Below are 72,089 nucleotides of genomic sequence, written 5' to 3' on the forward strand. Positions count from 1 at the left end.
AATGATTTTAGCGATGATCAGTTTTTTTTTATTTCAACTCGTGATAAGGGAGATAACTCGTACTGGCATACACCAGACAGATTCTCAATTACGGAAATTACCGAAGGTTTCCGATGTTATGAATAGCAGCAGATTTTAATTGACGCGCATGCGTGGTCAGTTGTTTACAATCAAAATCTGCGGTAAAGCGTGTACAATTTGTAGCTGCTTTTTCAATCAATTTCATCAAAAACCACCACCCACCCCTTCCTCCTTGATCACGAAGTTGTTAAATATCGAGATATATATATTAAATGGTGTATGATTTTATACAGAAAGTCAGTAGGTCTGATTTTCGGCTTCATGATGTTTTTGTGACATTGTATGAGTATTAATGTTGTATGAATTTTTTACATGAAATCAGATATGTCTGACTTGTGACTTCATGATGTATGATGTTTTATGACATTGTATGAGTATTATTGTTGTATGAGTTTTATACATAAAGTCAGGTATGTCTGACTTAAGACTTTATGTTTTATCACATTGTATGAGTTGCATTGTATGAGTTGGCGTAATTGGTTCCCCATCTTTGTATAAAGGGGTTCTAAATATTAGTCCCATTTTATGTAACAGATCACTTTGTACAAGTTTGTACAAAAAAGTAAAGATGAAATTTATTCGTCATTTAAAAGATTTAATAAATGACATTTTTCACTTTCAATCTTGATTCTGTTATGTTTTTAATCTTTATACAAACAGAGCACATCCACACCTATCTTGATGCATAGCTAAAAATATATTTCGTTAGTATTTCAAAACAGAATGTTCCCACTGTTTTTAAGAAAAGTTGATTAAAGGACTCATGCAACTAAATAATTTGCAATGTGTTATTATTAGTGATACTATCCCTTCATTCGCACATTTGAAGTTCAAATGATGTAAAATTTATATCAAATTCAAGTTTGAAGTTTTTTTCTATCGGATAAATGTTGTTATTGCGTAGGTTTAATGGCATATAAGAGCACATGGGTACTTGAAAGACAGTAACCCTGACATTTACAGTGCACTGGGGAACCACCACCTGAGGAATTCCGGCCTTTTTACATCTGGAATCCTACGTCATTCTATTTTCAGCAGGAATGTATATTCCTGATTTTCAAAATCTCAAGCACCTACTCTTTATTCTCATATATAGTCAGTAATCATTCCATATGTTATTTACTCAGGAAAACAGCTACAAACCTCAGGGACTTGGTTCGAGTGAAACACCAGCTGATTGACTGATTTAGTTGTGTAAGTCATAAAGGGAAAAGGTAGTCTAAATATGCATCTAGAAATATGACCAATACAGATAATGTATCATTTCAGACAATTTGTCATAATCACGAACATTGAAGCAGTAAATCAGAAGGTGTGAGAAAATGCAACTGTTTATCAAGGATGCATTCCAAGTGACGGCTTCTAAACAATTTATTTATGATCAAGACGAATCTTCAGATACTTTGACTTAGTCTGTCGATCAGTTTGCCTGTTGCTGATGATCATTTCTATTAAAGATCGCCTTACCGAGTTCCTCTGTTAACCCATCAACGTCGTGCTGTTGTCTCTCTGTGATTGATGACATCTCCTCCTTAGTCCTGGTAAGGGCGTCTTGTAACGTCTGTCTCTCTGTCTGTAGTTCGGATATATCTCTGACATATCCCTCATTTTCAGTTCGAACAATGTCGAGGTCTCCCTTCTTTTCCTCTTTTCACACAAGAAAACATGTCAAGTTTTGAAATTTGTCACAAATACACTAAGTTAATATAAATAAAAAAAGATCGTCTATAGCTTAAATTCGGAATAATATTGAATCAACAAATGAAGTAAAAGAACACAATGAAATGACCTCTTGCATTCATCCTTATTTACATTCTAATAAATGGCTATTATTTTTTTTCGATCGATCAGGTTTGATATGTGTGGGTGTGCCTGGAAACCATCACCTTATACTTTAAGTCAGATGTAATAGTATCAGGTGGTTGGAAAATATTTCTTCATCAACGATTTTGAAAGTAGTCAACTTAAATGATATGTGATGGGTATATGACGAAAACTTGCAACAGAAAATTAAATGAAAATTAAAATTAAGAAAACCCTTTAAAGTGCAACAGGTCACTCGCCAGGTACATTGATTTGAACAATACCAGTATACACTGTATGTAGAATAGCAATATCATGAACTTTTTTTTTTTTAAAGATTATTCTTAGATATGTATTTATTTAGATGTAGTCCTGTCACATATCTAAAGGTCACATAACTTCCCTAATTACCACATCACCATCTAGTTTTTATGATCATTTCTTTAATAAAGACTGTCTTCATTTGATTCCTCTAAATATTTGTCTTTTGAACCATGAAATAAGAATGACATATCTTTTTACGTTACATGTGGAATCAAAACTTTATTCTTGTCTCGGAAACAGAAAACATAATTCAAAGTTATAAAGGATAAACGTAATACTTCAAAACAAGTATAGTGACTCACCAAGGAATTTGTTTAAAGAATCATTTTCATCTTGTATGTTCTTCATTAACTTTTTAAGATCCTCAAGATCCTGTGAAAGTTCCTTGACTCTTGTCTTCATGTCTTCATTTTCTTTCTTTTCTGTCTGTAGTTCTATGTCTTTTGAACCTGAAATGACAATAAAAATAGATTTCGTTAGTATTTGAAAACAGAATGTTCGCACTGTTTCTAAGAAAAGTTGATATATCAATATGAATGTGAGATATGGTATAAATGTACATTTACATATGTGATATGACCAGCGTTTGGATACCTTATGAACGATATTAAAAAAAAAAAATCCCTCAGATAACATTCTTGTAAATGTTGGATTCGTCCATAGGGAAAAGTGCATTGTATATTTTTAAACATTGTTAAGACACATATAAAGTTCTTCTTTTAGCTGCTTAGTTTCGTCTTTTGTGGTGACAATGTAGCTACTATAATGACACTTGACTGACCTGACAGACGCCATTATCCTGTAATCTCATTAGCAGAGATAATCTACCAGATGTATATTACACTCACTGAAATAAATTCGCATTGCATTCTGAGGAAATTGGAAGAAAGTATAGTAAATTTTCTAAATCTCTAGGATTTCCAAAGGGGAATGTCCCACACTGCAATCATACAGCACTGGTCAACACAAACATGCTATCTACTAGTGTATTTGAATCTAGAATCATGTCTGAAAATTAAGGCGTTCCCACTTATTGTCATACAGCCAGAATTCCGGCCAATATGAAAATACTACGGCCAAAAGACAAACAGCAGACCATACCTACAGATGAGCTTAAACACAATATCACAAGAAATTCCAGAAAGCAACAGGGATAGGTTGTACTGATCTATACTAATATTGAGGGTCTACGAAACGGACTTATTAGAAAATATCACAAAAAAAGTCTTACTTTGACACGTTTATGTCTGTAGTGCCCTCATGTGATTCCACCCCTCTCCCCCATCCACCACTCATCCATTTCCGTGTTTCAGACAGATTTACGATTTAAATGTTATCTACTGTATCCTGTATTAAGCCCGGAAGGGTGCATTTAATCAAAATGGTTGTACAGACGGCGAAGGTCACGGTCACCTTAACACGTAGTCGTTACCATTAAAGGATTCATGCAACTAAATATCTACTTTGTTATTACTAGTGATCCCATCCCTTCATTCGCACGTTTGGAGTTCAAATGATGTGAAATTGATATCAAATTAAAGTTTGATTTTTTTCTATCAGATAAATGTTTTTATTGTATAGGTTTAATGGCATATATGCGCACACGGGTACTCGAAAGACAGTAACCCTCATATTTACAGTGCACTGGGGAACCACCACCTGGGGAATTCCCGCCTTTTTAAACCTGGAATCCTACGTCATTCTATTTTCAGCAGGAATGTATATTCCTGATTTTCAAAATCTCAAGCACCTACTCTTTATTCTCATATATAGTCAGTAATCATTCCATATGTTATTTACTCAGGAAATCAGCTACAAACCTCAGGGACTTGGTTCGAATGAAACACCAGCTGATTGACTGATTTAGTTGTGTAAGTCATAAAGGGAAAAGGTAGTCTAAATATGCATCTAGAAATATGAACGATACAGATAATGTATCATTTCAGACAATTTGTCATAATCACGAACATTGAAGCAGTAAATCAGAAGGTGTGAGAAAATGCAACTGTTTATCAAGGATGCATTCCAAGTGACGGCTTCTAAACAATTTATTTATGATCAAGACGAACCTTCAGATACTTTGACTTAGTCTGTCGATCAGTTTGCCTGTTGCTGATGATCATTTCTATTAAAGATCGCCTTACCGAGTTCCTCTGTTAACCCATCAACGTCGTGCTGTTGTCTCTCTGTGATTGATGACATCTCCTCCTTAGTCCTGGTAAGGGCGTCTTGTAACGTCTGTCTCTCTGTCTGTAGTTCGGATATATCTCTGACATATCCCTCATTTTCAGTTCGAACAATGTCGAGGTCTCCCTTCTTTTCCTCTTTTCACACAAAAAAACATGTCAAGTTTTGAAATTTGTCACAAATACACTAAGTTAATATAAATAAAAAAAGATCGTCTATAGCTTAAATTCGGAATAATATTGAATCAACAAATGAAGTAAAAGAACACAATGAAATGACCTCTTGCATTCATCCTTATTTACATTCTAATAAATGGCTATTATTTTTTTTCGATCGATCAGGTTTGATATGTGTGGGTGTGCCTGGAAACCATCACCTTATATTTTAAGTCAGATGTAATAGTATCAGGTGGTTGAAAAATATTTCTTCATCAACGATTTTGAAAGTAGTCAACTTAAATGATATGTGATGGGTATATTACGAAAACTTGCAACAGAAAATTAAATGAAAATTAAAATTAAGAAAACCCTTTAAAGTGCAACAGGTCACTCGCCAGGTACATTGATTTGAACAATACCAGTATACACTGTATGTAGAATAGCAATATCATGGAACTTTTTTTTTTTTAAAGATTATTCTTAGATATGTATTTATTTAGATGTAGTCCTGTCACATATCTAAAGGTCACATAACTTCCCTAATTACCACATCACCATCTAGTTTTTATGATTATTTCTTTAATAAAGACTGTCTTCATTTGATTCCTCTAAATATTTGTCTTTTGAACCATGAAATAAGAATGACATATCTTTTTACGTTACATGTGGAATCAAAACTTTATTCTTGTCTCGGAAACAGAAAACATAATTCAAAGTTATAAAGGATAAACGTAATACTTCAAAACAAGTATAGTGACTCACCAAGGAATTTGTTTAAAGAATCATTTTCATCTTTTATGTTCTTCATTAACTTTTTAAGATCCTCAAGCTCCTGTGAAAGTTCCGTGGCTGTTGTCTGCAGACGTTTATTTTCTTTCTGTTGTGTTTGTAATTCTGCGTCTTTTAAACCTGAAATGACAATAAAAATATATTTCGTTAGTATTTGAAAACAGAATGTTCGCACTGTTTCTAAGAAAAGTTGATATATCAATACGAAAGTGAGATATTGTATAAATGTACATTTACATATGTGATATGACCAGCGTTTGGATACCTTATGAACGATATTAAAAAAACAAAAACAAAAAAACACCAAAAAAAAACAAAAAATCCCTCAGATAACATTCTTGTAAATGTTGGATTCGTCCATAGGGAAAAGTGCATTGTATATTTTTAAACATTGTTAAGACACATATAAAGTTCTTCTTTTAGCTGCTTAGTTTTGTCTTTTGTGGTGACAATGTAGCTACTATAATGACACTTGACTGACCTGACAGACGCCATTATCCTGTAATCTCATTAGCAGAGATAATCTACCAGATGTATATTACACTCACTGAAATAAATTCGCATTGCATTCTGAGGAAATTGGAAGAAAGTATAGTAAATTTTCTAAATCACTAGGATTTCCAAAGGGGAATGTCCCACACTGCAATCATACAGCACTGGTCAACACAAACATGCTATCTACTAGTGTATTTGAATCTAGAATCATGTCTGAAAATTAAGGCGTTCCCACTTATTGTCATACAGCCAGAATCCCGGCCAATATGAAAATACTACGGCCAAAAGACAAACAGCAGACCATACCTACAGATGAGCTTAAACACAATATCACAAGAAATCCAGAAAGCAACAGTGATAGGTGGTACTGATCTATACTAATATTGAGGGACTACGAAACGGACTTATTAGAAAATATCACAAAAAAAGTCTTACTTTGACACGTTTATGTCTGTAGTGCCCTCATGTGATTCCACCCCTCTCCCCCATCCACCACTCATCCATTTCCGTGTTTCAGACAGATTTACGATTTAAATGTTATCTACTGTATCCTGTATTAAGCCCGGAAGGGTGCATTTAATCAAAATGGTTGTACAGACGGCGAAGGTCAGGGTCACCTTAACACGTAGTCGTTACCATTAAAGGACTCAAACAACTAAATAATCTACTTTGTTATTACAAGTGATCCCATCCCTTCATTCGCACGTTTGGAGTTCAAATGATGTGAAATTGATATCAAATTAAGTTTGATTTTTTTCTATCAGATAAATGTTTTTATTGTATAGGTTTAATGGCATATATGCGCACACGGGTACTCGAAAGACAGTAACCCTCATATTTACAGTGCACTGGGGAACCACCACCTGGGGAATTCCCGCCTTTTTAAACCTGGACTCCTCCGTCATTCTTTTTTCAGCAGGTGTGTATATTTTTGATTTTCACGATCTCAAGATCCCACTCTTTATTCTCGTTTATAGAAAGTACTCATTTTATATGTTATTTACTCAGGAAAACAGCTACAAACCAAAGAAACACATTTTGCCTCAGGAACTTGGTTCGAGTGAAACACCAGCTAATTGACTGATTTAGTTGTGTAAGTCATAAGGGGAAAAGGTAGTCAAAATATGCATCTAGAAATATGAACGATACAGATAATGTATCATTTCAGACAATTTGTCATCATCACGAACATTGCAGCAGGAATCCAGATGATGTGGGGAAAATGCAACTGTCCATCAAAGATGCATTCCAAGTTACGACTTCTAAACAATTAATTTATGATCAAGATGAACCTTCAGATACTTTGACTTAGTCTGTCGATCAGTTTGCCTGTTGCTGATGATCATTTCTATTAAAGATCGCCTTACCGAGTTCCTCTGTTAACCCATCAACGTCGTGCTGTTGTCTCTCTGTGATTGATGACATCTCCTCCTTAGTCCTGGTAAGGGCGTCTTGTAACGTCTGTCTCTCTGTCTGTAGTTCGGATATATCTCTGACATATCCCTCATTTTCAGTTCGAACAATGTCGAGGTCTCCCTTCTTTTCCTCTTTTCACACAAGAAAACATGTCAAGTTTTGAAATTTGTCACAAATACACTAAGTTGATATAAATGAAAAAAGATCGTCTATAGCTTAAATTCGGAATTATATCGAATCAACAAATGAAGTAAAACAACACAATGAAATGACCTCTTGTATTCATCCTTATTTACATTCTAATAAATGGCTATTATTGTTTTTCGATCGATCAGGTTTGATATGTGTGGGTGTGCCTAAGCAAAACATAACCTTATATTTTAAGTCAGATGTAATAGTATCAAGTGGTTGAAATATATTTCTTCATCAAAGATTTTTAAAGTATTCAACTTAAATGATTTGTGATTGGTATATGACGAAAAATTGCAACAGAAAATTTAATGATAATTAAAATTAAGAAAACCCTTTAAAATGCACCAGGTGTTCGCTAGGTACATTGATCTAAACAATACCAGTATACACTGTATGTAGAATATCAATATCATGGAACGATTTTTCTAATCACTATTCTTAGCTTTGTATTTATTAAGATATAGTCCCGTAGCATATTTACAGATCACATAGCTCCCCTAATTACCACATCCCCATCTAGTTTTTATGATTATTTCTTTAATAAAGACTGTCTTCTTTGGATTCCTCTAATTTTTTGTCTTTTGAACCATGAAATAAGAATGGCATATCTTTTGACGTTTTAACGTTACAGGTAGAAGCAAAACTTTATTCTTGTCTCAGAAACAGAAAACATAATTTGCAATTATAAAGGATAAACGTAATACTTCAAACCTAGAATAGTGACTCACCAAGGAATTTGTTAAAAGAATCGTTTTCATCTTTTATGGTCTTCATTATCTTTTTAGGATCCTCAAGTTCATGTGAAAGTTCCTTGACTTTTGTCTGCATGTCCTTCTTTTCTTTCTGTTGTGTATGTAATTCTGTGTCTTTTGAACCTGAAATGACAATAAAAATATCTTTCGTTAGTATTTCAAAACAAAATGCTCGCACTGTTTCTAGGAAATGTTGATATATCAATATGAAATTGAAATATTGTATAAATTAACTTTTATAGATGTGATATCGCCATCGTTAGGATACCTTATGGCATTCTGTTAATATAAATAAAAAATAGAACGATATTTAAAAAAGAAAATAAGATTCTAATCTGTTTTCCTTCGATTACACTCTGGTTAATGTTGGATTCATTAATAAAGAAAAGTGCATTGCATATCAATAAACATAGTTAAGACACATACACAGGTCTTCTTTTAGCTGTTTAGTCTCGTCATCTTTGGTATCTCGGAATGATACGTGTCCAGAATTCCTCAGACGGTTTCCCCTTCCTTCCTGTTTCCTTTCCAAGTCTTTTTTATACAGTTCATTGTTACGCTCAGCTATTGCAAGTTCCACTTCAAGACGTTTGCGTTCTTTGTTTTTCTTCCGCAATTCGCTTACTAGCTGTTTCTCCAAATCATTAATTATTTTGTCTCTTTCCTGTATCTCCTTTGTATGCTTGCTTCTTAGTTCAGTTATTTCAGTGTCCATATCCTGTAGCTCCTTTTCATATGTCTGTTCAAGTTCCAACTTTTCTTGAGCATAGTATTGTTGTGGTGTACAATACTCCTCATCGTCATTCTTTTCGTTTTGATAACGTTCGAGTTGAAATAACCTGGTTGTTAATTCGTCCACAAGCTGTTGAAATTCAGGTGACAGCGTTTTTAACTTCTTCTTTTTGTGTTGTCGTTCACGATTTGAAAACAGTTCTGTATTCTTAGATTTCACGTTATTACTACATTGTCTGCATAAAATACTTCGCAGCATTTTGGTGCCTTCGTTTATTCCAAAATAAACATTATCAAGTCGACCGACGTCTGTGTTCATACGCCTGATCTGTTTCGTTAGCTCCGATTTTAGGCTCTGAAAAAAAATGTTTTTATAATCATTCTTATCCTTAACAATTACTTCAGTGAAATGAATATATTGGCATTGTTAAGTCATTACGTAGCATATTCCTCTGTGTTGAATACATTTTATTTTGACTTAGTTTGCAACCAATCAATACTTAAATCCTAACACTGTTAAACAAATATTCCACAAATATTCACATACAAAATATGTTTTCCTTTTTTTTTTTTTAAATATATGGTAAATATCGATAAATAATGATTGGATAACATATTTTATAGCTGGTCTTACCATAACTAACGTTGGAGCATCTGTTTTCTCCTTGTACGACCATGACAAATCCATCTTTGTGCGAATTTCAGCACCTGGTAAGATAAATCAAAGGCCCTGAAAAACGTCAGGGTCTGTGGTCATGAAATAAAAGATTTAAAATTGGATTTTATAGTCAGACAGCTACATGTACATTTGTATCAGATGAAATGTCTTAATATGTGTATTCCTATTTTATATATATTCAAGAAAACATGTATCTATCTGCTGAAAACTTTCCAATACAAGTGTAGCTGAGTATAGTTCTTTCCCTGATGTAATTATTTAATGTTTGTGGAAGATTATTGAAATGAAATACTTCTGAATCAGTAAAGCTGCTTGTAAACTTTGGAAAAAAATCAACTTCAATACAAATCGGTCTATTAACAGTTACATGTACAATCAAAGATAAAATCCAAGATGTACACAGCATAAGTTTTTTATGTATATTATAAGATGTTATTTAGGCTCAGCAAAAATATATTTTATGACCCCTTGTGATATCGAAAATGCAAATAGTTTACCTCCGATTGAAAACTGCGGTCGCGTTGCCTGTCTCGCTGTCCGACGAGACAATATTAAATAGGTCTGGTTTTGACAAACAAAACGCCAGTACATCAGTCACGGATCATAACCGTTAGATTCTTTTCAAATTAACAAATAATAATCTCATTTAATAAAATCCTCATGAAAATCGGTAACTTAGTTTGTTACAACTTGCCTCCAATTCCTGTTGTTACTTTTTCTGTATTTTAGCGACATACAAATAAATATGAAACTGTGAACGATCGCTGGTTTAGTTACATTAGACATAACCGCCATTTTGGCTGATAATCACGTGATTTGTCATGTGACAGCTGAAGTTATCCTGTTCCGCTGCAAAGCTATTTATAGAATGGTAAACATTTAACTACTTAAACACGATTGGTTTTAGGCTTATATGAAATGTTCATGCATATAAACTCAGGATGAACATACGAGTCCGAGACATGTGGATAGTTTATATGGGGATGCATGTAAATTTCAACGACGATCAAACTGAATTTTTTACTTTCGTTTTCAAGGCAGGATTGAGACAGAATTACGTAATCCTACGCCAACAAAATTGCATATACTGGTGAGAAATTGTTTATGTTTACAATCTAAAATAGTCTAGAACACCAATCATTCATATTTCATTTTAAATAATTACAGTAAACACGGGAACCATCAGTTAAATCTTGTCAATAATTGCTTTCAAAATAGGAAGTATATTAGGCTGCGGATGTATATCATTTGTGTATTACAGAAAAGAGAAGTTGTTAGCCGGAAACAAATGTGTCACTAACCAAATTTACCCACCACAACTATAACGGCAGGTGCCAAAGGCATCCTGACGTTAATAATCAGTCCTGAATTAAACTGTTTACAAGTCAAAACTTTACAAAATAAACATAATAAAACTTAGTGGTGCTTAAGTTTGCTTCCGTATTGACATTTATGGTATGTACGTGACGAGCTGACTTCTCTAAGCGAATGTGTTATGTCATCTCGTCCCGAAAGTGAAGCCTTTTGCAGTTTTAACCACAGCTTCGATACGCTATGGAAAAGCTAATGTCGAAAAACTCAGTTAAAAATATTTTTGTATTATTTAACAAAAACATGGAAAACTCATCACGTTATATTTATTATTTCAAAAGATCCTTGCAAAGTAAAACTCAGCTTTTTGGGTATGAATAATGAATGATGAGCTATTTTTGTGAAAAATCTAAATAAGTAATTATATAGGTTAATTTTGGGAAAAAAGGGGAAAAAAGTTTAAATGTTTTTCGGTGCCTCGTATTAACAGAATATTTACATAACGCTTTCTATAAAATGAAATTATCATATTTAACATGCACGCCACGTAGAAAATCTGTTCTTCTGTGTTACAAAGTATGTTTCGATACTATTGAGTACGGACATAACTAAGCTGCTTTTTTTAAATAATACGAACCGACTATCTAGCTAAGGGATCTCCTTTTTTATGAAATGTAAAGTTGAATGCTCAGATATATATATATATGTGTGTGAGTTAAATTTTTCAACCTCTAGACAGGAACAATGAAAATAACAAGTTACCAAGTCATTGTTTTCATTTTTTACTAAATGTTATCATTTTCGGGGGTTATGAGTCTACACACCACATCAGTGATTACTTAATAATTATTTCCTGTTTCTTAAAAAGTTACAACGTCGTTTTTCTAATTACAAATAAATATCAATTAGAAACCAAAATCATAATGAACCGTGTATTAAGTGTCATTTAGCAGGATCCTACCCTACCCCTGTCCATCTCTCTTTTTATACTTCCATCGTATTCGTCGAGAATAAAACAAACACAAAATAACAAAACTAAAAGCAATGAATGCTGGGAAAAGGGAAATAACTCTCATGATTATACCAATGCAAAGAATACAATAGAAAATGTATATCTTAACACGTTTAGATGCCTTAGACGTTGGAATCCAATCATAGGTTAGGGAGCAGCTTGAATTCAATATCTAGAAAGTATGATAATCAAATGATTGTTTCCTTTTAAATTTTGGATTTTGCGATACATATACCACCAATAAAGAGGATGTGACGTATAAAGTCATTTCAAATTAAAGTAATAAACTATAGTCCGGCCACAATGACCAGTAGAATTCACCTATAGCAAATATATATAGCTCTATTAGGAAATATACATATATTATACGAGCGTATACGGAGAGCTAAAACTGTGTGATTATCAACAGTCGGTGTACCACAGTCATTACGTTGTGTTCTAAGTAAACACTGTATAACTGATGTTAATTTGGCATTACCTATGTGCAATCAATACTATGATGTGTATATTTTATACATCTTATATACAGATTGGTACATTTTACATAAGACCTGCACAACATTCACATTGATTTGCTATTTCTTTTTTTCTTCTTTTTTTCTATCTTATAATACATCAGCCAAATAATGAAATATTAAAGTTACCTCAATGAATGGGAGGGCAAATCTTCTTTCGCTTCAGCAATCATGCACGTGTTACTTTCGTTTCAGCACAGAAGCCAGATGTTCGTCGATTGTGATTTCCGATATGCTGATATTAGGATTGTATATGAATGTTGTTATCGGTATTTCTCATTTTATTGAAAAATACAATACCCATTCTATAATTATATTTATAGGGTTCGTACGTACATTCGTGTGGTTTAAAGGTTATCAGACATTTTAGTTATACAGTAGAACCATTAAACCAGACTGGTGATAATGATGCAACATATAGTATACTAGTAACAATGAGAGAAACAAAATAACACACATGTATTACACAAAACAATACGGTATCGTCTATTGTCATCTTTTAAAGCTACAACTACATGTACATGTACATACATGCATATTACGCAATGGGCATGTCAGAGAGCGTAGATAAATATATGTCCCTCGCGATATTAAAGACAATCAAAGCAGGATAAATCTTAGATTTAGTCGTCGAGTGTAGATTTACAGGATATTTATACGTAACTTACCGATTTGAGCATTTCGTAATAAACATATAAAACATACCTGTCTCGAAACAAAATCCTGTGTGTATACAAGTACAGAACGTCTGTGGAAAATCCTACTTTCGTTTCGAGTTCAGAGAAGCGTGTAAGTAAATTCACAAAGCATGGGTCTTACCTGGTTCTATAAATAGATACATCAGTGTCGGGAACTCCGTTGTGATGTTTACATTTACCCCACGTATAACATGCGTGTATTAAACTTACTGATATACACATACGCCTCAGTTTATCCGTAAATATATATATATGTATATATATACGTAGAGTGTTTTAGAGAGGGAGACGGTCATCATTATTTGCTTTGCATTTGTATTAATCTACTGTAACGGTTTCGTGTATCTTAATCTGATACCTTTTCTTATCTGAAGACATTTTCACGAGTCAGGACATCGCTTGAAATAGAGACTATATCAATTATACAGTCACATGTAAAATGCATATACTCACGCCATTTTCCTGAACACATGCAAAATGCATTCATCAATCGCTCGCGCTAACCCAGCATACACATATTTATTTATGAAAACATTTCCAGATGTCACATTTAAATTTCCGGTAATCGATAACTGTCATTGTTATTAATGAATGATTAAATATATTGGCTCAGCTAATTCGATATCGAAGCAGGCTCCTATTTTTCCCTGGACAAGATAGGAAAGTCCTTATGCTGGACACTTTTCGCTAGCTTGAAACAAAATACTAGTATCTCTAACTATACCTACATGCCGAGCTCGGGTCCATGTAAACAAGGACTAGTAAAAAAGGGTCTGCAATTATTCTATCAATAATTTAGACTCTTTTAATTGCAAATATTGTTAATCCTAATGTTTTTCCCTTTATGTATAACTATATAATGAATTGTAATTACTGTATAATAAGGATTACTCAAATAATCCTCTGCCCTATATTTTCTTCAAGTCCCTGTCTATGGTTCGACAGATATGTTTTTTTTAGTGAACTTATACTAGAAATGCCGTTCGTCGCCGATCTGTCCACCTTTTTAATTCCATTCTCTCGGCTCTAAATAACGAAATGGAGCCAAATAAGAAAAAAAAATATATTACATATAATCCCGAAAGGGTGTGTGAATACTATTACTCGCTAAAACTTTCAGATTTTTGCTATGAAAGTGAAAACATGTAAGAGATTGACAGTTTCGCTATTTACATTTAGTTCTGAATGGACCTATATATGTCATTAATGGCTATCTAATAGGTATAAATATGTATGTTTTTAGATTGGCAATTTCGATCAATCTTTAAAAATATTAAGTCATCAAAAACAGTTCAGCTTATGTCGATTTCTTCAATTTGATGTGTTTGCTTCCATATCTCATGCTAGATGATTTCACAAGTTACATTCTTCATTTAACAGTGGTATTGAGTTTATATATCTGCGTGCATAGAATGATATAACATGTTCTACTTTCGTTTCAGCAACAAAAGCGTAAAGTGCCACTAAACAAATACAGAACAAACTGTGTCCATGTCATTAACTAAAATATTGTTGTAAGTTTACCATCAACTAAATGGTAATTTTAAATGATATAAAGTTAATGATCGGCGTTTACTGTAAATCTACCACGCAAGCATTCGTGTATGACCATGACTTTTGTACCCCAAAACAAAAAATTAAATGACATGTCGGGTACACCAAGGACAAATACAGCAAGGAACGTCTGCGACTTTTTATCAATTTTCCAATCATAATAATTGCAAATCAATCATAAACAATATATATAACCGAAAGTACATCAGATACATTAAACAGAATAGGTTTTAATTATCATAGGGGAATAAGTGGCATTAACCGCTTTAAATTCGATAAATATTTCAGCATAAAATGTCGTTTTCAGTAACAGTGGAGAGAAAAGCTGTATAATACTTACGGAAATCCTTGTTTCGGTTTCAGTTCCGAGAATCGTATCGCTAGCCACGTATTTGTATATTCTTACATGGCTCTAAGTCAGTTAAGTGTGGCCACATATTATCACTTATTTCTATTAATAGATTATCTGGTTGATATATTTATATATGATTTGGAAGTGTTAACTTTTATCTTTTTTCTTCGTGACCGCATACAACACTAACAGTTTATTCACAGTATTATATTAAGCATGTTCGTAGACTAGTTTATAATGCCTGAATACAATAGGACTGTTTGTAAGGTCACATTACTCTTAAAGGATTATGTTAACGTATAGAAAGAAACCATCACATGATATTTTGTAGATGCAGTTAAAAGATGGTGTGGTTCGACAGATGTTTTGTTCAGTAAGCTTATACTAGAAATGCCGTTCGTCGCCGATCTGTCCACCTTTTTAATTCCACTCTCTCGGCTCTGAATAACTAAATAGAGTCAAATACGATTTTTTTTTTTAACATATAATCCCGAAAGGGTGTCTGAATATTTTCTTAGGAACAAAATGCACAAGTAGTTTAGACATTTATTAATTCGCTTACGGTTATATTGTTACTCTTGTTTAATTCAATTATATATATTCACTTGTACTTATATTTGCTACGCTTCTGATATAACCTTATGATATTGTGTTTGCTATAGTATATATAATAAAATCTTTGTGCTAGTTTCAACTCCTGTACATTTTAAAATAACATAAACATAAATTGATATAGTTCAGAAATATTCTTGTTTTCTGTTATATGATCGATGTATGTTTAAGTTGTGTCGACATATAACGTCAAATTTTGTAAAACATTTCTAATTATCCTTTTACATATTCCGTTAACGAAATGAGTCGTTATTTTCTTAAACTACGTTCTTTATTTAATAATCTTACCTTAATATTAGAATTATACAGGGAAAGGATATGGTTAACTGAGCCGTCGAATTTTACCTAAAGGGTATAAATGCCAATTTTGACATTTTCACGATTAACTGTTTTCTTACGTCTTTATGAAAAGACCACAGTGAAGACGTGGATAACTAGTAATGTGAAGAGTGTATTACATTGTAATATGAGGCGCTGGGATTGTCAGATTGTTAAAGATTATTATATTTGTCAATACCGGTTAAAACATAATCGAAACCTTCGTTTCTAGCAAATAAAGAATATTATGACACAGATTTATCAAAGGCATTATATGTTCATGATATCCTACTGATAAACCTAATTAACCTTATTAATATGTGATGTCGTCTATTAAATGACATTTTCACTCCGACCTTTTATGAATTCAGGTAAAACTCATTTTAAACCTGTAAGTATAAATGAATTACCTTTCCTTATTATCCACGAATGATCAGGTTTATAAATACAGCCTTTACAAACTTATCATACTTGGTCATAACAGGTATGTCAAATAGTTCTTGCGCTAACAACAGGGTGTGCGATATCTTACACCACTATATACAATGTACTATCTGTAAGATAATGGTACGTCCGATTTAACTGTGCTCCTCACCTTCGATAGAAAGTGGTTAAATGTCGTTCTAGAATATCATCGACCAATTCATTGTGATAGCCATACTGCAGACAACAAAGAACATGTTGATCACGCTTGATTTTTATTAAAACCAGTACAAAACAATAAGGACGGATTCGGAAGGCAATGATAAGAACAATACGAGTATTTATACGTTACAGTATACTCTTGTATCATACATGATTTACATACGAATAGAATGTAATCAATTATATATACGGGAGTCAATAATGGCATTTCAACCACAAACACACACATGTACAAATTTTACAACTCACTGATTACTGTCAATCTCTTTCAGTATGTTATCTGGTGACTTCAACCTAGATGTCATGAATTTAAATAGTCAGTATTGTAGTTTTATTATTTAGCATCATTGTTTTCTTTGTTCCAGGGTTGATATGTGACGTTATTGCATGACATCTACTAGTGATACCCAGACTTTTTGGTGTTTTTTTTTTTTTAATTATTTAAACATGATAATGAAATATGTCAAATAATTTAGAATAATAGAAATGTCCACACGAATCTTATTACAACGTTTCATTAAAATACAAGCATGATAAGAACAAAAAAATGTGTTGATTTCTAATTAACTAGAAAAAAGTGCAAAAGGAAGTACCAAATGACAGGCTATTTTAGAGTGTTAAATTTAGCGTTTGAAGGTCAAAAATGCAAGAAAAAAAATCAATGTGCAGCAGTTTAGCTATTTTCCAACCAACAATTTCGATTTTATTGAAGATTGTTAGTACTTGTTTTAATAACAAGTGTATGTATTCACAACACCTGAGGCGACCCCCAACTTAGTATATTCTAAACTATTTGAGTGGGGTAAATTTTAATGAGTTCATTTTTAGTAACGTTAATAGCAAACGTGTTGAATTTTACTGTTCTATAACTAGCTAAATTGTTAAGATTTCACCCTGTTAAAATAGTCTGCCGTGTGGATTACAAGACGAAACAATTATATTCTAATTTTCGTAGAAACCTGTACTAAGCGGGAAAATTCTTTATATTTTATTATACTACATTTGCCTCAATGTAGCACATCATGAACTTCAATCACTTATCAGAAAGAACAATTATCGAACACAAGGAATTATAGAATACACAATCAAAAAACAGCAAAAGAGTAAAGTAAACCGCAACTTTCAATAGAACTTAAAGATAAAATGTTTACGACTGATTAACATATTCCGCATCATCAATAGCACCACTCATTTCACGGCGTGTGTAGTCATTCCTCACAATTAAGGAATAGCTATGTAGCTAATAGCTTTGTATACGAACGGTTGAATATATCTGCAAGAAGAGTCCACTATTGTAAGAGATCCGTACCGAAGTCATCTACCACACTTTATTCATATCAGGTAGAAATGATTAATTTGCTTTTTCTAAAACAGTATACACTGTATCACGATTGGTACCTGATAGAGTGCTTACACTGACACACAAAAACACACTTTTACCTGTTTGAAACTTAAGTCAGATACTAATCAATATTGCTTTAGAAGAGTTACTATTTTGTCTACAGCACTATTATTGATGTCACACTCGTACAGTTCATTGTCAGTGCTGAACGCCATATCCAGAATGCCACCTAGATTCTGTAATGCGTTTCCTGTTAAATTATCCCTCGAAGGTGTCATCAGCGAAATATTCTCCTGGTCGATATGATGTAGTGCAAGGATGTATGTGCTTCTGTTTCCTGAAAAATTCGTATTAAGTTGAACGAGAATAAGCAGTATTTATTCGGAAATATTGTGTTAGATGTTCCTGTAAATATGATTTTTCTGCATAACTTTTATATATAAAATTTCTGTTCAAATCAGGATCAAGGTTCAGAAAGAAGAGTTTTAAAATATTGAGAACTTTCTTTAAAGTTGCTCTGAAAAAGAATAAGCATAAGCGACTGATAATTAGATACACGTTTTTAAACCAACCTATGCGTTGTTGGAGAAGTATATCATATTTAAATTGGTGTGATTGGTGCTACAAAATTTCTAGCGTTACAAGTGTAACTGCCATTTACATTTGATTTACAAAATTGACATGTGTATTAAAATAACAGATTCATCAAGTAGAAATATTACGGTTTTGAATAAAAACTTTACCTTTGATTCCTTGTAGGGCTGTCTGGACATAGGTATTTAGAATTAGCACGAAGGAGGGGCCATTGACTGTATTTGTTGATGTATTACTTAACACAATGGAAAAGTCAATATTTTCTGAATTAAATCGCCCTTCAAGCGTCCTCGTCAGTTCCTTGAAAACCATATCCACCATAGTTCTGTCGATTCCACTACGATTTCCGCGTCGTAATTTCATAACTGTGAGTTGATGATATAACATTAGAGAAATAATTACTACACATAAAATATCTTATCAAGTTTGTCTTATGAAATTTCATATTACATATTTATTAATCATGACCAAGTTCAATTGGTTCAACATTGCACACTTACAAAATGACCAATATTAAACATATGTAGTGTATCCTCTTAATTACAATATACAGTTAAATATTCCATATGTTTGAACAATAAAGATACAATGCTCTATTACCTAATGATCTTCTTTCTGCTTGTGGACTATCTTCGAAAGCCTTCTTCATTTCATGAGTCTCTTGTTCTTTTATACCTTTGTGAAAACACGCCTTGCTATGTTTAATGAGTGACATGACATTGTTTGTGATCGAAAAGAGAAATTGTAGTGTGAAACGTGAGTAAATTTTAAAGGGCGCAAAGTATAGGGATTATATTTCACCATTTCTGCTATATGGAATATCTCAAAAACTTATAGTCATAAAGCTTGTACAAATAGCACGCAATGCATTAAAATTATTCAATATAAATTGAGAGGTAGTTACAGTAAAGCCTAAAATGAGTTAAACTGCAGCATACAGCTGTTTCCTCCTTCTATGAATCAATATTGATATAAAGACCTTTAGAAACTATTGATGAGAAGGTGCGAATGCCCATAATTTGATCACTTTCAACCGAAGTACAGATTATATTCTTAAAAGTGTTATAGATTAAATGAATTTAAACTTTGTCTTACCAAGTTCTTCTGTCAACCCTTCATGGTCTCTCTGTAATTCCTTCAAGGTAGATGACTTGTCTTTGTGAGCCCGACGTAGGGAGTCAATCTCTCCCCGGAGTGATTGTCTCTCCCTCTTCAGACGCGCTATTTCTCTTTCGTAATTTTCATTGTGGTCTCTCTCATATCTTTCTTCTTTTCGCATTTTGGAAAAATCCGAATTATGGTCATCTTTAGAAGTAAAAAGTGTATCGATTATTATTATCATTAATATCGAAACATTAAATATCAAGCAATCCGAGTTTTCAATGTCATTCTGTTTCAAAATAAATTCGGAAAAATATTTTTTTTTTAAATATGTCAAAACATAGCATCGACACGTTGACTCGAAAAATAAAACAGTATCTGAGAAAATTAATTATCTAAATTGTCTGTAAACTATTTTGACTAGACATCCTCACATAATTTCGTACCTTGTTCTCGCATGAGTCTATCTTTGTCTCTTTGAAGGTCTCTCATCTCTGAAGCCATCTCCTCGTTTGTTTTCTGGAGATGGTCGGTCTTTTCCTGAAGTGTCTCTCTCTCCCTGTGTAATTTTTCAATATCTTTTCTGAAAGCATCGTTCTCCTGTACAATGGTAGCACCGTGTTCTACCTTTTTCAGCCTTTCGCTGTTTTCTTTTGTGGATCCTTCTTAACGGAAAGTACTATTTTAATTATCAAATAACTTGTTATGTTTTCTAACCGGTATGTTTTTTTATAATCAATTGATATAATTATATAACTTATTTTACCAGTTGTAAAACTATATATATTATACACATTATACCTTGAGTGAAATATCCCAAATGTAACATTCAGTGTTACTTACTAAGTGTGACTTTGAATGTTATCTCCTAAGAGTGACTTCAAGTAAAACCGCCAAAGCGTGACATTCAGTGATACCTACTAAGCGTGACTTTGAATGTTATCTCTTAAGTTTATTCATTGGTTAGGTAAGGCATCAGTGGTTTTTGTACGGTTTTTTCGGGTCAGTCATGAACGTCATTTCCCAACATAGTCACAATACTACGAAATATATAGTTCCACAGAAAAGGAAAAATAGTTCTTTATTCAAACGTTTGAGTGACATAAATGACTCCGATCATTCACATATTTGTCTCTCGTTTTACGTGTTCAAAATTCCTCTGTCACCTCCCAGGTTTGTGATTGTTCTGTCATCATCTAGAGTAGGATTTCCTTGTCTCCGTCCAGGGCATGATGACATTGTTAACTCTTGAGGGATGATAGATAGCACGTGTTCGCATTCTGTCTAGTGTGTTAACTGAAGATACTTTTACAGGCGTCGGCAGCTATTTGTAGACAAATTGTAAACTTTGCAAAAACGATCTTTGAGAAAAAAGATAAAATTTCTACATATTTAGCATTAAATCAAAAAGAGACGAGACACGATAACATTTTTTGTTGTTTTTTGTTTGTTTGTTTGTTTGTTGTTGTTTTTTTAAGAAATGGTAAAATGGGACTAAAATAAGGACGCCCTAACTTGACGATGTGACAGATAATTCTCAAACCCGCGGGATGGCATTCTTGAGTTTCTAGCCTCGAGCCCGAATGTTAGACAATCAAGAATATCACCCCTCAGGTTGGAAATTTCTCTGTCATACCATCAATACTTATATATCCTTATATTAAAATCATATGCAATATGGCTGCCTACAATATGAAATCTTACCTACATCAACGGCCACTCCCTCAATATCTTGACCAATGTCAGACGTTGACGATACGTTGTCACTATTTTTCTTGTTTATCAACTTTGTTTTACCATGCCCAGTATGTCGGCCTGTCGACTGTACTTGTTTCTCATCTCTCAGGTAGTTATCGTCCTCATTTTCGTATCTACCTGCCGGCGCGTTCAGTGTGTCTGTAAATGTAATTCAACCGAGAAATGATACATGATCGTCATATCTTCCAGTTTTATGTGATATCACATAGAACGTTTTTCCCAACAAAGGCAAATATTATCTATTCGATACTATAAAGTTCAGCGTGAATATCGTTGGATTTACCCTTGCCAATTTTAATTTTTAGAATTAGAATTAAGCGTTTGACACAAACATATTGCCACATAAAAAACATTTCTTTGTTTCAGGTTTGCTTCAGAATATAACATTAAACCATCTAAATATGACAAGAATATGGATATAGCGATACATTACCTAATGATCTCCTTTCCAGATGTGGAACATCTTCCAAAGCCCTTTTTAGTTCGTGTATCTCTCGTTCTTTTATACCTTTGTAAATACATAAATGACTAAAATAAATGAGTTAACCGACCTTGCGAAAGGTATTTCAGAAACATCTTAGTAAGAAACGTACAGGAAATGTCTTAAGCATTTTAAGCTGAAAGTAGATTATTATAAGTGTTGTTATCAGAAACATACCAAGTATATGTAATGGTCATTATTTCTCTTACCGAGTTCTTCTGTCAATCTGTCGTGGTCTCTCTGTAAGTCTCTCAAGGCGGATGACGTGTCATCATGAGCCCGACGTACAGATTCAATCTCTCCCCGAAGTGACTTTCTTTCCCTCTTAAGACGAGCTATTTCTCTTTCGTAGTTCTCATTGTGATTTCTCTCGTACCTCTCTCCTTTTCGCTCTTTGGAAAAATCCGAATTATGGTCGTCTTTGAAGTATAAAAGGGCAGATTATATATTATGTGTTGACAAATTGAAAACATTCAATAGCTTTCAATCGGAGTTATACATGTCCTAATATTTCAAAATAAAATGGAACAAAATCAGGATAAAAATATACGTAAGATACGTTAACTCGAAAATAAAAATATCTATAAACAAAAATAAATTAAAAAAATTATTTGACATTGCGTAAACTGGTATGATTGCAAAAACCTTAAATGATATCGTACCGACTTCCCGCATGAGTCTATCATTGTCTCTTTGGAGATCTCCCATAACTACTGTCATCTCCTCATTTGTTTTCTGGAGATTGTCGACCTTTTCCTGAAGTGTCTTTCTCTCTCTATGTAACTGTGCAATATCTTTTCGAAAATCATCGTTTTCCTTCTGTACAATTGCAGCACCGCGTTCTCTCTTCCTCAACCTTTCTATGGTTTCTTCTGGCGTGGAGCCTTTTGCAAAATAGGAATCGGAATGGAATAAAAAAAAAAGCTGTACTATTATATTCTTAAAGCCATATACTCACGAAGAAACATATATCAATGTCAACAGTTCGAGTTTTTTTTTACAGTTTTCGGACTTGATACCTACCTAACAGACTATCGTGAATCAGAAACTGAAAGAAAATGTGTATTTTTGAAAGTATACGGGGAATTCCCAAAAATAATAACTGTGGCTGCCGGACCAAGTTTCTCTGAAAATAAATCCCACAATGCAACGGCGGGTTTTTAAAGTCCATACAAAATGGCGGAACGCCGAAAGCGTGGCCCAGGGAAAACGCAGACAGATTCTGCAAATCGGCAAAACCGGAGTAATTCCTTAGGAAAGGAAATGATTCGTTGGAACTTAGCGAAAAAAGAAAAGGGTATAGACTCGAATTCTGATTTTGACGGTCGTCTATTGGATTGCTGGTTAGCTTTTGAACATTGTCAACTTCACCGATCTAAAATTTCATCGATGTTGTGTTGTATGCATATTGCTATATTTTAAAATTAAGAATTTAAATGTAAATTATGTTTGTTTATTTTGTTCAGTTATTACGCGAATATTCTGTTAATATGTTTAAAGTAAAGCATTATTAGACAAAGTTCGCGTATGCTCGATATGTAAACAACGGCAATGAGTGTAGTTTATGTGCAGTGCACGTTATTATAGCTTCGTTCTTGGTTCCGTGACAAATCTCGCGATAAATATAAATGCAGCGAGTTATTTTTATACACTGATGTCTCAAGGACTCCCTCGGTTAAGCGTCCAGACCAGTGGTCATTTTAATGTTAGGAGAGCGTGAATGAGCATCTTGGATTGCCATTAATACAGGAGTGCAACTAGAATTACAGGTTGTTCGGGAGTATGTGGCTTTACTAAAAGTGTAAATCACGTTAATATTATTAAAAATGTAATGGTATAAATGATGTACAGAGTACGACTGACTTGTGATATCTTATTAGTACGATTTCCTAATTACAGAGGTTTTCTTTTGTAATTTTGGTGAGTCCCATCGAAAAAAAAGATGACCCCATGACTAAATATCATATGAGTCCCAAACACAACATCGAAATGAAAAAAAATTAAATTACTGTTTCATCAGCTCACTGTTAATAAACATTGGTACTTCTGTTCTATTTGAAATGTAAAACTCTCACCGACATCCACAGTATCGGACCCTATATCCTGATCAATGCCAGGTGTTGACGATACGTTGTCGCTTTTGGTTTTGTTGATCAACCCTGCTCTGTCATGTCCAGTATGCCGGTCTGTCGTCGGTACTTGATTCCGATCTTTCATGTCACTCCCTTCCTCATTTGCGTATCTACCAACTTGTGCGCTCGAGGTGTCTGTTATACAATTCAATCGACTTATAATGTATTATCATCATATTTTCCATTTTTAAAACTAGAAGATTTTTCAAAAACACAACACTATTAATCTTTTAAGCAAAGGTTTAACCAATATTTGACTCTATTCCGTTTGTTAGCAAAGCATATAACTTCGTAAATATGTATATATCTTATCGGTTCATCCTTACTACGTTAATAGTGAACGTTTTTCTTTTCACCTAGAATGTATGAAATGTAACCGTAAATATTGATTTAAAGCAGTACAGACACATACACGATTCGCTGTGCATCACCCGTATGTCGGCCGCTTCTGCTGTTTCTCTTCTTGTTTTCTCCTCGTTGAGTAACTGACGTTGTTCCCTGACATCATCCTCGCTCCTCTCAATATCCTTGCGCAGTTGTTCGTTACGACGTTCGCTTGAATCAAGGTCAGATTGTAGACGTTTGTTTTCGGTTTGATATCGTCGCAATTCGCGTTCATACTTCCCAGTTGACGAAGCCTTACCAGACGTAGTTTTTACCTTTTTTATATTTTCATCTCTTTCACTCTCCAGCTTTTTCACTTGTTGCTTCAAATCAAAGAGCTGAGTCTGTTTTTCTAATAATTGATTTTTAAACGATTTTTCTAATTCCAACAGTTGTTGAGCATGGTATTCATCCTGTGTGCAAAACTCCCCTTCACCGTTATCTTCTGTTTGGGAATGTTCCAGTTGCATAAAAACTTTAGTGATCTCATTTACGATCTCCTGGCGTTCTGGTGGCAACTTTCTATAGTTTAACTTCTTTTCTGACGTATCCTCCCTAGAATGCAGTTCTTTATATTTCGAATCTACAGCACTCTTGCATGTTTCGCATAATACCTGCTGAAACGTTGTCTTACCTTCATTTAATGCAACAGATACGTTATCAAGTTTATGTATATTTGTATTCAGTTGACTGATATTCTTCTTAACCTCAAGTTGTAGGTCCTGAAAATATCAAACATTACATAGTATATATATAGATAGATAGATATCTGCTTACGATCAATATGCAAGATGTAGTTTGGTATAAACTGCTTCACAGTTTTGTCATTAACATGATCATTCATGAGACCTCAGATAAATAGATATTTTTGTATATGCAAAATATAGTTTTGTGTAAACTCCACACAGGTTATGTCATTTGAATAATCTTCTGATATCTTAAATTTTAAAAGACAATCAAAGAAAATAGATAATTTTAAGAACACTTTCAAGTGTCCTCAAATTCGTGCAACGCCAAAGTGTATACCATGTAGAGTAAGAGTAAGTTAAGTTTAGTAATTTAGTAAATCATTTCAACTTCTGACCAAATTTTCAAAAAGCTATATAAAGTTTAACTCATAAAGCAATAAAAATAACATCAAATCAATACGTCTTAAATACGCAGAAGGTGTTATATATATATATATATAGATTTGGTGACTAAAAGTCCTTGACGAGCAAATTGCAATTGCAATATGTGAATCTATAGAAGTTGTTTAAAAGTAACGCTAACACCAAATCTAAGACTTAATATTACCTTCAATATAGTCGTAGCATCGGCTTTATGCTCTGGAGACCAGGATAAGTCCATTTTCTCAATCGTAATTCAGATTTTTCAAATAGTTATTGACTGCAAACCTACAAGTGTGAATTATGAATTATTTCAGCATTAATACAAAAAAAGGTGTGGATTTTCCTAATTCCTAAGAGAAAATGCATAAAGATATACTGAGAAAAACAATGAATACAATCAACTATTTTGTGAAGTGAAGTCACTGAGAAACGATAACAAATATATATGTCTCTGTGGTGTGTCGGATGCCATATAGCTTTCCAGGTTAGATAAGTACATTGGTATGGACTCACAGACACAGTCAAAATGTCCTCATATCAATAGAGATCAATTTCAAGTCAAAATTGTCCGGTCAAATCGACCTGCAGAGAGCAAAACAGTTAATTCATGTAAAGTCAAGAATTTTTTTTTCTCTTTTTAGGTCTGAATTTGACCTAAATCGACATTTTACCTGGGTAGGTCCTTTATTGAGAGTAAAGGTGTTGTTCAATTATTTATCACTATAATACAGAACGGTTTTGTAATCATTTTTTTTATTAAACGCTGTGTTTTTTATTTCTGTGTTTATTTACTTCCTGGTTATTTTTGATGCAATCGTTAGTAGATCATAATACTGTGAACTAATATATATAATAAATTCAATGTCTGTTTATGATAGCAGAAGAGTGATCTGATTACCTTTTCCTTGTTCAATGAATGCCATGCACTAGTTACTATGCTTCTCAATACTGTTGAATAATAAAAGCAAATACCTAGCCTAGCAGTACAAAATGACGAGAACGCTTTGACCTGTCAGAGCGCAATGTTATATATAGTTGTACTAGCTATCCTTCAATCGATATACCACAAATGTGTGCATTCGAGCATGGTAATATAAAGCAGAACCAAGGCACGCAGTGTCACTGACAACAAAGACGCCGACACTGTCAGGACTTTTAAAAAACCCGTACTGAATGGGAAGTAAATGAGTGTCGCATATCCCTGACATAGCGTATCCCACAAATGTAGTCAAAATAACAGCTCTTTAGTAAAGCACTTGGTAGACACAACTACTTAGTTATACTTATTTCGTTATAAAACACTATATTCTATTACTCAGTGTCTTTATTAGAATTCTGTCTACTGGAAAAATGATAGATAAAGATATACGGGAAAGTTTCCTTGACATTGATAAATCAGCAAAATGTGTAGGTTATTATAATGTGATGTGTGTTTAAAGATGGACTTTCAATAACAAGTTATACTTTTCCTGTTTCGTTTTGTATTCGTGTCTAAAAATATAGCCAGCTAATAAATTCACTGTAAGTTGATGTCCAGGGCCCCTCGGTATTTCCGTAAATCGTCACCACTTACCTGTAACTAAAATAAGCTATTTCAGTAATTCTGTTATTTAGAGGTAACACTCGTTACCATTAAGACGTGTATGTAACAAGGGTGCAGTGTAAGTTTGTGGTGTTAGTCAAACTACACGAAATTTACTTACTTGATCTGCCTATATCGATTTAAGTAGAATTCTTGTTTCCGAAGACAAGAGGAGACCGTCGTATTAGATTCTACTCAAAGGTAACGCCATCGTGTGGACTCTCATAAGGGGAGACCATCCAGTCAAATGCACATTCGTAAAACTACAAATCATCGCGTGTGTTGAAAATGGGAAGAAAAGTTTGTGTGTAATTGATATCTTCACTTGTTAAGCCATGTAACTGTGTATTAGTCTTTGCTATATAAATCTTAATACAGTGAATATCTTCTATTGCCTATTTATATCTTTATAATGAAACATATAATGCTTTATATAACTCAACACATTTGTCAAATATCTGTGTTGGTATCAGTGTGTATACATGTGCATTCAAGGTTCGATTACCCTTATATGTCTATCTATCTGATAGTAAAATGGATAATGGAAAACGAGGGAAAAGTACCTAGAATGCATTTTCTTCAATATAATCAACGTCTGTTTGTTTGTTTATTTGTTTGTTTGTTGTTGTTGCTTTTGTATGCATGGTATGTGTATAAGTGGAGTAAAATATTAAGCGGTGATTTTATTTAAATTGGAATATCTTTCTTTCATTTTGTGATATGAAGTCTGGGTATTCCGGGTTTCGTTTTCGTTGCGTAGACATGTTTGTACTGTATCTAAAAATAATACCTGTATATACGATTGCGTATGTGGTAAGCTTAAATTACAGCTCATTTTAGACACAGACGCGTTTACACATACATAGAATACAAAACGAAACTGAATATGTTATTATTTTAAAATTTCCTAATTGTGTTTTTTGTTTTGTTTTGCTCTTTTTTTTCTTTTTCTTTTTTTTTATTTGCAGCACATATCCATTAATATCATTCTTTTCACATCATACATAATAAAATAGACAGATGAGTCATGTCTTACAATTGTTATTGTGGTGCGTACATTGTACACGGTATAAACATACAAAACAATATTTATGTTGGTGATGTACACTTAGTTTCATTATCACTTCACTGTAGCATAGTTCATAGACTGAAAGCACTAATACTACCTCATTTGTGTGCATTACTCTTCAGCCAAGAAAACTAATCAGCTCAGTACGAGATGCCAAATTTAACAGAAAAGGAACAACAAATATTTGGGAACTGATCGGTGACGGTCCGAAGTCCTTCACTAAGCTGTACAGTTCCAGGGAGGACGGAAGTGACGTCGTTGAGTTCCACTCAAGATGTGACAACAGGGGACGGACATTGACATTAGTGTACAACTCGGCGGGAGAAGTTTATGGAGGTTACACATCCGTAAGCTGGCAATCATATTCAAATAAACCCGTCTACGACAATAAAGCGTTCATCTTCGTTCTCGCCAACCAGGAGGGAACTGCTCCAATTAAGTTTAATATAAAGAAGCCTGAATCCGCATTGGTATTGGATGGAGGCTGTGGACCAATTTTTGGAACAGGTCCAGACATCAAAGTATGTATGGAGAAGGGAGATGGCCGTAACGCACGGCTAACAATTCAACAGAATCCCGCTAGCTATGACCATGAAACGGGTTCTCTGGGTTCCTATCTCAGCCGTGATGAACTTGCCAGCGAAGTTGTGGTATACCGTGTGGAGGGTAGGATTCCAATATTAATTTGAACTCAATGTTTTATATTCTTTAACAAACAATTAATTGATGAGGTATCAAAATGAGTTATCTTTGTAAAGATAGTGTTTCCTCACGAATCATTTAGTTGCATTTTAACAAATCAGTATAGGAGTAATTTTTATTTTCAGATGTCACTATGAAACTAATGGACCGCCAATGGAGAACTGAGCCGAGGTTTGACAGGGAAGTAAGCAACTTAAACGTGTCCTCGTGTAGAATTGCTAAATGTTTATATGTATGGGATTAGGATTACAACATTTGTATAACATGTAGCTTATCCGATATCTTATCGAATTGAAATGTAACCACTGCATTTATTTAATGCCCATTACGAATCTCGACGAGTTCTGGATCGGTCGTATCTACTTTGGCCTAAAAAAACTGATAGCCAACAAAGGCCCGACATCATACTAACTTATACAACTTCTTCCATGTTGATAGCACCTACAGAACTTGAAGGAGGAGGTGGAACTCTACTGGCCTCTACGAGATATGGGCGTATCTGAGGACGCATTACGAAATGTTAACATCCTATTTGTCGGACCAGTTGGAGCTGGAAAATCGAGTTTCCTCAATTCGGTAGAATCCTCCTTCCGTGGTCACGTGACATTGACTGCTGGTGCGGGAAGTAGAGACAAGAGTGTAACTTCGGCGGTAAAAATCATTTATTATCTTCTTCTTTTTTTATATATATATATATGTACTGGTTATTTTTCACTAGTAACTCTTCCATCTTCTTATATCTGGGATATCCCTTACTGTAGCTGAAATGTAACGTGTGTTTAATAGCATAATATAATCACTGTCTATACCCACAACAATTTTTATGGTAATGCGTAACAAATGACCATATTATACTGATGAAAGATTAGTTTCATACTTCAAGGGGACGTTTTTCATCTGCATTTTAAGTCTTTATTTTGTCTCGAAGTCTTTGGTTTGGATTTGAAGATTGCTTATCTTGTTTAAAGAGACGTTTTATTTCATTTTCAGTTCCGGAGGTATCCTATCACAGCCTCAGACAACAGAAGGTGCTTGAGGTTTCAACTGTGTGACTGCAGAGGACTGCAGGACGGAATCGATATCACAAAGGATATAGACTCCATTCTAGAAGGACACATGCCAAACAATTACGTGGTCAGTATTGTATTTGATAAATACTTACCAAACTCTATTGCATTTATCATTTGTACAACAACTATGCATTATTGAATAATCTATTATCGGTTTTTATGTACTCATAGATCAACACATCTTCTGCTATGAAAGCAAACATGCATGGATACAAACAACATCCAAGGTTGGAAGACAAGATCCACTGTGTTGTATATGTCATCGATGCCGATAAACACAGCAACCATGCCGACATCCATACACCCTTCATCACTGATAATGTTAAGAAGCAAATGAAGACTATTCAAGAAAATGTTGACCAAAAAGGTACCTGTAGTACATGTATTTTGATTCATTTGCATAAAATACTGTCTGTAGGCCTTTATGAGTAATTACTTAACTTTGCTTTTCAGGTGCTTTTCCTAATCCATTCGATACGAAGACTACTATCCCTGTAATTAATTAAATACAATTAAGAATGGAATACATATCTTCCTTTGGCTATATTTATATTTTCACTTCGCGCCACGTAATCTGCAGGACCTCCCGATAGCGCCGGCTCATGGCCTGCTATGCAACACAGAAGCAGTCTCGAATGCGACATTATTTGGTTGGTCACAGAAAACGAAGGCTCATTATATATGACAATGGAGGACACAAGTTTTAGGCCATTTTACCGCCAATTTTCAAGTCAATGTTTCTCTATTTACTTTTATCAGAATTCGCATCCTAAAACGCCGGTGCGATAATGGAATTATATATTTCAAGAACATCCAATAAATCCAGCACTAATCCGTGGTAAAATCCACATTGTCGCACTTTTTCTCGGGGTCTGAACATCCAGGCTATCAGACTGCATTGTGGATGCTGTCACAGGTGTTCAGTCTTTTATTTTGAGTAATATATGTCATCAGTAAATGACCGCAACACTAAATCAAGCATTCATTCACAATATAAATAGCAATTAAACGATTGAATTTATCATCAATATAAGTACAATCTGGATGACAGATAAATATAATGGCGCACGTCATTATAATCTAACAAGCGTTTCACTGTTATATCTGTGTGTATATGTACATTTACTTATGTTAAACCTCTTTTCCTTAAATAAATACGTTCTATATTTTATCCATTTTCTTGTATGTTCCTTTGAAAGAATATAATTTTTGAATCAACTTTCTTTCCTGTTGATTTAATTGCAACCAATCTGACCCATAGTACAAAGCCTTGACATGAATATGATCAACATACATTGTAGTTCCTAAATGACGTCATAGTAACGCAATTGTTCTCATAACCCTCACTTTCTTTGATTCATTCGTAGCACGTAGCCAAGCATTTCCATAATGTTGATCAAAATGACATAACGATCACTTGATGCGATCTTGACTGCGTATATATGCCCATAGATGCAGCCCAGTACAAAATGTAAATATAACCGTATAAGATCGGGATATAAACATATTTAAGAATGTATATAAATACTTGATTTTTTTAGTTTTGTTATTCACTGTTGTCCCGTCGGCCATGTGCTCAATTTTCTGAAACCGGGCCCCTGTGTCTTGAGTGACCAAATGATACACTTACTATACTATTAATACTGCGCATTAAATTAGTATTTACAGGGAAATGGTTAAAATTTGATAATGAAGTATAATTAATACTGCCTGGGCGACGAGAATAGCTGACTGACTAGTGTTCTACTACTGTGCAAACATAGATTGTGTTGATATAAATTAAAGGACTGATTATCAATTGTCTTGCTTACATGGATTGGTGAAGGAATGTGATCCTCGTGCGAATTGTACATGCACTGCTTCGCATTTCATCTGCACGAGGTTCACTTCCCTTAATCACTCCATGCAAGGAACATAATTGACAATCAATACTTAAATAATTGTCGAAATCCAGAAATTGCATTGTACATTAACATAATAACTAGACAAATTTTTAATGGAATTTCATTTATGTATTTATGTATCCCGGGTTAACATTTAGATGTGATTGGTTTCAGGAATTCCTCAACTGATCTTACTAAACAAAGTGGATACAGCATGTGATTCGACAAATAAGTCCACGTCTGAAGTCTTCCGGAGTTCCGCGATTAGACAGAGATGTATAGATGCTGCTGACTGCCTCGGTTTACCTCCGATGACAGTAATGCCAATGAAGAACTATTTCATGGAGCCTTCTACCACTGACGACATCAGTATCCTTGCGCTGTTCAACATCCGGCAGATGTTGCGAGCAGCAGATAGCTTCCTCCGCATCAACCATCTCGACGAACTTCGGGCAGATAGATATGAAAAACTTGTCCACTAGAGATGAAGTCATCAAAGACAAAACAATGGTCTGGACGTGTTAATTGGATCTTAAAAAACCCATTGTTTTAGACACCTTGGTATAGAAGTGACAATCGTTACCTGGACTGTAAGAGATATACAAAATAATACAGGTACTTTGTATATGGACCTATGCACATGTTAATCGAACTTCGAACATTACTGACCTGGAGGTGAATCTAGTTTCAATCCGTTACGTTTGAGGGCAGTATTGGTGTTTCCATCTTTATTATTTTACTGAGATTAAGTTTCGTCTAAGAAATAAAGAAATTGCCGCTGTAATGCTAAGGGATAGTTCCATTTTATGGAAATCTGCTACGGTAACTCATTGATATGTTTTGGTTTTCAAGAATATACTTTTAGGTCAGATGCATATAGTAAGACTCTAATCACAAAATGACACAATCGAAAACCGCTTCATACAGATTCGATTTAGATAGTATCCATTGTCTCCTCATTACTTGCTTATCTTGCCGTTCAGATGTACATTTTTTTCATTTATCAAAAACAACAGAATAACGTTTCGATTACATTTTGATTACATTTGCTAGGGCGACATTTCTGTTAATAGGTATTTCCTCCGACTTTTCCTACATTAATGGAGATAGGGATTGTCTTTATTCTCTTCATATGGACGATAATATATGCATGCGAAAGTAAAGTTTTTTTTTGATAATGTCAAATCATATCAAATCATAATCTGAGATAATAAAATGCACATTATATCGTGATTAATGTTTGGTTTACTTTTTTGGTGCATGCTTGCAATTATGCTTTAAGATATCACAATACCTATTCCCTGTTCCTTAAAATGTTCGAATATGCGGACAAACTGGTTCTCGTGTATTAAATATTATATTTCAGGCATATATCGTGACGGACTTGCATATATTATTATGTACTTAAACTCCAAACATAAGTGGTCAAACATATATTAAAGAAAACAGTATATTTGTCTTTTCGATATCTTTCACAGAACGGCCCAAAGAGAGTTTCAAAAATGGGGTATATTTCTGAGGTTTCGTGGAATTTCCAAAAGATCTATTTCCCCGAAGTTAATCGTCAATTCAGATACATTTTCTATTTAAAATTATTATTTGCTATATGTCTTATTTTCGACTCATTTCCAGGCATGTAACATAACACAGTCTTTACCATAGGTACACGGGAATGTTTTTTTCAAAACTAAGGACATAGATTGTGCAAGATTGATTTATACATTTGCAAATTATTTATAATCAATTATTGTAATGTTGTACAAGAAGCGAGTTTATACAAACGTGACATGTCCTATATTGAGAATGCTTTTGCATAATTATAGTTAATTTTAAAAATGTTTTTGCTTCAAAAGCCAAACCTCTATTAAAAACTTTCGTTTACGTGCACCGAAGAATACAATGTGCGAATATGTCATTATGTTGCGTTTAGTAAAATTTATATTTTGGGTAGGGAACCATTCCATGTTATTTTTTGTCAGGCTAATAAATATGTTATATGTCATGATGCATTTTATTAGGATAAATTTTTTAAAAAAAAATGTAAAATTTTACAAAATTTCTTCTCAGATTCAACCAATGATCATGATTGATAATCACAAAAACACCAAAACAGACCACTTCTATTACCATCCTATGTACAGCGGGATCATACAATCACTGACTATTTACAGTGTCTCTTGTTAGTTGAAATGTGCAATTATATGGTATATAATCATAATTGTTGTTTTAACCTTTACAAACTAAACTGGTGCATAAATACAGCACGAAACGGTTAGGGCTAGTTATCTGTATTAATTGTTACTGTATATCTATATGCAGACGGACTGAGTCAATGTACATGTCTCACAACACTACTCATGTTCTATTTGAAGTTCCTTAAAATGGAAATAAACAATTCATACATTTAAACTATACAGAAGGTACACAGAAAATACTGACTGCAGAATAGCTTTCATAATACCACACCGTACACCAGTAATCGAACATGTTTGAACCATATCCTGATTTTGGGGGCCACATGATGATTGAATGGTCCTCACGAGAATTTTCTTTTATACCAACGATGCCTTTTACATCGCAGACTTCATGATCAGCAGTAACAGGTCAATATATGATACCCTGATTTCATCAAATGGCAACGAATAACTTTAAGAATTATCTTGGCAATCTGTAACTGCTGAGGTAACAATCATGCGACAATGATTTTTAAGAGAACATGAAAATTCATACGAGTGTGCCATTATTTCCTTTGTGGCGAAAAAAACCCAACACTATGCCATTTGATGTTAAACGTGTAATGGACATTACCGACGCTATTATCGACATTCCATGCAATTTTCACTGATAATGTTTACAACCTTATGATATTAATGTATCAAATAATCATTTCATATGCCTTGCAATTTTGGATTTGTTGATTGATGACTATTTTTTGTCGATTAGTTTTTTGACGTAATTTGCTCGGAAGACATCAGTGTGTAACCGACTGGTATCTCTAAATTCGACTTCTGTGCGTATGCTGTGTAATGGTGGTGGACGTATCTAAATATACTGTATAATCTGTATTGCTAACTGTTAATTTTGTTTTCTAAGGAAACCAATTCCTTCTTGAATTACAATGTATAACAACTGAACTATCCTGACACTGTCTCGGTAATCATCAGACGTCGGCCATAGGTTTGGTAATGTTAAGATGTCATTATGTCAGATTTTGTAAAAGTTTGAAGCTTTTGTCTACTTTTAGTTTTCAGTCCTAGTCCCAGTTTCTTAAATATTAATTCTACATAATTTTGAAATTTTAATGACTGTCAATTTCACGATCTGAAGTTGATGACAAAATGATTTTGTTTTATCCGGAATTTACAAACATGTAAGGAAGGTTATGTGAACTATAAATTAGATTTTATCAGAATTGAAATTGTTAACATTTCATTTAGCCCTTGATTCATCAATGGTTTCATATACATTTATGTATGTGCCTAGACAAATTAATATTGCACAACCATATTCTAAATGTTTACCTTCAATATTTAGTAAGCTTGAAATATCTGCTGATATTCATTTGATAACAGTTTACAATCTAAAGAGATTCGTATGAATAGATTAGGAGTGGTATTATGCTGTACTTCTGAATTTTGTCTTGTAATTTTGTGCTTCGATTTATTAGTAAGATTGACATATAAACTTTTATATATTTTTGTGATTATTGATGAACGATATGGCTACGCCGAGATATTGTAAAGCATGCATTTGAAACTACTGTAGAGGTGGTAATAATATATATACATACCTAACGGATTAATGATGTAAATTGTTTAAACTGTTTACATTTTTGTTATGGTTTAATATTCTGTTACTTTTAATTACATGGTGTTATGATATAAGCAGTTAATTTGATATTACCAGAACAAACTAGTTTGGTGTCATTTAAATATGTATTATCATTTTGAATCTCGAGCTTGATAAAATGATCCTGGGCTAAACTCGATATGTCGAGCTGTATATCTTAATAATAATTATGTAAAAACGTCTTAATGATCTGTTTGATAATTCCTTGTTTCATCTTTCTATGGAAGAAGTATGTGTGGTCCACATTGACATTCAATTGCTGTTGTTTTTCTTTTACTTCATTTGATTGTAGTTTTCAAAGACTTTTGAAACACTTTAAGATGCAGTCTATTAATCTGGTCGTTACCTATTTCGTTTACATTTTCCTTTCATGGTAAGTTTGGGTAAGCCCAATTTTTGGGTGGGGATATTTTAAATGTAGATTATATGGATGTTTCAATGTTGCGTAATCGTAGGGACGAGGGGGGGGAGGTAACTTCAACTGTATAAAGCGAGATTTTGCTTTGAATTCAGATAATTGTTTTGTAGGGTTTAACGTCCTTGTAACATCCAGTATCATATGAGGACAGAAGATATAAATAAATGACCTGAAACAAATCAGACGTGGTGTGCTCTATTCTATCAGACGAACATCTCAATAACTAAAATATAGCATCTAATGTATATCGTAGCTTAAAACGAAAGTAGGAAACATAAAAATAAAGTGGGATTGTTTCAAGCTAAAACGAAAGTGTCATATACTGCGTATGATTGGGTAATCGGATATATCAACAATGCTCTGATTGATTGATAAGGACACATAATCGATATCACGTGATAACATACTGTAATTTATACCACCATCTGAAGAATTGTCAACTTTGGTTTATGCTATGGGAACGTGCTGTTCCAAATCAAAGATAAACATATTGGATAGTGAGTCTGAATCGTTACTGGAGGGAGCCAACCATGGCTCGACTCCCAGAAAACGTTCGAACGCCAACGTATGTAAGGAGAAGGAATTCAAATGTCAGCAGAATACCTACAGTTTTAACACCTGTGACGTGGAAACACATCCTAATGGGAACGGTAGGGAATCAATTTTTATTAACAATTAAGTAAGACTCATCTCGCACTTCCATACGGACTAACAAACTTGAGTATGAGTTTCTGTAACTTGTTTCGCAGTAAATCTACGATTAACACATATCGGTTCGAACGGCTACACCGTTCAACGTACATATTGTTCTGCAATTAATTAAAATTCAGTATTTAGTGATAACTCTAAAAGTAATAACAAAAGATGCAGATTGCCTCATAAATTGACTATTTTACTTATCCATACATATCGAGAAAAAAGTTCGTGTCGATACTAGAATTTGATATATAAAAAAAACTTACCGACAATCTGTCTAGCGCTTTTCCCAGAGCAGCTTAGCTCTACCAGTGCTAGACAGAGTGTCGTTAAATTTTGATTGTTTTTTATATATATCGGCGAATTGATTATCGACCGATTATTAACACATAACTATACTGTTCGTTACTTGTCTAACTGTGTAAATATTCTATATGAGATCGTTTGTAATTTGCTGTTGTCTTGATAAAGGGCCAGATCGCCTCGTCCGTATTGTGGTTATTACTACATGACCAATATACAAAATGTAGATACTAAATTTATAGTCTAAGTATAATCTAACATGAAAATATGAGAATGGTAAATGTTACCGGTTTTTTTTCATCGTCAGAACTCATACAGGAAATATCCAACCAGGAGTGGAGACTTGAGCCGAAATTTGACATAAAAGTAAGCCCTTCAATTTTTTTTGTACAAATGTTAAATGCTACCTCAAAATAGTTACCGTTGAATATGCAAGAGTGGCACCTGTCTAGGTCTAAATGTATGTTATATAGGGATATATTTATATTTAATGTCTGGGTAATTCGTATTTTACAGGAATAAGTATATATTTTATATCTTGGAAATGTTTGTTATATAGGGAAAACAATATTGGATGGTAAATATGTGATTCATATCTGGTCAGATGTACCACCTCAGCATACGTTATTAGTAAATAGGAGATGACCCATGAAATATTACATGGAAATGAAGTTTTTATACTGAATCATTAGAGATACAATTTAGTCTATGGTTAACTAAATGTAGAATATAAAAAGAAATTCCATAAAATCCCAAGCATCTTGTATGACTATTAACCATAAGTACCTTGCATAAACGGCATAAGTGCTGTCGCTGGCTGAGCAGATCTGAGAAGTCAGTCGAAATTCCGCGCCTTTATAAACTTTGGGAGTGATCACGTGATCGAATCTGACCAATCAGTGTGGAAATTTGTCGGCAAGGTTTTTCTAATAAACGAAATTTCAAATTATGAATCCAAATAATTTCGCTAAAGGACAGAAATTAATGATGTTTGCGCTAAAGTTGTAAAAAAGAAATCGACCGAATTAAAGCCCAAGCAAAGGACTTTAAAATTTACATTTGAAGAGTGTCTTTTATTTATCAACCTGACCTAGACAACTAATATCAGGTATAGGATCAAACATAGTTGTCGTCGGTTCCTCAGCGGGATTTCCCTAGGGTACGTATGACTTACATGGCTAGAGATTTCATGTTTTAATAGCAAAATGAAAAGAAATTTTCTTTGTTATCATTATATCGCTGTCGGTAGTGGAAATACAAATATATTTATGACAGAAAGTCGATATTAATATTGATCGAAAATGATCCGTATAAATGTAGGGAAAATAGTTCTATCAAAATTTTGATGGAATGGCCAATTTATCTTATCCTCGAAACACACCAGTGAGTAATATATCATTAATGTTGATAGTATTTACAGAGCTTGAAGGAAGAGGTTGAGGAGTACTACCCACTAAGAGATACGGGCGTGTCTGAGGACGCCTTACGACATGTAAACATCCTTTTTGTCGGACAAGTTGGTGCCGGGAAGTCCAGCTTCGTAAATTCGGTAGAATCTGCCTTTCGTTGCTATGTGACCATGACTGCTAGTGCTGGAAGTAGGTCAAAGAGCTTAACGTCAATGGTGAGCTTTAGCCGACAGCGTTATACATTGCGTCGCATTGCGGCGATAGAGTCTACAGTACGTGATCACGTGATATCAATTGCCAAAGCCGAAAGTAGAGACAAGAGCGTGACTTTGGCGGTAAGATATTATGTTACTGATTTGAGTATCTGAAATAGCATTTATACTACATATAAGCTCGCTAAGGTAGCAGTGTATAGTACAAATGTCCAACTCTGAAAAATAAGGCACATGTTTTAGATATGTAAACATAGCTGTCAAACCCTTCATATTACCGATAATAAAGTATACATGTATTTGTAATCCATACAACATTAACAATTTCAATACAGCTCTGAACACATAATTAATCCTGTTATAACATATCCTGTACATCAAGTTTTTCCGCAATCTTACTGTGATGCACCATTTTTAAAATAAATTTCCGGTGCAAACACACTTTCAGAAAATACGGAAATTTAAAATCCGGGACCATTTGATTTAGTTTAGTTTTAACAAATGTGAAACCTGTATGCACTACTTCATAATTCATATACCAATAATAGTGTATATTCATTTATTTTTTTATTTTTATGCATATAATGATACAGGAGTTATATGCTTAACACAGAAAAATCAACCATTACCAGACAGTCTTTCTGTGGTCTGCTACCTAATGAACAATTAATGAAACGATTTGCATACCAAACCGTGAAACAATGCAATCTATATATCATGAAGAAAAAAGATTACATTAGCTGATAGCTATTTATTCTTGAATATTTCATGCAATGTTTTTCCTATAATGTATTATTTGATTAATTTAATAAATATCATGACAGCAAAGAAAGAATAAACATAAACACTGGAGAATTCACATCAGGGAAAACAATTGGCCGCTTCTCATATGTGCGACATGATGAGGTAGTGCATCAGCCATAATCTTTCCCGCTCGTAAATGACGTAGTATCAAACCATTCGGCTGCCCTAGCTTACTAGTATAAGGGGTCGTTGTACATTGCCTTGTGCGAAACAATCAGAAAACACTCGTGGTCGACATAGAAGGACGAAACAGTTGTACTATGAAATTTGATTAATTTTGGCTCTACTGTAGGTATCTTTCAATATGGTTTTTAAGCAGCCAATATTTCGTCTTTTATTCAATCCTTTGAGATTACAGGTAGTAGACACTGCTCGTGGATGTTTTAACCCCAGAGTTTTGCGTATCCTGTATGTCCTGTCTTCATTCATTTGAATTATGTTCGTTTAATTCCAATATTGAAAATCATGGGATTTTTTTCAAAATTATGGAGGTTTTGCTTTTCCAAATCCGGATTTTGATATCTTTCTTGGTCAGTTCAATCTTTTTTATGATCCATGTAGACTCTTAGCATCAGTGACGAGTCCTTGAATGATGAAACATATATGTATATTGTATGATAGAATTTTGGCTCTAATGTTTTGGTCCTTAGCTTTACATAGCGTCCTAGATGGACGGTGTAATAAGTTATGCTCTACTGTGTCTTACACTCGATTTATTTCGAATAGTGCTAATGTCTTGTTTGTCTTTCGTATAATCCTTTATATTGCCATGTCAATTTTCATATGTATTGGTATTACCTTTGTTCGCTTTATATTCTACCTATATATGCCTATATGTGAACTTGTTGTAAACTTTTCTTTTCACAGTTCCGGAAATATACTATCATATCTTCTAAAACCAGACGACCGTTGAGGTTCCAACTATGTGACTATAGAGGGCTGCAGGACGGCATCGATATCACACAAGACATAGACCATATTCTGGAAGGACATATGCGAAACAATTACGTTGTAAGTTCCGTATGTGACACATAATTATAATGTACCTATCATGTATCTCTCTTATTGGTCTAAACCTCAGTGCATTTTATCACTTACAGCTTTGTGTTATTATATAATATATACCATTTGCCTGTATGCACTTACAGATCAACAGCACTAATGCACTGAAAGTATATACATGTATGGATGGATACAAACAACAACCAAATTTGGAGGACAAGATTCACTGTGTTGTGTACGTCTTGGATGCTGAAAAACACAGTACAAACGCTGACATACATGCATCTTTCATTACTGCTGATGTTAAGAAGCAAATTGAGACTATTCAAGAAAAGATTGAACTAAAAGGTAGTTTTGATAATTCAACTTAACGCGCGTAACAGGGCTTTATCTAGATTTTTTTGCCGATGGAGTTAACAATCTGGAGCTCTTTGTTACTAAACATTAATGGAATGCATTTTCCAAACACTTAGCGTAACTTATTTCGTAGGACGAATATTTTACAATCGATATACGTAATGTTTAATTAACGGACTACTCTGGTCTTCAATCGATGATTATTAAATCTTGTTGGATATGTAGCATATTTAACATATACGTTTTTAACTACACTTTTTCAAATTGAGTAGACATGAAATACATTATACATTTGACGGAATCCTCATTATTACTTTGGCTTTAATTTATATGTTGTTTGGTCATAGGAATTCCTCAACTGATTTTACTGACCAAGGTGGATAGCATTTGCGAATCGACAAGGCAGTCCACTTCAAATGTCTACCGGAGTTCTCTTATCAGACAGAGATGCATAGCTGCTGCTGAATGCCTCGGTTTAAACCCAATGACGGTGCTACCAATGAGAAACTACTTCTCGGAAGTGTCTACCACGGAAGACATCAGTATCCTTGCGCTGTTCAACGTCCGACAGATGCTGCGATCAGCTGATTCATTCCTCCGTGTCAACCATCTCAAAGATTTTCAAACATATAAATAGGAATCTCAATTTAACCTAAAGATGCATTTGTTAAACGTATTTTGTATGATACAAACGTTGAAAACATGGTATTAATGTATTTTGTATTTCATTATATCCTCCACACACACGCGCGCTTTAGTAAAGGGAGTGTGGTGTACCAAGTGTGAGAGTATGTCCATGATAAGTCCGTTATAAGATTTTCTTCAAAGTATCTGGTGGACCTCTGGACAGATTTAGTTCATATTCACACAAAAGTCTCACGCCGTCAAGTTCTTCACGTGATTGGATAATGTTGATCATTGGTCTTGGTCAAAGGTGTTCACAATCATGCTTTTGAAATAATAAGTTTTCGTACAAGCTTATGAATAATTGGACAGATGTATATGTAGTTCATACATTTTTACAATAAGACGTAACACCATCAAAAAATATGAAAAATTCTACTCCTGTTAGACTTTTATGGTAATCAGTCAAGGTTAAAGTTCACATACCACACTTTACGACTTTTGAAATTGTATACCTTTAAAAAGTTTAAGCATGTCTGGCATCTGAACATTAACAAAAGCAACACTTATGATTAATATGATATCAGTTTTCCGTAGCACCCCCTGCTATCAAAACAGTTGCGTGTAAATCATCTGCTCTTACAGTTTTTATTCGTAGGGCAGTAGTTGAATTATTGACATTTTAAGTTTTTAAATCTAAAAAGTTAATTTCGTCATCTCAGTTGCAATAAAACATGTGTCAGTCAAACTGTCACGACCATTGTTTTGATGCCAGGTATACTTTATGTAGGCCTACCCAGCGTGATTCGAATATAAATGGTAATATGAATCAGAAGTGTATGAGCCAATAAATATGATTAATTTAAACTGGTAATTAGCCGTTTTCCACTGCTCCCTTCCGTTGTCCTGTCAGTTGTTATTTATACTCTAGTCATTTATGAGATTAAGTGATTGTTACATGACATGACATTATATGTATTTGTTTTATTAAGATATTTTGATGATATATACATTCTAGCTTTAATGAAGTCGATGAGTTTTTCCTTAACTTTTTCATATTAACGGCATTTTACACATGTCTGTGTGAGTAGATACATATGTTTCCTGTTGAACAATATTGTAAATGAATATAATACAGTGCAATCATTACTTAGTTTGATATTGAATATACATAAACGTATTAAATTTTGTACTTAAATGGTTTACACAACAGCGAAAGTAAGGTAGTCTGGGGTAGGTATATCTCATCCTACACTTTTGTAATTCATTAGCATAGTTAATTTATGATATAGTTTGTATTCATTTTATGCTGCATTTATCACTCAAGTTATATTCAATGTTGCCAATCACTTTTATATCTTTTGTACAACTAAAGTATGCAATATACAAGATTTATATATATTTTTTACTCTTAAATCTACAGCATTACTTACTAGTATTCAGTATTGCTTTTCAATTGAAATAGTGTCATGTGAGTTAAGAAAATTAATTTGAATCTGCTACAGGATATTTGTTTATACGTTATTTTTATATTGTCTGTTAAAGAGATTCTCCTTATTCTTAACATTTACTTGCTTTCCCCATGCAAACTTATACTTATTTCCTTCTCAATACTATTGTAATAGCTATACCAAACTGTTTTCCCCATTGATGTTGTCGGGATATATTTTTGATATGATACAAAGACAATGTTTGTGTGTCGCACATATCAATAGTAAAACCCAAGCTTCAATCCAGATAGAAATGAATCTCTTAGTAAGGAAATAAGATAGGATACAAAAGGACTGTATCTACTGTATGCTGAATAAATTATAACGAATGATAGACGATTTAAAAGAATAACATACTGGTTCAGATTCAGATTGATCAATCTCCAAACGCATTACCTACTACAAGTATATTTCAAAAGAATAACAAATTTGGAAATATTAATAAAAAGTCAAAACTATTAAGCGATAGGAGAATGGTGTTTATATTGTTTTATAGTTTGTAGAATGTATTCAGATAGTTAGATTATACTGCACTTCCAGCTACTTGCGAGATGTTATTTTACCTTCTAGTCAATAAAGAGTCATGATATTGTCAATAAAGAGTCATGATAGTACACGGAAGTTATTTCAGTTTTTTTATGTTATTGTTTATTGTCTCAAAAAACACAATTATAACAGTTTTATTATTTTCAATTTGCTGGATGACTTTCTAACCACGAACAAAACCAATGAGTGGTGAACGGACGATGGCGTTATTGTGTACTGTCCGGCTCAATATACCCTTAGCACCACACAGAAGGGCCTTCAATACAACCAACAGTGTGTTTCTTGGTATACAATTTACACGGAAATTGCCACAGGAGAAAGTAGAGTGTAGTGTCATTTCAGCGAGCCCTTCTGGAGAAAAACAGTTGTACAAAAAAAAAACTGTTACAACGCTTGAGACACTCGAGAGAGTTGCAATTAATGAGGAAGTTGGCATGGTGCGTTGCACAATTCATTTTTGTTTCATCTCGTACATCTGCCAGGTGTAAAAAAAAATTGTATGGCCGACAGTTTTTCTCGTCTCGATATACAACGGTTCTGGAGTCTGGCCCGCGCGGCGCTTCGCGAATGGGATTGAAAACTTCTCAAAACCAATCCATGACTATGTTTTATTTTCATCTTCAATTTTAATTTTCATTCTGTAAGTTGTGACTTTCGGAAGCTCAGCAGCTGCATACTTTATCTACTCTCTTCCCTTCCATTGCAACATTTTCATTCCCATGTATTGCTATAAATTCAGATGAGAGTGCTTTGGACATACTGTGTATGCTGTCGTTCTAATATTTCTCTCAGGTTACACATATGCCTTATATATTATGTAATATTATGAGATGATAATCATCATTACATGACTCGTCGCACATGAATACTCGTCAGGATCGGGAATGATGCGTAACTTTGCATTATTTAAAACCCGATTCTTTCAGCAACAATACCAAATTTGGCGTCATTTGCATCTATTCGTATACCACGCATAAAGGTCGATTGATAATTAGAATGAGAAGAGCCAAGGGATTACCTCCCTTACCTCCCGGGATATCAACCACCACCCCCATGGGCCACTTGGTTATACATTTTTCAAGTGCTTTATTGACAGCACGTCGCGACGATATGCACGGAAGTTGAAACACGGATGAACTACAATGTAGTTTGGATATATCTTAATCATTTTTAATATATCATTTGTTGGCGAATTTTATTTTGAGAGGAATATTGAGGATAGTGGTATGCGTCTCCAAGCAGGGCACAAACTAAAATGTCAGCACTTTCTTTGATACAATGACCGGAACATACTGTTATCATAGGGTTAATCTCAGAAACGATTTTTGAATAATGAAAAATTTTGTATTATTTTAACATAATGATTAAATTTTACTGACATAATCAATATAAATAGATTATGTATATCCCTATGGGTGTGTGGTGTACGTGTGTCTATATTTAACACTGATAAATCTATGTCGAGACGTTTCCTTATGTACACATGTTTAACCTAAACCGAAAGTAGATCCGAGCTTAATCGAAAGTAGGAAATAACAGGTAAGATCTCGTAACGGAAGCTTGAGTTAATCATGTACAGAATGTAAATTTAATTTACGGATGGAAACGTGTGAATATCTTCCATTTTAATGGAAAACCTACGGTGAATACGATCTAAAGTATTGTCAATATCGTCGCAGTGTTAATCTAATATGGGGGCCTGTTCGTCTGGACAAGCACGCAAACCTCAGGAGAAGGAACTTACGGTACGTTGATGTATTCCCTTTGTATTTGTAGACGGGTATAGGGATATATGAAGTTGTAAGTCTTTTTATCTGTATTACTTGTGATACAATGTAATGATGATACATCCTGCCTAGTACTGTGACTGCCATACTTTGAAATATAATTATCATCTCATTAAGATATTATATTGCAGTTATGACGACATTACTGTGTATCTTAATGTATTGGTTTCTTAGTCTTAATATGAAGATGGCTTGAAATCGTAAAATAATGTAGCAATGGGGTTTTCGGGCTATATATCTTTTTATTCGACTATCTCAAACAATACATCGTATTGACTCTGTAAGTGTCCTTTATCGGTCGGTCACCAGCACGTTGATGATTTAAATTGTAATTTAAAGTTCAATGAAACCATATATAGTTAAATATGAACAACTATTTACATAACTCTAGGAAAAGTACAAGAAAATGTGTTTGAAAAAAGCAATCTGCTTCTCTTTTACTTTTGAACTTTTTTACTTGTATTGTCAAGTATACACTGTTTTACTATCTAACATTGTATAAGATAGTTCTAGGTACATTGTACTTAATTAATATATACATTTTGTAGTTACGCATACATTCTGACATATTGAATAAAAATCAATTAAAGACAAGATTACTTTTCATTTTTGTTAATGAAGATGAAAACGCAAAATGATAGGTATGGAAAAATACCAACGTCGTCGTCGTCGTCATCGTCGTCGTCGTCCATCACTATACGATTCACACACAACGTCTGAAGTCTTAACTCGATGTTTTTCTTTACAGGAGGTCCTTATGAAATGTTCAAGACATGTACGACCAAACGTGTTTGAATCAATTATAGATCTTCTGAAACAACACGAAATTATTTCAGATTCATGGAGTACGGCAAAGATTCCTACACTTCTCCGGAGGTCACGATCGCTTTCAAATATTGAACAGTCTAACGTCAATAAAAATAATGAAGAGAAATATCATGGTAGAACGCCTCCTCTAAAACAACATCAGCAAAACGACAATCACAGACCAGAAGATAAAGTTAAGCGATCACAAAATAAGAAACAAACTTTTAAGGTGAACATTCGCAATAATGAACAGCTTCCAGCAATACTGGTTCGAAGTGAAGGTGACAACAATTTGCAGCAACGTAAAACGATTATGAAAGACAACAACAAATTTGATTCAACACCAGCTGCACAGACACATTTGAAACATGAAGTACATTTAGCCAGAAATAATGAGTCTGAAGCAGCGAAAGGGGGCGACCCTCTCCTTCGTGATAAGAAGGAATTTGTTTCTAGGCCAGAACATGTGCAAGCATGCACATCTAACAGGAAGACAGAGAAAAGTGTGCAGACACAATTTTCCGGTGAAAAGACAAAGAAAAATGTGCAAACACAAACCTTTAATATGAAAACAAACAAAAATGTGCAGTCACAGACTGACAGGAAGCCAAATGAACCTTTGCGGGTACAGACTGTTGACAGAAAGAGTAATGAAAGTCTGCAGACACAGTCTTCTATTGGAAAAGCAACGAAAAATGTTCAGACACAAACGGTTAACAGAAAAAAAAGCGAAAGTATGCAGACACAGACAGCAGAAATAGTTGAAGAAAATAAGTGTTTATTATCGAAAATTTCACAATTAGAAGAAATGATTGGAAAATTACAAAACAATATCGGTAAGTATTTCAAGCTCTAGTCGAGACCCAGCTTTATGTTTATGTTATCTAGCTTAAAAGGCAAACATGCAATAGTAAATGTTAAGAGAAAAACCAGTAAATGTAAAAGAGGAAAACCATATTTGATATGATAACTGATACATCTCTAATATATATCTATTTTAATATAAACTTTGTAGTATATTTTTGATAACTTCCTCAAGCTTTCCAACTTTGAATTTGAATTTTCAAGACAAAAAAGATATACAACTCAGGACAGTGCAGACAAGCGATGAAATCTTGAAACAAGAACAGAAAACAAAGGACGAAAGACAGAAAGCTCTACACGATGATGAGAAAACGAGAATGCGATCTAACATGGAAATACATCAAAGGGATAACCAAAGGTTGAAATCGGAACTTTGTAAGTTTTTAATTGTTTATATAATCAGCAAGGCATATGCTTCCATAAAATTATACTAAACCACTCTTATATAAGTATATGGCTCGTGTTAGTGTATTGCGTAACCTGATTTATTGTTGCTTACTGAAAGCAATTTAAAGGCGAAGGCAAGACAATGAGTATACAATAATACATACTGACGTAGTTTTGCCCTTGGTAAGTTAGTTTACTTTCATATTGTTTTACGTTTTTCCTTTTCTCCATGTTTATACCAATTGGACACTTGCCAATACCAAAATGTGTTTTATATTAAAGATACTTTAGTAGGCTGTGTATCATAGAACATGCTACTTGTATTGGGTTATTTAACCAACGGTACGTGTACGACCACTAAGTAAAAAAGTAGTTAGTACAAGCAAGTTGCTTTAGCTTAATATACTACTTATAGTGAGACAGAAATATATTGTCGGATAAAGGTTAGAGGAAAATGAGCGTACTGTGCTGATACATCTGTTTCGTTTGTGCCACACTGTTAAGTACCTGGGTAAAAGAGAGATTAGACATCACTGTCCTTCAAAATGCATGTACTTGTCAAGGGGCCTCACTAATGATATATTTATGTTCTCTATAATGATGAAGAATCGCTTGTAATAGATATGTTGTTTTGGGGGTATTATTTCTCAAACAACGGTATACATCTTGTGTGTCGATTTCACCATTTTGTATGTAAATTAGGTGTCTGCAAAAACGAGCTGAAGTCTGTAAAGTCGAACAAAGAAAAACTGACAGAGGAGCTGGAAACATTACGACAAGAGTATCAAACAACCCGTACAGACCATGGGGAACAGACTGTGTCACTCAAACGAGAGAAGTCTGCTTTACAACATGATATCTCTGTGTTGGAAAAACAACTGAGTGAGATATTTTTTTCATCTTTTTATTTGATTATTTGATTATTATCATGAAGCATTGATATAGAAAATAAAAAGATGCAGGGCTGATGTTGATTATTTCAAGTGTGGAGGAAATTGATTGAAAATAGATCTAATATATCGAAGCTTGTATTCGCGTTTCAACGGGCTACATATCAACACTCTTCAGTCGATATAGACAACTTTACAATAGGATCAGATTCTCATTTCTAAACAAAATGCTTTCCTTTACACTATCTCAAGTAATTGTCACCTGGCTTTAATAAAAAGTATTACGAAATTTCGAGATAATAGAATAATTATTCGTACTACATTATGTCAACAGAATCATTTCTGTATTCAGGAAGATTAACTTTCGTAATAGAATTGAAAAATCATACACCAATGACAATTTCCTTTCTACTTTTTATCGTCATTATAACACAGTAGTTACCAGGATCAAGGTTCTGACTCCTAAATGTAACCTTTAAGAGATAATGCTATGAGATTATATTATATCTAAAGTAGAAAACGCCCTTTACAGAATATTATCACATGTGTGTTATTTCTAGAATATCATAGAAAGCATCGTCTAGATATGATTAACCCTATATTCACCACATAATACTATTGTGCTTTTGTGTGTGTGCTAGAAACACGGCTTGGTAAGGCGCGGTATCTATTCATTCAAAAAATTGAAATCAAGTTTTGGGGAAAGAGATACGCTGGTGACGAGATGTTCATTTCTATCAAAAAATGAGGCATTGATTTTGGTTTTGAATATACATATATAAAATGAAGTATTACCTACAACGTAAGGTATCTAAGTAACAAATCAATATTGACGTTATACAAGCTGGAATGATAACTTAACCAGAACTATATATGTCTACACATTTGTATTGTTGTGCTTAAATGATATAGAAAATTACATTCCTAGTATCATGCATTGAACTATTTCATCTACAAGCAGACTCTCAAATAATCGTATCTGCTGAAATGCCATTTTTGAAAGAAATAAGACGTGGTCATATACACTGTATTGATAAGAATAGAATAATTCAGCAATAAAATATTTCTGATTTGTCATAGCCTTCTGCACATGGAGTAATTAATAATCATGTGTTTAGAGAATTAAAAATTGTGTCACTCAGGGGAGATAAGTCTGTTCTTTTGACAAGAGTTCAAAATTTCAACAACATATTTCTGTGCTGGAATCAAAGCTTGGTGAGATGTTTTAATATCATTATAATAGTACATTGTAAGTCTCTTCATAATGAAAAGCTTGAAAAAAGTTTTTTTTTATTTGCTGATGTTAATGTTGGAAATATTTTTCTTCCATATGTTGGGATAGAATAACTATATGATTAAACATCATATTGAGGCAGATGTTTTACTATTTCAAAACAAACCTGTGTGACATTATTTTAGGCTGAATCATTTTATTTCTGCTATGTAAACATGAAAATATTTTGAAGATTAATGTCCTAAACTTCGGTATAGCCTCAATTCTATCGTAGAAACCTTATCAATTGGTTTGTAATCCTGTCTGAATTAACGCAGAAACGATGCTGCATTTCATAATTAGATGATTTGGCAGCATAACAATTCAATCGTTACCATATCTATTCTTTCTTCCCCCAACATATTCTCTTTCATCCCAGAATACAATAAGACATGTCATCACATTAATCATGTTCTCCAGATGACTGTAAAGACGAACTGAACATAGTACTGTCAAACAAAGCCACATTGTCAAAAGAACTGGAATCATTACAACAGGAATATCATACTATCCGTACTGACCTTGAGGAACAGAATGTGTCACTCAGGGGAGATAACACTGCTCTGCTGTCAACACTCGAAAAACAACAACGAAACATTTCTATGATGGAAAGGCAACTAGGTAATCATATTAATTATACTTATATCTATATAAGTCAAACTACACTTCTTATCTTATTTACACTTTATGGAAGATAAGTGTATCTTAAAAGCTTTTATCTGAAAAAGGAAATAAAAATAATGATCAATCACAACCTAATCTTATAGGTCTAACTGTACGTAAAGGTACATTATATCGCTGTTTCGATATTATTTTGAATGAATGTATTTTGCGTCTCAAGAGTAATGATTTGTTACTCGTATTCTATACCAGATGAAGAGTATAGGGAATCTCGAAGACTACATAGAGAAGTCGGACCTAGCGGTAAGCTATAATATTTGTAGCTAAATAACATTCGCTAGCAGGTGATTTTCTCTGTGGTTTTCTTCACTAGACACTGTGTAACTCTGTATACAGGTTTATTTTTTTCTGATGAGGTGTCAATGTTGATATGTGATAGTAGTAGCCCTTAAGCCCATCGTCAAAAACACCCTTCGCCCGTTGTCTGTCCGTCCGTCGTCCGTCCGTAAATAATCCTTATTATCACTATTTCTTAAGAAATGCAGGGAGTGTTATTCTCAATCTTCCCCTTGCTCCCTTGTATCTATTTGTTTTGGAGTCTGATCTGGAAACAACAGATGGCCATCGTGGATTTGACTAGTGCTAATAGTATTATTTTTCAAACTTCCCATAGGTCATTAGTTGTGCACGCTTGATTTTGAGTCTGATCTCCAAACAAAATGTCTGACAGGCAGCCATCTTGGAATTAGACAAGTGTAGTTTGTTATCGCCATTTCTTGAAAAGTACTGGGTTATTTTTCTTACGCATCACAGTTTCATTATGATATTATGAAGAAGTACTGGGTGATTTTTCTTAAGCATCACAGTTTCGTTCCCCTTGGTCTCTAATTTTGCCCAATGGACTTTGCATCTGACCGGGAAACCGTATGGCCGACAGAAGCAATCTTGTACTTTGAGAATATTTCAAAATTAAACGAGGAATCAGCTCACCAAAGGTCAAGTTTATGATGTCAAAGGTCAAGATCAAATGTGATATCTTTTCACTGTTAACATTTTGTGAAAACATCGAGAAGCAAAATTAGTCAAAATTAAACTGAAGTCCTCGGGACAAAAAGGTCAAGGTCAAAGGTTCCATTTTGTATATCTTCACTGGTGGACATTGTATTTTGACCTCATGAAGCAAAGTTGGTAGGCAATAACATGGAGCTAACTGACCAAAAGTCAAGTTCATGGAATTAAAGGTCAAGGTCAAATTTTGTATTGTGTTACTGATGAACATTTTGTTTACACATAATGAAGCAAGTTGCTAAGAATTAATCTCTTAGTCTGCTGACGAAAGGTCAAGGTCACTGAATTAGGAACAAAGGTCACATTTTGTAATTTTGCACTGATGGACATTTTCTTATGATATAATGAAGCGAAGAAGGTCGAAAAAACATCCAGTATCCAGTTTTGTATCTTTTCATTAATGAACATTTTGTTAAGACCTTAATAAGCAAAGTTGTTATTATTGTTATTTTTTATTTTGATACGATTGCTTTTTTGTCGATTTACACATAAGGGTGATTGTTCAGTCGGCTAGAAGGCTGGCCACGTAGCGTTAGGTAAAGGTCCGATATGGTTTATAGCTCCATATCCTTATCGGGAAGCTGAGAAAAAGGTCGGTTTTTGCTATCGCAGTTGTGTATTTTAGAAGACATATCGCCCTTATTGTCATGGATGGCATGCGACGGGCCTTCTGTATGTTATTCAATGAGGTAGTCACCAACTTCTTCAGGGAAACGGGCCTTAAAATTAAACTGCATGTTTACGTGGCGATAAACACAGCAAACAAACTCCTTACACACCTTTTACAAATTCGCTATTTGCCTATTTTTGCAACATTTATTTTCCATTTAACAATCGTTATTTAGCCAGCCCCATATATACTATTTATCCATTTGGTCCTTTCAAGCAATATTTATTTTCCCTTTTTGATATTTTCCTTCTAACACATCCGTTATTTGTGGATTTGCATTGTCACTTTTTCTTGTATGACTTTGTTACACGTTCGCTGTTCATTTGCTATTCATTTGTCGTTTTGCACATTCGTTCTTTAATATTTTATTTCTCTTGTCTTCATTAACCGCTGAAGATATGATAGATCTACAATGGAGAGACGAACCAATATTCGACAAGCAGGTACAATATTTCTTTGCTAATTTTATGTTGCTCCATATTCTTACCGTTTTAATAAGTTATGATTTCCTTTCAAGTTAATATTTGAAAAAAAAATATATATACCTGTTTTCAATATATCTCTTCATTCGCATTGACCATGCTAACCGGAGATCAATGGCGATAAACAGCGTGAATACATCACACTAGTACATCACGTGTAAAATGAAATGTTAGGAGATGAATGACGTCACAAAAGTTTTCTTTGTATTTCTTCGTCATTCTATTTTAACATTGACTGATGTGACAGTATAAAGTATCAATGGAACCTGCCCTGTGTCCGTCTTGGCCAGTTTTAATACCACAAAGACTTGATATCACAACACAAAAATAATCTAAAAACCCATATATTATTTTCACGATAACCTTTATGTGATCGTAAAGAAAAACCGAGAAAAATTGAAAACAAGTGCTACAGGATCATTTGGCTCTGACTTTATTTGTGTTGATAGTATCTACAGAACTTGAAGGAGGAGGTTGAACATTTCTGGCCACTACGGGATATGGGCGTGGCTGAGGACGCCTTACGACATGTAAACATCCTGTTTGTCGGACCCATTGGTGCCGGGAAGTCCAGCTTCATAAATTCGGTAGAATCTGTCTTTCGTGGCTATGTGACCATGACTGCTAGTGCTGGAAGTAGGTCAAAGAGCTTAACGTCAATGGTGAGTTTTAGTCGACAGCGTTATACATTGCGTCGTATTGTAGAGTGGGAAAATGTTAACTTAAAACGCAGTAGTCAATATACCTTCGCGACGAGTTGGCAAGGGTATTTATAGGGATAGCCTCATGTTCGTATGTTACGGAACGACCTGCTCGCTCTACCGACTTCATTAATGACAAACTTACAAACATCTTCTCCTGATTGTGTTTCTATCACATGGGGTCCGACGTCATTGTCACTAGAAATGTATTTTCGACTTCCTCGCTCTTTCGAATTCATTAATGATCCAATTTCCAGGAAACTTACAAATCTACAATAACCCACAACCATACGAGTTTGTATTTTAATCACCAAGCTTAGGTTAAAATTAAGATTAATTTTATTGTAGATTGTTTCTCGACGTCATCGCTCTACCAATTTCGTTAATGATCTAATTTCCAAGAAAATTCATACATTTTTTTCATAACCATTATCTTAGGTAAGAGCTACCGTGTCAACCACCTGGAGCCACAAATGAGGTCACTGTTATCATTAAAAGATTTTCGACATCCTCCTTTTACCCAATTCATAAGAAATTAACCTGATCAGAAACTAAACACACTGACAGCCATTATTTCAAGTAGAACTTCAGGTTTAACCCATTAGGGGTCAAAATTGATGCCATTGTTCTATAAATAGATTTTATATGCCATTACTATACTTATTTCATTATTTTTTCATAGACCTTGAACTCGATAGACTTCCTCACCACCATAATGTTTTAGGCAAATTTGAGTTTCACTCTCCTTTGGTCAAAGCTAGTCTACTGCTATCAATATATATTACTCCCTTTCTGTACCGCCTAAAAGGTAAAATGGTCTGTTAGCTGGGTGTGTGGTGTTTCATCTCACTCCATCAAGCGAAATGAGGCGCAGTTACAAATCAAGATGTACGTGTGTTCATGCATGGCCGTTACTTTCAAATAATCTCCATGCATTGAGGGCATAGCATATTTTAACAAATTTCTGTGCATACTATAAATTCTGGCATCAGGTTTTGAAACAGAATGAATTAACAGTGATATAGCATCCGAAATAAATATAAACTATGCCTTATTTTGTTTTGCCGTCGACTGCATCAACGCCAAACAACCTGATCAATCGTTTTAGGCAATAGTATTTATTTTGTCGATTGCTGGTATCATTATCTGTTTATCCGACTCGTCTGATCACAGATCTCGACTAGGTGCCGCGCTTGTTGGAGGGATCAAAAACCAGCACGTGTATCAATATTATCTATTCAAGGTTTCTAGAGAGATTTTTTCGGAGGTTGAAAAGCTTGTAACCATACTTACTTGTCCTTAAGCTTTATACACTTCTGTACTTACCCTTACTATTGATAGATTTTCTACCAAATTCTTAAATAATCGGATATATATTTTTTCAACTACTTCAAAACCTTAATCACAATTATTATCTCTTATGATTTTTAGTAGTACTTTTCTGAGCAGCATTGTGATAAGGCAATGCTTACACATTTTTAATGCGTATTGATTAATGTTAAATAGCGAGGGTATTGGCATCTTTTGAGATGTTTTGTCTTTGTAGTAGTTATAGGGTAAAGTTTTGTTTCGTTCAATAGCAATATATATAGTGTAAAGTATATCTGTGTACCCTTAATGACAAAAACCGAAGTATTTTATGACAAAATATACAAATTACCCATTGATTTAATCTTGCATCTTAATTTATTTCATGTTTTTGTTGTGAATACAATGAGTAGCGTTTCGTTCATTGAAAAGCAATAAGTACGATGATTAAAATAAGTTACACTGTGTTAATGAAATATGCATATATTGGATATTCACAGTACCATCAGTATCAGATACTATCCTCGGACAACAGACATCCCATGAAGTTTCAGTTGTGTGACTGCAGAGGGCTGGAAGACAGAGTTGGTATTAGTAGAGATATCGATTCCATTTTAGAAGGACATATCCCCGACAACTATGTGGTAAGGCCATAACAAAAAGAGCTACGGAATCAATCGGCTAATATTCAACGTACCATTAATGAAATATTCTAATTACATTCAGGCACTGCAGGTCATACTTTGATAATTAATTGGACCTGAAATTTGAAGAACTCTAAATAGCTAGTTAAGACCAATATTGGATATATGCTCCTTCAAAATACCTCTTATACTAAAATATTATATATTGCCGCTCTTTACATTATCATACCCTATTCCAACAACAATTAACTTCTTTGTTTTGTTGCCTCGAAGAACTTTCTTTTCCAAGAATGATGAACGGTGATACATGTTTATGACATTTCGAAACTGTGATATTATTAATTTAAATAGTTTTCATAGAAATTAGAATATAACGATGAATGAAAATAATTTTGGAACTAGTAGCACAGGTACCGTTCAAATGCTTCTTCAATTCTCAATCCGATCACTAAAAGGAAATATTATAAAATTTAGCCACGAAAGATGCTTTTAAATATAATAATCTCTACTTACATGACAATTTCTCTAAATAAGATCATTACGTTTATCACGGGATATTTACTGTGAAAACCCCTGTTTGTATTTAATTGTATGATGCTATAATACATGTATAGATCTCGTGTAAATATATATATACTATCTACTGCCAGTTCAACACCTCTTTTCCGATAATAAGCAACATGGAAGGATACAAATCCTTCCCACGACTGGAGAACAAAATCCACTGTGTCGTGTACGTCCTGGACGCTTCAACCTATTCTGCTGATCTCGCCATCCCCTTTGTGTCGGATCCTGTGAGGAAGTCAATCAAGGCTATCCAGGAAAGTGTAGATCAGAAAGGTACATGGTCTTTGCTTTACAGGGCAATTGACGTAAATGTATTTATTTTTGTTGTTCTCAAATTAAGCGCATAATTGTATTGGCACACCTACAGTACCTGTCTTTGAAAATAGTACTTGTTGTATTTAAAAAAATTACACAGAAACGTCTTTAATCCTGAAAAATACTAAAATGAGATTGCCGCGAAAATACATTCGTCCACAAAAATATATTCGTTCACAATAATTGTTGTAGTGGTAAGGACTCTCCTTTTCAAAACATTATCATACACTGTTTTATATATCGCCAACCAGTCATATAAGTTAAGAATTAAAAGTTAGCAAAGGGTCAACTGACAGGGCAATATTACAACTTGAAATTAGTAAAGGCGGTAACAACGTTTGAAATTTCGAAGTCACGAAAATCATTGATTATTCAGACGGTAAAAGTTATCGAAGCGAATCTAAGATTTAGACAGAGCAACAACAAAAAACGATACCAGACATGATGAAATTTGAGGCATAGCAAAAACAGAATAACAGCGAAAATTTAAAGACTCATCTGTGGCATGTTCGTATTTCAATAGTTGCTCTTTTGTAGGAATTCCTCAACTCGTCATACTTAGCAAAGTGGACAGTGTTTGCGAATCGACGCGACAAGACACCTCGCTAGTATACCAAAGTCCCGTAATCAGACAAAGGTGTATAGATGCTGCTGGCTTTCTCGGTGTACCGCCGATGCTCGTACTACCAATGAAAAACTACATACTGGAAACATCTACTACGGATGACATTAGTATCCTTGCCTTGTACAACATCCGGCAGATGCTGCGAGCTGCCGACTCCTACCTCCGTGTAAACCATCTCAGCGAACTAAGGGACTACAGGCATGACTAATTGAAACAACAAACGGTACCATAACGGCATAAAATAACCTAAAAATGTGTGATTCATATGCAGGAGATATGTGTATTCGACAGTTATTCTTTCTAGTCCAAGTAAATTTCTTTACATAGAAATATTTAGATTTCCATACATCATTCTGTACAGGTATTTGTTTGAACAGAATTGTGGTGAAACATCATAATGGCTAAAACGGTGTGTTCAAATCATGAAATGAAAACGTGTTTAGCTTCACTGCTTAACCTTTTTCATAATCGTATAATAAAAACAAACTTGATTGATTTGTCTTTTATTCCAGTATCTTAATACCATAAGCCTTGCCAATGCTTCAGACAAAAAGAGTCATGGTAACTTTCTTTGATTTGGTATAATAAAGACAGTACACTTAACACAAACACAACAATGACATGGTAGAAAATTTCATAATTTTATTGATATCCAATGGACATGTTAATATCGACAGCAAAAATAAGATGTTCTTTTATCACGACAGAACCACATTTTGTAACATACCTGTACTGACATATCAAATCACGACTAGAAATATTGACAACAACCAAAATACAAGTAACATATAAACGCTGGAATAGTTCATGCAATGATTCATCAATTATGAAAGCAACATTATTCCTGACAATAGTAGCTATTTACAATCATGATAAGTTACCAAGACACTGACAAATGAATGTTACAACACTTAACGTCAAATTAATTATGTTCGCTGTTATGATGGCAGCTTACAAAACAACTCTATGAATGAGAACTATTAACGAAGGATGCAGCTCTGGCTGTATATTCCCAAACGAGAAATCAAACTCTGGTAGTATTATGCTAGACTATCCATAGACTATCGCTTGAACCTAACTACCTACACTGGAAAATAACAAGAAAATATAATAGCAAATTTACCAAAACAAATAAAGAATGATATATTCCGATTACGAGAACAATTTGGGAAATGTTACGCCCTTCTTGTGTTAAGGTCTAATAATGATCCAAAAATCCAAGCTCTATCAGCCTAAGCATATATATTGTAGGTAAAATAATAGATTGAAATTGCATTGATATAGTCAACAAATAATGGTAATGATTATGACTGAAAGATATACAGTTTAATATTGGAATTATTAATATCCTTAAAGATACTTAATTTTTTAATTTTCGATAGTGAAAACAAGACTGTTGCATATGTTTCATGAAATAAAAAACCGTTATACACTTTTAGTTACATTTTTTGTTAATGAGGGAAAATAACCAATTGCATTCTGTATCATATCGTTCTCGTTGGAGGTAACTTACGGTCCTATGTCGTGGGTGTTTTTATGTATATTTATATAAAACAGTTGTACGCTCTGTCAGCGATCTAGCATCTTTAAAGAAAATAGAATAATAAGTGGTGGTTTATCGTCCACCCTAATATGATTGATATGTTAGTATAATTGTCATATCAGACAAATTACCCGTCTTTACAACACCATATTTGACGTTGAAGACTACCCTGCGTGCTTCAAACATGGAATTGTTATATCGTTATTTAAAGGCGGAAAAAAAAGATCGCTTGGACATGAACAACTACCGAGACATAACTCTTACTCCTGTCCTACAGAAATCATTTGAAAAAGTCCTATATCAAAGAATAGCAAAAGTGTGTTCAAAAATCGACTTTCCTCATCGCCTTCAACAAGGTTTTAGGCCAGATTGTGGAAGTATTGTTGCTGCCTTCACTGTGAAAGAAGCTGTATGTCATCACCTCGAACGCAACACGAAAGTATACGCGGCATTCTTGGATAACGCGAAAGCTTTTAACAGTGTCTGGATAAATGGGCTCCTCTCTAAGCTTTACAACCTAGGCTTCAATGGTAAAATCTGGCGAATTATAGCAAATTCTTTTAAAGGAGTCACGTCATGCGTACTACATGAGGGTAAAACCGGAAGTCCATACCCAGTTGAACAGGGGGTAGGTCAAGGCCGAACTTTATCTGCGTGGTTCTTTCTGGTCATGATTAATGATCTAATTCACGAACTTGACTCATCTAGCCTTGGACTTACTGTTCATAACGTACATATACCAGCTATATTTCTTGCGGATGACACTTTACTCATGGACTGCTCCATTGGAAACCTGCAAAACCTCCTTGACACTGTCCATAATTTCTCCCGAAAATGGCGCCTAAATTATAACCCGGGAAAAAGTTCCCTAATGCAGTTTCAGTGTGGTTACTCAAAACGCGGTCCGCGAATTGATTGTACGCTCGGAGGAAAACCTATTCCGTGGGTTACAACAAAAGAATATGCCGGGATAACCTTGATCCCAAATCTTCACTGTGACGAGAACATACAAATAGCATGCTCAAAGGGGAGACAATCATTGAACTCACTCATCAGTGTTGGTGTTCACGGGGACGGCATGAATCCGCTAATAAGCTGTAAGCTTATCAAAAGTATAGTACAATCGCGTGTGTTGTACGGATCTGAATTGTGGGCTAACCCTATGCAATATTCTCGACAAGAACTCGACATAGTTCAACGATATGCTGCTCGGAGATGCCAAGGGTTTGAGAAAACCTCACCAACAATTGTTACAACTCGTGCCATCGGTCTACTTGATATTCATGGCGAAGTCGATAAAAGAAAACTGTTATTTTGGGACAAGCTCTGCGCTGCAAGTAACAAATATGTCTGGAAAACTCTCTTCCTGATTCGGCTTTGCGCCTTCATATTCGGGGAAAAGATGCTTCAAGTGGAAAGTTTCATACCAGACATCTTCCTTACAGCGCTTAGACTTAATATAAACTCAGTTTTGTTCGATTTCATGTTTGACGGTTTCTGTCCCACACGCGGTTCATGGAGAAACTTCGTTAATAGGATTGTGGAAGACTATTATTTCAATAAATGGCGGAATGCTATGGACAACTCAATTGTGTCAAAAACTTATAGCAGCATTCACTCCGTACATGGTCCCAACCCTCTCTGGCTATTGAGTCTCCATTATCCTAATTATACATGGAAACTAGGTGAGCTTATCAAGCTATCATATCGTTATGAACAGAACACTGTAGTGTGCAGACTCTGTAAAAAACAAGCGGACGATATCACAATGCACTTTCTTATCCAGTGTCCAGCATTGTTCCTAAGTCGTGATAAAATTTTAGACTTCCTGGTCAACTTCTTACACGTAACAGAGTATGTAAAATTCGACTATCTTCCAGACGAAAGACAGTGCCATTTTTTGCTGGGTAGCGTACAGGATATTCCCCTGGAACAAGATAGGTGGGCTGCGATGATGATCAACATTGCTGACTTGATTCCATCGCTGATTATGCAAATGAATACTCTTCTTTAACTGAATGAAAAGAGCCTTTTGATTTCATATACGAATCTAATCACTTAAACATTGTAAATTTGTAATAGAAATGTAAAAGACAAGATATTGTAAATCTCTGAAAAGAGGAAATAAAGAAAGTCTGTCTGTCTGTCTGTCTGTTAGTATAATTGTCATATCAGACAAAATACTAAAAAAGGACATTATTTTAATCCGGCATAACATTAAAAGATAAATTCAAAATATGATGCTGAATATGCCGTCTACCACCATATACCGCTTTAAACATTCTTTATAAAACTTCCAGATACGATTATTGCACGTAAAAGACATTGTTATAAAGGCTCCTTGCAAGTTTGATAAAACTTCAAAAATTAAAAACAGAATATCGGACCGTGTCAAAACAGCTACAATTCCGATTATCCAACTTAGCCCCATGGTTGTTGATATTTTCATAAAAACAATTAAGTTAGACTTATTTGAAATGGAAGCGATGGATGTTGAAGAAATATAGTAAATAATGGAGATTAACAAATAGACGTTTCCGCATAAACACAAAAATATTGGGATGACAAAACCAAAAAACAGAACGTATACATCCGAAATAAAACATATGTGTCCGCCATACCAATCACCGTTGAGTTCTAAAATTATATTTAAAACCTTAGTACACAGAATGATAACTAATGGTATAGAAAATCCTACCAACACATATTTAACTGTTAGTATGGCTCTTTCTGGTCTGGTATACCTTTGAAGTTGTCTTATCTCAGCATTTTAGGGATGGGAACATAGAAACATGAAGACAAATGCCCCTAACCATATGTAATGTTGAATGATACCAACCCATTCACACACATCAATGGGTGTCTCAAATTGAGACAAAAGCAAAAAGCCGGTCTGGGCAAGCAGTACGAAAGATATAAGGATAATTAACAAATCTGCTTTCCCATCGCGCAAAATCGGAATGGTACAGTACTGTATCAGAGAGTACACCAGACATGTTACAGAGATAGAAAGGCAAACTGTGTTGATAATACTCTTGAAATTATTCAAATAACCGTTCCATTCATCACCAAACTGATATGTTGATACAAATGTATCGACACACAAAAATAATCTCCATTCGCGAACACAATATCCGACGGAGAGATAATAATTCCTCCGAGGTGGAAGTAGGAATGGTCCGATGATGAATTCATACCATGTCTGACTGAAACCTCAGTCGTTGAATGATTACTGCTATACTGTAGCTTCACTGCAGGACAAGTTAAATTATTTTGGACTTCGATCTGATCCACAAGATAAAATGGATTACTTAAAGAACTGTTTGACTGACATGACATATTTTGTATGTCGGATATATGTTTCATAACGCTGCCATCAGAATTCAAACGAGTGTAGTTTTGCAAGCAGTTTAAAATTTTTGTCCTTTTATAGTCAACGGCGACAACAGTATTCGAGTCAAAAAACAGGGGAATGCCAACATGTACATGGATGATAGAGCAGACATTGTAAGAGTTAAATTGTGTTCCAGGTATTAGGTCAACAGTGTTTCTGTTAATTAAGAGAGTGTCAAATGTGTGACTGAATACATAGTCTACCACTTCAAGTATGACTCGGTATAAAAAGATTCCATACTGCATAGTTTTGTTTACTTCAAATAAGAGATCCAGTATCAAACCGGTACTCGTATATGTGATATCGGCACATTCACCACCTGATGGTTCTGATAGAGCAGGGCAATACAACCGTTGACAGCCGACCTGTTGTAAACAAAAACATATGATGTCATTACTAGAATCATTTTGAATATTTCAAGAAATGTTTCGAAGGGGATTGGTTTGTTTGTTGTTTTTTTTATTTCATTTTATTTTTATTTTATTTTTTTTAATGGAACTAATAAAATAATACTCCTTACCTCGTCAATTAATTGAATTTCGTTGTCTCTGCATTTCGCCTCTTCTCGTCGAGTGATGAAGACAGAGGAGAAGTCAATCAGGCTGCTGATTGTCCTTAAGTCAGACAACGTTTTGAGATCATTGACAAGATAAGCACAGGTAATGTCATTAAAAACCATGTTGTTATATCCGATATTAGCCATCATACATCGTAAACTTCGAAAAAAGATATAGTTATCTATTTTATATACAACTGGTTTAAATACACGGTTTCTGCAAGTGGAGTTTTGCAGACGTTGAAAATCGGTCGAAATTTCATAGTCGAATTCCTGAAAACAGTGATTTGTTATAGCAACATTAGGTGGTTTGAAACTGTAACTACAGGCATTTCTGTGAATCTTTGACATCACTAAGTCGATTATAGAATTTGTTTGAAAAACCGATTGATTTGAACATGATATCTGCAATAACCATGGTCGATAAATTTGGACTCGGTGACATTCTGCACAATGACGGTTTTTAAACGTTATACTTGTTTTGGTATCAAAAACAGGCAACATGTCACGGGCATCAGTATCTATAGCATGTTCACACTTTTGTTTGACATCGATGTCGTGGTTCCATGTGACAGGACAGGATGATACCATAAACGCACCTAGTATAATGTGACTGTTATCATTGAAAGTGATCATTTCACAAGTTGTCATTTCAACAAATTGTCGGCGTGGATCGTCATCGCCAGTTGCTCCTCCATATCCCCTGTAATTGCTGCTGCATCATAACAACAATTATCATAATAAACACACATCTGGTCACATCCACAGTAAATATTCTTTGGTCCACTGGCACACGAATAAAACTTCTGATGACAGTCGTCTATATGTGGAACTCTGTCTGTTTTGTTTTGTGCACAAAGTCCAATTGAAATATACACTATCCAAACTAGTGTAAGAGATTTCATTTTGAAAGATACCATACTATTATAATATCATTTACTCCAGCAGTATTGAATCAATTTAGTCATCAAGATATACCTGATTTTGTTAGAACGTTTGTTCGGTTTTACAATAACGTACGTCAACTCTGTAGAACCGCGACATAACAGAAAGACGATTAAACATGTAAAAGGAAGTCTATATCGAGCATGGAAGGCAAAACACGCCTACCTGGTGTCGTAGCAAAGCCTGACGGAACAGCTTATGCTAGTAGCTAATCGCGCATGTATTCATATAGATGTCAGATCAGGATTTCAAATAAATCTCATAAATTTGTCACGCCAATTACTTCGAACATTTACCAGCATCTGGTCCTTGTCGATCTGATCATACGACGCTGATCATATGGTACAGCTTATGAAAACAGGTGCAAGAGACATTAAAGAGTTCAATTGCATTTTTTTATAAATATTGATACTCGGTTAACCTTAAAGAGAAACAACTTTATTGACCCTGTCGAGATATGCCAGGACCTACTTGAAGATTAGCTTTGCTTAACGGAGTTTTTTTATCTTCAGTCAATAAAATGTATTATTATTTTTACAAGCTAACCGCTAATAAGTATTTATATATTAATGTATTTTAAATGTTGCCGTATCCATCATCTGTGATTATTAAAGAATAAAAAAATGTATGTGAGCTAGGAAAGCAAAGTCTTCCTATTAAATTTTCAATTTATATGCATAGCAACATTTAAACTTTTCATTTTATTTGATACGATAGCTATGAATTAAATAAGTGTTACGTTGTATTCTAGCAATGAACAGTATTTCCATGTCGCGTTCTAATAGCACGTGTTCCAGTTTCGTTATCAAATGCCGCAAATTTATTGGGAAAATATAATTTAACTTCAGCTGAAATGAAATGAGTGAAACAAAGATTATCTCAATCAAAACATTAGGATCAGCATTGAGATAAAAATAAAAGTTTAATATTTTTGTAAATAATAGCAATGATACGCTCAATTAAAGCATAACTGATTGAAATTAAGATATTCAAAAATTAATGTTTCGTTTAAATCTCAAAATTTTGATCGCAAGATCGTTTAGAAGCTTTGCAGTAATGACTCTTTCAAACGCACAGATGCTTTGATAGATGAGAACAAAGATTGATACATGAAGTTGCCAGGCGGTTTAAATTGGAATTAATTGCGTATTTTCGGAAAGTAAGTATCGCACAATGTACCCGTATGGTTAGATCATCTAGTTTTATCAATATGCATTTAGAACAATTGCTGTTTAGTAGCTATGGTCATTAACATAAAAAACGGAGCATTACATAGATAATTATTTAATTATTACAAGCTAACCAGTAATTAGTATTGATATACTATATCTAAGATATCGCTGTCTTTGCCCCGTGTTCATTAAAAATTACAAATCATTGTTTTGTTAGGTCTACATGTCTGTTCCTATATATTAGCAGCACCGGGTCCTGAGTTAATTAATCCAACATGTCACTTAAAGTTAAGTCCATCTACCTCATCTTTGTCTTTATTTATGATGTGCTGTTGAAAAATCAACAACTTCATCGATTGCATATACCATAACTTTGGACTTCCTTGATGGATATATATTTATCATAAGTTTTATAGATTAGTTTCGCATGTTTAGCATACCTAACATTGATTATTGTAGCAACAAGCAAAGACATATTCTAACAATTCATAATTACATATACAATGTAGTTCACTTCACTAACATCATCTTGTATGAAGAATCATATGATTAATTGTATATGCTAAGTGTGTATATCAAAACGTTTCTAATTTTGTTTCCATTGTGCTGTTAAATAATAGTGGAATAGTAGATAATTAAGTGTAAAGACTTGTCTGAAAAATTTTTTCTGTATGATTTTGATAATAGCGGCTTTACTAAAGGACTTATTCGTCCCTGCTTTGTTGCAGAAGTGTCAATTAACTACCTGGAATAATGATTTTACACGACTATGGAAGCTAGAATTAAAAATCTACTAGTAATGAGGACAGTTAATATATATATATGAAAAGAAGGTTTCTTAACCTGCATCATCTTCGCTAACCAAGGGTTACTCTGTGCTTTCATGGAGCTTAGTGTAGAGTAACCCTTGGTTAGCGAAGATGAACCTGCATATACGCATTGTTGGAGAGTTATATGGGGTTATGGATTGTTTACCAATTTTCCATGTTTATTTATTTATTTGTTACTTTTATGGTACACTATCATGTAAGCAGCTGAAGTATTAAGGTGATATTAAACGAGTATAAAATAACGTTATCAAATATTTCATCATCATAACTCGACAATTAGATCGTCATTTTGTGGTGTTTTATTTCGATTAACACAAAATTGAAATAAAAGATACATAACTGAACCTAACATTCACACAAGTAGGATATGTTTCCGAGAACATGTGATGTATTATTTTCATTGTGACGTCAAAGTATATCAACAACATTAAAAGTGACCATAATTTGACCTTGCTGCCTCTTTGAACCTGGACGCCTTTTTCATGTTCTGCGGGAAAGGTTGTTCACCACATTTCTACGCAATAGAATTTCGCGTGTGTATTTCCGTTAATTTTGTCTCTTAAAAAGCACATGCACTGTGAGGTTTCAAGACGAGCTGTATAAAAAGTCCATTTCGTCTCTTATGCGGTGGGGGTTTATCTTACATGTACTTAATGAATCACGAATTTACCGTAAAAGTATGCAGAGCGCAAAAATCAGTTAAGGCAAAGGAGGTATTTCTAAACATAATTTGTAATATCTGTAAGAATGAGATTCTTCCTCCTCCTGTAGAGAGCGGCATTCAGAAAATGGTAAAACAAAAGAAGATAAAAAATGAGGTTAAACCATTACATGTAACGTAAAGCTTATACCGCTGCGCCACATCGGCGTTCTTACAAAAGAACGTTCAATGGCACAGTGATGGTCGGCCCGATACCCTGACATGATCATTGTGGAACCGAGAGAAATATATAATATATATGTACAATTCTTATCCATGTACGTAAATACATTGCGATCCAGGTATTCATATCATCTTATAGACGACTTCTACAATGATCATGTCATGTATACATGTACATTTTTTATATTAACTTGCACATTTTGTATGTACTGTTTTTATGTACAAATATGAAACTTATGTTTGATAGTGTTTTCTAACACAATTACCTATTGAAAGTTTACGTTATTTCAAGTTACCGCATCTATTTAACATGTACTATACGGCAAAATCTTTGTATACCAAGACCGGTTTTAATTTGAGTACGGAGTACGGATCTATAGATTTGTTGTACAGATCTATACGATGTAATTGCTCCAATCAAGTTTTTAACGGATTGGTTTGTTTAAACCGTATTATATAGTTGGTCTAAACCCTTGTAAACTGGACAAATAAGTGTTTTATCAATTATGTACCCTACTATTATGACGTCATCAAACTATGACGTCATAAAATGATGTACCGAATAAAATTCATAATCCCCCGAAGAGCGGCACAATGTAGCCGCGAAAGTACAGGGAGACAGCAGATCTGTGTTTGACTTTTTATTTTATTATCATTAACCGTCACATGGACATTTCAACTTTATTCTATATATATATATATATTTTTAATCATAAATTGGCAAATAAAATAAAAATAATAAGTGAACACAGACACAATTGGACATCACCACAGCTTGATATGATAGAAAACCAAAAACACTGAAAAGACACGGTGACAAGCAAGACATAGCGAAGACTATGTAACAGTAAAAAATCTAAGGCATAGTGAAAGTGTGTTACCATCCCTTTTAAAGAAATGACACTCAAGTGTCATCAAATAAGCTAAACTAAACTTTCAACGACACTAAGACTGTTATTTTGCGATTCTGTGATTCTCAGGCATATCGAAGACTATCGCAGTAAAAATCTAAAACATAATGAAAGCTTAGGAATAACGAAGCTAAGATGCATTTGTAAGTCAATAATTGCTCTCGTGTGCAGGAAAACCTCAGCTACCTGTATCGACAAAACAAGCATTGTGAAGAAGCTGCTGAGTGTTGACAACGACAGCTCTGTCAGTGAAACACTTCATCCTAGTTAGCTCTCTGGGACGGAGTCCAGGAGAGCTTACGCAGTCATTCTCATGTTTTTGCCGGAAGTAGAATTATTAAAATTTTGTGGACAGAGGATATCAGAAACAGTGGGACTGTCAGAATGGATTTCAAGACACATGATTGGGGTCGACACGAACTAGATTTGACAAGAAATTTGAGTTGTTAAATGTTTTCATTTTCGAGTAATCGTCAATTTACGGTGTCAGTTTGGACATACTCGGTGTCACAGGGACATGCCGTGGATTTCAAGACACATGATTGGGGTCGACACGAACTAGATTTGACAAGAAATTTGAGTTGTTAAATGTTTTCATTTTCGAGTAATCGTCAATTTACGATGTCATTTTGGACATATTCGGTGTCACAGGGACATGCCGAACGTTGTTCTGAGGAGTTATGAGGCAAAGTTCCTATATCAACCCACTGTAATGTGTATATAGTAATGTGCTGCAACACACGTATCCCTGTGCCGCTGCAAAAAATGCTGCTATGCGTGTTACTTTATACACATTATGTCGTCTGCTACAGTGTACAGAGTGTCTCGCGAGGTATACGTATACGTCCCTGGCAAACACACTGATATGAAACATTACTATGTGAACGGATTTTGACAATATTTCGTCATGTTATGAAGAAATGTCCATAGTTTCTTCTCATAATATTTATTTATTTTTCCGTTGAGTATTTATGGAGCAATACAGAATTGTCTACACTGATAATTTCCGTGTGACGCCATTTCTCTATATGACGTTACTAAAATAACGTCAATATGGCGTTCAAAAAATTAGATATTGTAAAAAAAATATATGATTTCTCTAGTCATATACATCGGAAAACAGTGAAAATATTATGAGATGAAACAGGAAACAATTCTCTATAAGAGTACAAAATTTCATTTAAAACGATCAATACATAAAGTCAGGAAAATTCATTGAAAAAGTTAAAAATACAAAGAATATATAGCAAAATTAAAAAAAAAAAAAAGACTAAAATTGGCACGTTACTGTATCAACGTCCAGAGAGCTACGAGGCCCTTGGCCTCTTGTTTTAGTGTAGTTTTAAAACAGTTTAATATTCTTGCTTTGTACAACTTCAGACAGATATTGCGAGCTGCAGATACACACCTATATGGGTATGGCAGTATGGGTCAGCTTATCTTTGTTTGTCTAATAAATTACAGCTCAGAAATTTAGTGGAGGAATAAACATTTTATCTGTGCTGCCAACCTATCTACGAACAATCAGTTGAGATAAGCCCGTTCAACTATCATGTAATTTATCAAAGTCATAACAAATATTTAACTGAATAGATCAATTATTGAAGCCGATGTATGTTTCTATTTTCAACATGATACTGTGTATACCGACATGCACAAAGAGAAAGCTTCATTGGCATTTCATGCTGCCTATGTTACGTATCGACGATCTGAACAATAAAATATATTCTGAAATAAAATGAACGTAAGTCATGAAAACTAAGACTTTATACTAATACAAAAATGATCATAAATTATCACGAAACAATTGCGAGGTATGTGTGTCTTTCAAAAGCTGCAATGATTAATTGATTATGGGGAGTTGAACAATATTTACCTATTGTGGTAGAAATACATGTAAAACATATAACAAATATATTCAAAGTATAGGAACCAGGTAAGCATGTGTAAAGGAACGATAGTAATAAACTGATTTATACCATTCGACATTTTGACATTTATTTCACATGTAAAGACGAATATGAAAAGTTAAAATACATTTAGGTACTTGTGATGTCGGATCAATTCTAATTACCTCGAAAGACTATAAAAATATGTGTCCAATTTTGCTAATTTATAATTTGCTATCCAACTTCAATGTCATTGTTCATTCCCCGCTTGTTGTCTTAGATTGTATAACCTACATTTTGAGTCCTCCGTTGCTATCGACATAATATTTGTCCCTATCTTCTGTAATGGAACAGTCCAATTTCAGAATCGTATCTGGTTGATTGATGTCCACGTAAATATCGTCCAGCGACACAGGTTAGGCTCTGATGTTGTTATCATCAAAGCTATTTAATTCTAGGCCAGCGTTGTACATTTATGATAAAACTAATTTTCCGTACATTATGGTTTAATATTTCAAATATAAAACAGAGAAACAAGTCCTAGTATCAGTTTCAGTAATTGTAATACTGAAAATGGATTTACTGTAATCGTATATTTATACTTGTACAATTGTAAGGAACATAAATATATCATTACATATATATTGTTCACGCGCATATACAATATTGATATATTGCGATACGGATATGCACATGTTATGTGGGCACAATGCATTGACCTCAAAATAAATATAATCGTATTACAACATAAGAGGTTGTATCAATTTATACGATGACTACATTCTTGATGGTATCCTTATAATTTTTAAATTCATTGATATTACAATGTTTATTGTTCGCTTTATCTAACCGAATAATAGCAATTGGCATTTACACGTATATATTTACATTTGGTGTGGCAATGCCCTTATATATTACTAGTAAATCCCTACCAAAAGCAGCTTCATCTATGAGAGTATAACTGAAGTTGCCCTGAGGGCGTATGAATATCTCACTTTCATATTTTTTTTTATTTTTGCGATTCATTAATAGAACGTAAATATAAGCGATAAACTGCCTAGATGCGGCAGACCTACTGGTATAACTGCCACATGTGTCACAGACAAACAATCATGGTGCGCTAGCGCGCACCATTCAGTTTGTCTGTGACACATGTGGCAGTTATACCAGTAGGTCTGCCGCATCTAGGCAGTTTATTGCTTAAATAACATCTTCGTATTAAACCTACCATAATGTCTTCACGATATAATTGAACGTCGACTTTAAGAAATCGTTAGGTAAGCATCCCACAAAAGGGTGCATGAAAATGCCGAACTAATTACAACATAGAAATATTAGGACGACAAAATATATGAGACTTATGTATATGTAGAAAAAGAAAAAAAGTTTTAGGCAACTTGTTACAAGCAAAATAGATGTGAACATCTTACATACAAAGGTAATTTTGTTAACTTATCTCCTATGATTGAAATGAGATGTAAAGAAATGTTTTATATAAGATATTAAAATGAATTAGTAAGTAAAAATCACTTTATTGATTCGTATGCATCTATTCTGGATACTTTACATACAAACTGTATAAATTCCATTATTTTAACTACATGTAGTATATCCAAATGGAAGCATTTACCGTTCTGGTACAATATATACACTTTATGACAATATTTGAGCTAATGCCTTTCCTTAGGCGAACCGTCTACCGCTGTATACACCGGATGGGAGGGCTCTTTTTCAGTTTTGTCTTAAATTTGACTATGTTTTATTTTGGCAGTAATCTTTGGATCAGGATGCTTTTGGACAATGACGATGGGAATTACAGTCACCTTATTAATCCTAATAATAGATGGTATTGCATAGACGCTTTAACATGTATATTAAGTCGGTATTTACGCCTTTTCCGGGAGTGGTTCAAATTCACACCGGATGCAAATTAGAAAAAAAGTACATCTTTTTTGCTAGACATCTACCAAAATAATCATTAAATTGACTCTTAGTGTTAATGAATAGTATGATGTTTTTATGACGATTTATATATAAATATAAGTATCCAATGATCATTTTTGCCTGATTGAAGAGTATAATCAGAGCATGAAGTAGCATTTCGATTGAGCTTGTTCATTTTTTGCCGTTTTGTTTGTGTTTTTTTGTTGTTTTTTTGTTGTTTTTTTGTTTGTTTGTTTTTGTTTGTTTGTTGTTGTTGTTTTTTTTGTGTTTTTTTTTTTGTGGTTTTTTTTTTTTTTTTTTTGTGGTTTCAATTTTCCTCGCAATATCCAGGGTCACATGAGGACGGTTGTCAGAGACATCTAGCGTAAGAAAACAAAGGACAGAAAGACAGAGCAATGAGGAAAAAAATGAAAGGTTTATGATCCCACGTGTTGTGAAGGGTATAGAAGATCAACTTTGGTCTCGTCAATGTTCCCTAAATAGAATACGGAAGAAAACCCCGGATGTTTGAAGGGCCCATTGTTGGTCCCCTTCTGTGGTTAACATGCTGTGAGATAATTCAGATCTTATCCCTATGTTCTCCAATGCCCCCTTAACAAAGGACAAATGAGAAACACAACAAGATAAAATGTATTCCATGATAATTCATTATTTTGATTTCTGACTGTATCATGGAACTGAAGCTGACCCCAAAGAAATGTTCCATTGATTTTCGATTGTATCTCATGTATTATGTATAGAAACTCATAACGTGATAAGTCATACACAAAATACATAATTAATTAATTTTGATTTAATCATGTTATGAACAATTGTTCCTTATATCAATTGGAACTTGATTATCTTTGTCATTGTGCTACAGATGGGGACAATGATTTTCGGTAGTAACTCGGTGATGGTGTTATTAGTCCCCTATTGGTGAAACCGGGGGACTATAGCTATAGGTTTCCTATAAAGGATCATACTATCTCGGAATATTTCCATTTTTAGATTTTTTGTGTTAATGTCATTGGTATTATTTCTAGCGAGGGACGATAGTGGACATGTACTGCTTTAGTAATAACCAGTATGCTTGTTATGTTTGTCACTCTAGTATAAGAACAATGGTTATCGTGTGTAAGTATAAGAGCAGCTAACATAACGAGTTAGTCACCTCTTTTCTGCGAGATCAATTCCAGTAAACTCGTGTGTGTGTTTTAAACGGCATCAATAGCACAGAAGCTGCCTTTCTATTAATCAATTTATTGATATCCATTTAATTATCTGTACAAAAGGATTAAGTGCAAATATATACATATAGATTTTGAACATAAAAATCTTACTTGAATTATGAATGAGTCTGTAATTTCTGAAGAAGAACATAAAAATCTAAGGGTGCTTCCATTCCTCTTAATTATATCTGGTATAAACAAAAACACCTTGAGGTCAGGGCAAAACACACTGTTACTTGAACTTGGCGTCAGGCTTA

At 34.1% G+C, this 72,089-nt stretch overlaps 5 protein-coding genes across 6 annotated transcripts in view; 3 read left to right on the forward strand and 2 right to left on the reverse strand.

Annotated features, from left to right (window-relative positions):
• LOC117323588 (cingulin-like) overlaps positions 1-9,668 on the reverse strand; it is a 17,985-nt gene extending 8,317 nt beyond the window's left edge. The window contains exons 1-8 of the mRNA XM_033878898.1: positions 9,564-9,668; positions 8,624-9,284; positions 8,174-8,320; positions 7,205-7,384; positions 5,316-5,462; positions 4,353-4,532; positions 2,511-2,657; positions 1,549-1,728 (exon numbers count right to left, since the gene is read on the reverse strand). Of these exons, the coding sequence (XP_033734789.1) occupies positions 1,549-1,728; positions 2,511-2,657; positions 4,353-4,532; positions 5,316-5,462; positions 7,205-7,384; positions 8,174-8,320; positions 8,624-9,284; positions 9,564-9,617 (1,696 nt within the window). The 5' untranslated portion in view covers positions 9,618-9,668. The remainder of the gene's footprint in view (positions 1-1,548; positions 1,729-2,510; positions 2,658-4,352; positions 4,533-5,315; positions 5,463-7,204; positions 7,385-8,173; positions 8,321-8,623; positions 9,285-9,563) is intronic.
• Positions 9,669-16,665: 6,997 nt separating this feature from the next.
• LOC117323590 (cingulin-like) lies at positions 16,666-25,814 on the reverse strand. Its single transcript, XM_033878900.1, has 12 exons — positions 25,714-25,814; positions 24,446-25,139; positions 23,977-24,168; positions 22,564-22,785; positions 22,111-22,320; positions 21,854-21,928; positions 21,367-21,558; positions 20,109-20,324; positions 19,657-19,866; positions 19,162-19,236; positions 18,711-18,926; positions 16,666-18,304 (listed from the first exon to the last, which is right to left on the reverse strand). The coding sequence occupies exons 1-12, from the start codon at positions 25,765-25,767 to the stop codon at positions 18,093-18,095; spliced, it is 2,568 nt and encodes an 855-aa protein (XP_033734791.1). The 5' UTR covers positions 25,768-25,814; the 3' UTR covers positions 16,666-18,092.
• Positions 25,815-26,879: 1,065 nt separating this feature from the next.
• LOC117322662 (interferon-induced protein 44-like) lies at positions 26,880-40,561 on the forward strand. The gene is made up of 9 exons (XM_033877599.1): positions 26,880-26,936; positions 28,303-28,846; positions 29,008-29,066; positions 29,321-29,533; positions 29,873-30,016; positions 30,124-30,319; positions 32,010-32,314; positions 38,513-38,725; positions 40,394-40,561. The coding sequence occupies exons 1-9, from the start codon at positions 26,880-26,882 to the stop codon at positions 40,559-40,561; spliced, it is 1,899 nt and encodes a 632-aa protein (XP_033733490.1).
• A 119-nt stretch (positions 40,562-40,680) lies between these two features.
• LOC117323591 (interferon-induced protein 44-like) lies at positions 40,681-43,287 on the forward strand. The gene is made up of 2 exons (XM_033878901.1): positions 40,681-40,876; positions 41,233-43,287. The coding sequence occupies exons 1-2, from the start codon at positions 40,711-40,713 to the stop codon at positions 41,520-41,522; spliced, it is 456 nt and encodes a 151-aa protein (XP_033734792.1). The 5' UTR covers positions 40,681-40,710; the 3' UTR covers positions 41,523-43,287.
• A 1,172-nt stretch (positions 43,288-44,459) lies between these two features.
• LOC117323592 (paramyosin-like) lies at positions 44,460-57,435 on the forward strand. Of its 2 annotated transcripts, none has more exons than XR_004531770.1 (11): positions 44,460-45,290; positions 46,081-46,975; positions 47,208-47,378; positions 48,093-48,272; positions 49,974-50,174; positions 50,427-50,477; positions 52,309-52,355; positions 52,844-53,056; positions 54,904-55,047; positions 55,724-55,887; positions 56,467-56,630. XR_004531770.1 is itself a non-coding variant. In XM_033878902.1 (11 exons), exons 1-11 carry the CDS (start codon positions 45,237-45,239, stop codon positions 56,760-56,762), a joined length of 2,442 nt encoding a protein of 813 aa, XP_033734793.1. In that variant the 5' UTR covers positions 44,468-45,236; the 3' UTR covers positions 56,763-57,435. The 2 variants fall into 2 exon arrangements, 1 of the variants encoding a protein (XP_033734793.1); XM_033878902.1 differs by having other exon boundaries at positions 44,468-45,290; positions 55,698-55,887; positions 56,467-57,435.
• Positions 57,436-72,089: the final 14,654 nt, after the last annotated feature.

The sequence above is a fragment of the Pecten maximus genome, chromosome 3 (genome assembly GCF_902652985.1).
Source record: "Pecten maximus chromosome 3, xPecMax1.1, whole genome shotgun sequence".
In the NCBI taxonomy this organism is placed as follows: Eukaryota; Metazoa; Mollusca; class Bivalvia; order Pectinida; family Pectinidae; genus Pecten; species Pecten maximus.

Bases quoted from the DNA above. Each gene is read 5' to 3' on its own strand.
- LOC117323590 (XM_033878900.1), bottom strand. From the start codon at position 25,767: ATGGACTTATCCTGGTCTCCAGAGCATAAAGCCGATGCTACGACTATA. The intron at 25,140-25,713 runs GTAATATTAAGT...TGATATTTTCAG, and splicing joins ATGCTACGACTATATTGAAG to GACCTACAACTTGAGGTTAA. The intron at 24,169-24,445 runs GTATGTGTCTGT...ATTGTATAACAG, and splicing joins GGTGATGCACAGCGAATCGT to ACACCTCGAGCGCACAAGTT.
- LOC117322662 (XM_033877599.1), top strand. From the start codon at position 26,880: ATGATAGATAAAGATATACGGGAAAGTTTCCTTGACATTGATAAATCA. The intron at 29,534-29,872 runs GTAAAAATCATT...TTTCATTTTCAG, and splicing joins ACAAGAGTGTAACTTCGGCG to TTCCGGAGGTATCCTATCAC. The intron at 30,017-30,123 runs GTCAGTATTGTA...ATGTACTCATAG, and splicing joins ACATGCCAAACAATTACGTG to ATCAACACATCTTCTGCTAT.
- LOC117323591 (XM_033878901.1), top strand. From the start codon at position 40,711: ATGGATGGATACAAACAACAACCAAATTTGGAGGACAAGATTCACTGT. The intron at 40,877-41,232 runs GTAGTTTTGATA...GTTTGGTCATAG, and splicing joins AGAAAAGATTGAACTAAAAG to GAATTCCTCAACTGATTTTA.
- LOC117323592 (XM_033878902.1), top strand. From the start codon at position 45,237: ATGGGGGCCTGTTCGTCTGGACAAGCACGCAAACCTCAGGAGAAGGAA. The intron at 47,379-48,092 runs GTAAGTTTTTAA...TATGTAAATTAG, and splicing joins AAGGTTGAAATCGGAACTTT to GTGTCTGCAAAAACGAGCTG. The intron at 53,057-54,903 runs GTGAGTTTTAGT...GGATATTCACAG, and splicing joins CAAAGAGCTTAACGTCAATG to TACCATCAGTATCAGATACT.